General features: G+C 39.3%; 4 protein-coding genes across 4 annotated transcripts; 1 reads left to right on the plus strand and 3 right to left on the minus strand.

Moving 5' to 3' along the window:
* Positions 1-1,898: 1,898 nt before the first annotated feature.
* Positions 1,899-3,950, minus strand: LOC117331745 (caveolin-1-like). Its single transcript, XM_033890613.1, has 2 exons — positions 3,815-3,950; positions 1,899-2,552 (listed from the first exon to the last, which is right to left on the minus strand). Exons 1-2 carry the CDS (start codon positions 3,875-3,877, stop codon positions 2,226-2,228), a joined length of 390 nt encoding a protein of 129 aa, XP_033746504.1. The 5' UTR covers positions 3,878-3,950; the 3' UTR covers positions 1,899-2,225.
* A 14,180-nt stretch (positions 3,951-18,130) lies between these two features.
* Positions 18,131-19,573, minus strand: LOC117331084 (serine/arginine repetitive matrix protein 5-like). The gene is made up of 2 exons (XM_033889681.1): positions 19,445-19,573; positions 18,131-18,871 (listed from the first exon to the last, which is right to left on the minus strand). Exons 1-2 carry the CDS (start codon positions 19,571-19,573, stop codon positions 18,131-18,133), a joined length of 870 nt encoding a protein of 289 aa, XP_033745572.1.
* A 17,281-nt stretch (positions 19,574-36,854) lies between these two features.
* On the plus strand, positions 36,855-38,833 carry LOC117331743 (caveolin-1-like). Its single transcript, XM_033890611.1, has 2 exons — positions 36,855-37,009; positions 38,170-38,833. Exons 1-2 carry the CDS (start codon positions 36,947-36,949, stop codon positions 38,494-38,496), a joined length of 390 nt encoding a protein of 129 aa, XP_033746502.1. The 5' UTR covers positions 36,855-36,946; the 3' UTR covers positions 38,497-38,833.
* Positions 38,834-44,042: 5,209 nt separating this feature from the next.
* On the minus strand, positions 44,043-48,088 carry LOC117331746 (caveolin-1-like). The gene is made up of 3 exons (XM_033890614.1): positions 47,571-48,088; positions 45,587-45,823; positions 44,043-44,538 (listed from the first exon to the last, which is right to left on the minus strand). Exons 1-3 carry the CDS (start codon positions 47,799-47,801, stop codon positions 44,200-44,202), a joined length of 807 nt encoding a protein of 268 aa, XP_033746505.1. The 5' UTR covers positions 47,802-48,088; the 3' UTR covers positions 44,043-44,199.
* Between the last annotated feature and the right edge of the window lie 16,006 nt (positions 48,089-64,094).

Consider the following 64,094-nt stretch of genomic DNA (forward strand, 5'->3'; position numbering starts at 1 on the left):
AAAGTATGGACAATTAGCTTCCAATTAGTGACTGGGCTGTCATTTAGGTCGACAGGCGATTGTCTACCAAGTCTAATCTACATACTTTTCTTACTCGTTATGCGAGTATTTCTATTTACGTTGATATATTATTAAGTGGGATTAGCGACCCGTAATACATAAATATGTAATTATAAATGTACTTGTCCAGTTTTGTTTATGTGTACAAAACATAAAATTAAATACACATGGGCCATAGGGTATCTCGTGATTTGATATTTACAATAACTGTTCTTATATTTCCTACGAGTCTGGTGATTGTTCATTAATTTCTGTTGAAAATAAACGATATTATCAAAATGTACGATATTGTCAACTTTTCTGGTTATCAGATCAACTGACTCAAAGGGTCAGGATAATAGGCATCGTGCTCCGTCCGTCGTCCGTTGTCCGCCGACCGCCGTTAGACTTTTACTTTCAAAGCGCTACGTCTCCTTAACCCCAAAGCAGATTACTACCAATATTTTATATAAATAAGGCTGGTGCGACCCCTGGAGACAGGGGGGTGAGTCCCCAAAACGGAAACTTTCCCTTAATTTTGCTTTGGAACGCTACTTGGTTTGTTTTGTTTAACGTCCTATTAACAGCCAGGGTCATTTAAGGACGTGCCATGTTTTGGAGGTGGAGGAAAGCCGGAGTACTCGGAGACGCTACTCCTTTTTTTATACCTTAATAGATTACAACACAATTTGGTTTAAACATCATTAGGGGACGGCAATAATAATTTATATAAATGAGACAGGTTCATGCCCTGGGGAAAGAAGGGCAGGGCCCCCAAAAGGAGCACTTAGATGAATTTGCTTTAAGACGCTACTCCTCCTTAATGCATTCATGGACTACACACAAATTTAGTCTGAAACATCACTGGGGAGGGCAATAATAATGTGTATATATGAGGCAGGCCCGACCCCTGGGTACAGAGGGATGAGACCCTAAAACAGTAACTTTGCTGTAATTTTGCTTTAAAGCCCAACTCTTCCTAAACCTTCGATTGGCGCAACCAAATTTTGTGTGAAACATCATTAGGGGCAGGCAATCATATTTGATATAAATGGGGCTGATCAGACCCCTAGGAACAGAGGGGCGGAGCCTAAAAATGGAAACGTTGGTGAATTTTCCTTTAAAACTCTACTCCTTAACCCTGGGGTCGATTACAACCAAAATCGGTGTGAAACATTATTGGAGGAAGACATTCATATCTTATATAAATGAGGTTGGTGTGACCAATTGGGCCCGAGTGGAGGGGCCCCAAATGGGAAACGTTGCTTTAATTTTGCTTTGGAACACTACTCCTTTTTAACACCTTAACAACCAAATTTGGTTTGAAACATCATTAGGGGACGGCAATAATAATTTATATAAATGAGACAGGTCCGACCCCTGGGGACAGAGGGGTGAGGCCCCAAAACAGTAACTTGGCTGGAATGTTGCTTTAAGGTGCTACTCCTCCTTTAAGCCAAAATGGATAAAAACCAAATTTGTTTAACATAATTGGCTGCGAACAGACAATTTATGGTAATTATGCTGGTTTGAGCCCTTCAGATTGAGGGGGTTGTCCCTTCTGTAAGTGTTTGTCAGATGACCGTTTAGGCCCATGGCCCTCTAGTATTTTCTTGTAAGAATCATTCGTGATACCTTCCACACCCTTGATCCACCAACTCAATATCCAATTCATCACGTTTTTGCACATTTTAACTGTAAATTACTTCCCCTTATTAGAGGTTTATCAATGAATTCCTTCTACATTTGAATATACTGTGCTTCATTTCATCTGTGAGTGGCATTGAAAACTGAAAAATACATCCTTTGGTGCGTGGTCAGTACAGTTGAAACAGTGAAGTCAAAAAGAAATAAAAATACTCATTTTAACAACATAGTTTAATATCAATATATAAGATACAATATTATGACACAGACATTTCAATTCTATTGTATTTAATAAATATGTCAGGAAAGGTAAATCAGCAGTAGACCCCGAGCGTTACCGGACAATGTCCAATGGTATCGCGCGTTACAGAAAAGTGTCCAATGATATCGTTCGTTATATGAAAGAACTGAGTATGAGTTACCGGGTAATGGCCGATTCCATCGTTTGTTATATGATCAGACGGCAGGTCTTCTGTCTAATTCACATTTTAACATAAAGTTAGTTTTGAAAAAGTTCTTAGGTTGGTAGATACTGCTGCTTATTTCTTAAAGTGATGGAAACATCCACCACACGCCTCCGTACATGGTACTATGCAGCAGTTTATAACGAGAGTGTAGAGCTTCTGGCAGAGTCCACAGTTGATCTCGCAGACCTTCATGCATGGTGTGATGAACCAGATGTGGTAGAAAGCAATGTAGGCGAACTCACAGCCCCATTCCGCCGCAATACAGATTCCACAGAAGAGAGTTAGGAGCTTGTAGCAAAGTCCCTTCCAGCACTCGAAACATGTGTAGGACAGCTTCCAGACGCAGTCGATACTGTGGGTACCATCGGGCTCACCAAGGACATCGTTGAACAGAAGAGTCTAGAAAAAAAAGCAGAAATATATTCGTTAACACCGAAAACAAATTACTTGTATCTTCATATTCAATTTTAAATGTCACTTTTAAACTTTGGTGTGAGACAAATTTCTGTCTGGTAACTTAGCAACAAGATGCACGTAAACACAAAAACAACTGAGTCTAAAAAAAACCAAAGAAACATTTATTACAAATAATTTAGCATCAAATAATAATTTAGTCAAATTAGCACCACTAGTTATTGTTGTATAGGAGACACCATTTCACACTTTTAACTTCTTTTCTAAGTACATAGAGTAGATATTTTTCTCTACAACAGAAGCCTCATCTACATGTACCCAATAACAATCCTATTGGAATATTTATTTTTTGAAGCTATTATATCTATAAGATCTATTAATTTATGAATAAATTCAATTAGTCAGTCGCTATAAATGACTGAATGAAAATACAAAAAAAAAATAAATAAAAAAATAGGTATATAAAGATATATGACTGAGAATTGGAATTCTTAAATTCATATATAATATAGAACATGTATGTAAGTGTCAACACAGTAAGGGAACGGAGGTTGTGTCGACCACTCGACCTGATACTTGGCAAATAGATTACCCTTTCTCTAAGAATCCTTCAAACTCAGACTTAAGGAGTGAACTATACTGATTACACAAGGGACACATAAAAGATAATTCTTTTATCGGGTCCATTCTTCCCGTGTCTAAGCGATGAAAACTAAATTCAGGAATCGTAATACGGAGGGTATATAATCGGTGCAATTTTCTTGAAAATTTGAGCAAGCGTCTGTTTGATCCTGATCGGCGTGATTTGTTGACATTCCCATGGTAACATTGATTTACCTAGCATTATCTCGACCCTGTCGTTCAACAAATCAAGTTCGCTTTGTAAACCTGAATTAATGGCATATTCTCACATTAAAATACCAAACAAAACAAAAGTGTTAATACAACATTAAGGTTGTCTTTTTCGACCATTTGAACAACCACTGCTGTTAATGAATATGTTAGAACTGGTAGTATAAAATATTCTTATAGAATGGCTACTTTTTAAAAATGACAAGTATTCAAATTATTTTTTATTGAAGATTATGCAAAAATGATAATCAAAATAATGTAATTGTCTTTTATTATTTTGAAAAACGTATATTGCGTATAAAAGCATATGATTACTAAATGTGCATACTAAAGTGAAGATTAGCTGGATTTTAATAACTAAATTAGGTGTATCAATCCGAATATTTAAAACTTACCCCCAAATGGTTGTTAAGTCCATTAGGATCCCTGGCAACTAAATCAACCTGATCGTCAGACATGGCTGTAGATTTACTGAGATGTTGATCCTTGGAGAGTCGACTGCGAAGTGCCACAACGGTGTAAGTATTAAAAGTTTATACTATAACTCCACTTGTTAGTACTTGTTGTCACTGGCAACCCCAGATTGACTAACGGCAGTTAAGGTAAAATGCCATACCTGAATGGACTAATTATAGCTGTAGGAACTGTATTGACCACTGTCCACTACAGGTATTGACCACTGACCATATTTGCTTTGCTTGCTTTAGTTCTACCTGAAAGGTTTAATTGTGTCCATTTTGTATACATAAACATGTATCTTACCTACTTAGTTATGACACGGTACTGGTTTTTTTTTTTTAGTTGTTATTTTTTTTTAATTCTGAATACTATAATATAGCTTGACGACCCTGTTTAGTTGAACGCCGCTCATGACCAAAGACAATAAAATTTAGATTCTTTTAAATAACCATGTTGTGTATTACAGTTACTTAATAGTTAATACAACGACAATTACAATAACCACAGCAATACTTTTCAAATAAGAAATTAGTTCTAAATCATGAATAAAAAATTAATAAACTGAATAATAAACAAGAAATATCTTTAAAAAAGATAAACGGCATAGTTTTAATGCTGATGGTTATGATGTAAAACTGCTGGTGAAATAAATTAACGAACTAATTAATAAATGCGCAGTTTCAGCACGGATAACAAAATTATATCAGTTTGAATAATTTTTGGTGATAATTAGACTGCATTTAAATCAGGGAATATGATTTTATTAATGTGTCATTTGAATAGATACATCCACTTATTCAGCTTGCATTCAATCTTAATTTTGTTTCGTCTTTAACTGCATGTCTGCATTTTGCATTTACCGCTACATTGACCAATCACATACTTCATCTTGACCAGTAACGCCACCTGTCGCGTCATATCCGGGAACAAAAGAAAAGTATACGACTATGCCGAAAAAATTAAACAAATTTATATCTGATGCGTAAAAAGTTCTTTACTCTTTAACAATTCTGCTGATTGATAATCACAGAGTCCAATATGTGGAGTATCGTGTTGTCCGTCTGGCCGGCTGATTCAGTTCGTGTTTGTGTGGAGTATGCGACTGCTTATAACTGACTTCTTGAGGTATCCGTCTGTTTGTTTGGTTATATGACGTTTACCCTGACTGTCCGTCTGTTTGGTTGTGGGGCTTTTACCTGTCCGTCCTTTTAATTAGTCGTGGGACATTTACCCTGTCTGTCCGTTTTTATTGGTTGTGGGACATTTACCCTGTCTGTCCGTTTTTATTGGTTGTGTGACATTAACCCTGTCTGTTCGTTTTGGTTGGTTATGGGACATTTGCCCTGTCTGTCCGTTTTTATTGGTTGTGTGACATTTACCCTGTCTGTCTGTTTTTAACGGTTGTAGGACATTTACACTGTCTGTTCGTTTTGGTTGGTTGTGGGACATTAACCCTGTCTGTCCGTTTTGGTTGGTTGTGGGACATTAACCCTGTCTGTTCGTTTTGGTTGGTTGTGGGACATTTACCCTGTCTGTCCGGTTGATTGGTTGTGGGACATCTACCCTGTCTGTCCGTTTTGGTTGGTTGTGGGACATTAACCCTGTCTGTCCGTTTTGGTTGGTTGTGGGACATTTACCCTGTCTGTCCGGTTGATTGGTTGTGGGACATTTACCCTGTCTGTCCGTTTTGGCTGGTTATGGGAAATTTACCCTGTCTGTCCGTTTTGGCTGGTTATGGGACATTAACCCTGTCTTTCCGTTTTTAACGGTTGTGGGACATTTACCCTGTCTGTCCGTTTTTATTGGTTGTGGGACATTTACCCTGTCTGTCCGTTTTTATTGGTTGTGTGACATTAACCCTGTCTGTTCGTTTTGGTTGGTTGTGGGACATTAACCCTGTCTGTCCGTTTTTATTGGTTGTGTGACATTTACCCTGTCTGTCTGTTTTTAACGGTTGTGGGACATTTACCCTGTCTGTCCGTTTTTATTGGTTGTTGGCCATTTACCCTGTCTGTTCGTTTTGGTCGGTTTTGGGACATTAACCTTGTCTGTTCGTTTTGGTTGGTTGTGGGACATTTACACTGTCTGTCCGGTTGATTGGTTGTGGGACATTTACCCTGTCTGTCCGTTTTGGCTGGTTATGGGAAATTTACCCTGTCTGTCCGTTTTGGTTGGTTGTGGAACATTTACCCTGTCTGTCCGTTTTGGCTGGTTATGGGACATTTACCCTGTCTGTCCGTTTTTATTTGCTGTGGGACATTTACCCTGTCTGTCCGTTTTTATTGGTTGTGGGCCATTTACTCTGTCTGTCCGTTTTGGCTGTTTGTGGGACATTTACCCTGTCTGTCCGTTTTGGCTGGTTATGGGAAATTTACCCTGTCTGTCCGTTTTGGTTGGTTGTGGAACATTTACCCTGTCTGTCCGTTTTGGCTGGTTATGGGACATTTACCCTGTCTGTCCGTTTTGGCTGGTTATGGGAAATTTACCCTGTCTGTCCGTTTTGGTTGGTTGTGGAACATTTACCCTGTCTGTCCGTTTTGGCTGGTTATGGGACATTTACCCTGTCTGTCCGTTTTTATTTGCTGTGGGACATTTACCCTGTCTGTCCGTTTTTATTGGTTGTGGGCCATTTACTCTGTCTGTCCGTTTTTATTTGCTGTGGGACATTTACCCTGTCTGTCCGTTTTTATTGGTTGTGGGCCATTTACTCTGTCTGTCCGTTTTGGCTGTTTGTGGGACATTTACCCTGTCTGTCCGTTTTGGCTGGTTATGGGAAATTTACCCTGTCTGTCCGTTTTGGTTGGTTGTGGAACATTTACCCTGTCTGTCCGTTTTGGCTGGTTATGGGACATTTACCCTGTCTGTCCGTTTTGGCTGGTTATGGGAAATTTACCCTGTCTGTCCGTTTTGGTTGGTTGTGGAACATTTACCCTGTCTGTCCGTTTTGGCTGGTTATGGGACATTTACCCTGTCTGTCCGTTTTTATTTGCTGTGGGACATTTACCCTGTCTGTCCGTTTTATTGGTTGTGGGCCATTACTCTGTCTGTCCGGTTGGTTGTTTGTGGGACATTTACCCTGTCTGTCCGTTTTGGCTGGTTATGGGACATTTATCTGTCTGTCCGTTTTTATTGTTTGTGGGACATTTACCCTGTCTATCTGTTTTGGCTGCTTATGGAACATTTACCCTGTCTGTCCATTTTGGCTGGATGTATGACTTTTACCCTGACTGCCCGTTTTGGTTTGTTGTCGGACATTTACCCTGTCTGTCCGTGTTGGGTTGGTTGTGGGACATTTACCCTGTCTGTCCGTTTTTAACGGTTGTGGGACATTTACCCTGTCTGTCCGTGTTGGTTGGTTGTGGGACATTTACACTGTCTGTCCGTTTGGTTGCTTATGGAAGATTTACCATGTCTGTCCATTTTGATTGGTTGTTGGACATTTACCCTGTCTGTCCTTTTAATTAGTTGTGGGACATTTGCCCTGTCTGTCCGTTTTGGCTGGTTATGGGACATTTACCCTGTCTGTCCGTTTTGGTTGGTTGTGGGACATTTACCCTGTCTGTCCGTTTTGGTTGGTTGTGGGACATTTACCCTGTCTGTCCGTTTTGGTTGGTTGTGGGACATTTACACTGTCTGTCCGTTTTGGCTGGATGTATGACTTTTACCCTGACTGCCCGTTTTGGTTTGTTGTGGGACATTTACCCTGTCTGTCCATTTTTGCTTGGTTGTGGGACATTTACCCTGTCTGTCCGTTTTTAACGGTTGTGGGACATTTACCCTGTCTGTCCGTTTTTATTGGTTGTGGGACATTTACACTGTCCGTTTTGGCTGCTTATGGAACATTTACCATGTCTGTCCATTTTGATTGGTTGTTGGACATTTACCCTGTCTGTCCGTTTTTATTGGTTGTGGGACATTTGCCCTGTCTGTCCGTTTTGGCTGGTTATGGGACATTTACCCTGTCTGTCCGTTTTGGCTGGTTATGGGAAATTTACCCTGTCTGTCCGTTTTGGTTGGTTGTGGAACATTTACCCTGTCTGTCCGTTTTGGCTGGTTATGGGACATTTACCCTGTCTGTCCGTTTTTATTTGCTGTGGGACATTTACCCTGTCTGTCCGTTTTTATTGGTTGTGGGCCATTTACTCTGTCTGTCCGTTTTGGCTGTTTGTGGGACATTTACCCTGTCTGTCCGTTTTGGCTGGTTATGGGACATTTATCCTGTCTGTCCGTTTTTATTGTTTGTGGGACATTTACCCTGTCTATCTGTTTTGGCTGCTTATGGAACATTTACCCTGTCTGTCCATTTTGGCTGGATGTATGACTTTTACCCTGACTGCCCGTTTTGGTTTGTTGTCGGACATTTACCCTGTCTGTCCATTTTTGCTTGGTTGTGGGACATTTACCCTGTCTGTCCGTTTTTAACGGTTGTGGGACATTTACCCTGTCTGTCCGTTTTTATTGGTTGTGGGACATTTACACTGTCTGTCCGTTTTGGCTGCTTATGGAACATTTACCATGTCTGTCCATTTTGATTGGTTGTTGGACATTTACCCTGTCTGTCCGTTTTTATTGGTTGTGGGACATTTGCCCTGTCTGTCCGTTTTGGCTGGTTATGGGACATTTACCCTGTCTGTCCGTTTTGGTTGGTTGTGGGACATTTACCCTGTCTGTTCGTTTTGGTTGGTTGTGAGACATTTACCCTGTCTGTCCGTTTTGGTTGGTTGTGGGACATTTACACTGTCTGTCCGTTTTGGCTGGATGTATGACTTTTACCCTGACTGCCCGTTTTGGTTTGTTGTGGGACATTTACCCTGTCTGTCCATTTTTGCTTGGTTGTGGGACATTTACCCTGTCTGTCCGTTTTTAACGGTTGTGGGACATTTACCCTGTCTGTCCGTTTTTATTGGTTGTGGGACATTTACACTGTCCGTTTTGGCTGCTTATGGAACATTTACCATGTCTGTCCATTTTGATTGGTTGTTGGACATTTACCCTGTCTGTCCGTTTTTATTGGTTGTGGGACATTTGCCCTGTCTGTCCGTTTTGGCTGGTTATGGGACATTTACCCTGTCTGTCAGTTTTGGTTGGTTGTGGGACATTTACCCTGTCTGTTCGTTTTGGTTGGTTGTGAGACATTTACCCTGTCTGTCCATTTTGGTTGGTTGTGGGACATTTACACTGTCTGTCCGTTTTTATTGGTTGTGGGACATTTACCCTGTCTATCGATTTTGGTTGGTTGTGGGACATTTACCCTGTCTGTCCGTTTTTAACGGTTGGTGGACATTCACCCTGTCTGTCCGTTTTTATTGGTTGTGGGACATTTACCCTGTCTGTCCGTTTTGGTTGGTTGTGGGACATTTACCCTGCCTGTCCGTTTTTATTGGTTGTGGGACATTTACCCTGTCTGTCAGTTTTGGTTGGTTGTGGGACATTTACCCTGTCTGTTTGTTTTGGTTGGTTGTGAGACATTTACCCTGTCTGTCCATTTTGGTTGGTTGTGGGACATTTACACTGTCTGTCCGTTTTTATTGGTTGTGGGACATTTACCCTGTCTATCGATTTTGGTTGGTTGTGGGACATTTACCCTGTCTGTCCGTTTTTAACGGTTGGTGGACATTCACCCTGTCTGTCCGTTTTTATTGGTTGTGGGACATTTACCCTGTCTGTCCGTTTTGGTTGGTTGTGGGACATTTACCCTGCCTGTCCGTTTTTATTTGTTGTGGGACATTTACCCTGTCTGTCCGTTTTTATTGGTTGTGTGACATTTACCCTGCCTGTCCGTTTTTATTGGTTGTGGGACATTTACCCTGTCTGTCCGTTTTTATTGATTGTGTGACATTTACCCTGCCTGTCCGTTTTTATTGGTTGTGGGACATTTACACTGTCTGTCCGTTTTTATTGGTTGTGGGACATTTACACTGTCTGCCCGTTTTTATTGGTTGTGTGACATTTACCCTGTCTGTCCGTTTTGCTAGTTATGGGACATTTACCCTGTCTGTCCGTTTTTATTGGTTGTGGGGCATTTACCCTGTCTGTCCGGTTTGGCTGGCTATGGGACATTTACCCTGTCTGTCCGTTTTGATTGGTTGTGGGACATTTACCCTGTCTGTCCGTATTGGCTGGCTATGGGACATTTACCCTGTCTATCCGTTTTGGCTGGTTGTGGGACATTTACCCTGTCTGTCCATTTTTATTGGTTGTGGGACATTAACACTGTCTGTCTGTTTTTATTGGTTGTGGGACATTTACACTGTCCGTTTTGGCTGCTTATGGAACATTTACCATGTCTGTCCATTTTGATTGGTTGTTGGACATTTACCCTGTCTGTCCGTTTTTATTGGTTGTGGGACATTTGCCCTGTCTGTCCGTTTTGGCTGGTTATGGGACATTTACCCTGTCTGTCAGTTTTGGTTGGTTGTGGGACATTTACCCTGTCTGTTCGTTTTGGTTGGTTGTGAGACATTTACCCTGTCTGTCCATTTTGGTTGGTTGTGGGACATTTACACTGTCTGTCCGTTTTTATTGGTTGTGGGACATTTACCCTGTCTATCGATTTTGGTTGGTTGTGGGACATTTACCCTGTCTGTCCGTTTTTAACGGTTGGTGGACATTCACCCTGTCTGTCCGTTTTTATTGGTTGTGGGACATTTACCCTGTCTGTCCGTTTTGGTTGGTTGTGGGACATTTACCCTGCATGTCCGTTTTTATTGGTTGTGGGACATTTACCCTGTCTGTCCGTTTTTATTGGTTGTGTGACATTTACCCTGCCTGTCCGTTTTTATTGGTTGTGGGACATTTACCCTGTCTGTCCGTTTTTATTGGTTGTGTGACATTTACCCTGCCTGTCCGTTTTTATTGGTTGTGGGACATTTACACTGTCTGTCCGTTTTTATTGGTTGTGGGACATTTACACTGTCTGCCCGTTTTTATTGGTTGTGTGACATTTACCCTGTCTGTCTGTTTTTAACGGTTGTGGGACATTTACCCCTGTCCGTCCGTTTTTATTAGCTCACCTGGACCGAAGGTCCGGTGAGCTTATGTCATGGCGCAGCCTCCGTCGTCCGTCCGTCCGTCGTCCGTCCATCCGTCGTCCGTCAACATTTACTTCAAATCGCTACTAGTCAAGAAGTTCTAATTGGATTTTGACCAAATTTGGCCAGAAACATCCTTGGCAGAAGGTGAACAGATTTTGCATACATGGTGACTCTGACCCCCGAAGGGCCAAAGGGGCGGGCCCAATAGGGGAAATAGAGGTCATTCCTTTAAATCGCTACTAGTCAAGAAGTGCTAATTAGATTTTGACCAAATTTGGCCAGAAACATCCTTGGCAGAAGGAAAACAGATTTTGCATAAATGGTGACTCTGACCCCCGAGGAGCCAAAGGGGCGGGGCCCAATAGGGGAAATAGAGGTCATTCCTTTAAATCGCTACTAGTCAAGAAGTTCTTATTGGATTTTGACAAAATTTGGCCAGAAACATCCTTGGCAGAAGGGGAACAGATTTTGCATAAATGGTGACTCTGACCCCCGAGGGGCCAAAGGAGCGGGGCCCAATAGGGGAAATAGAGTTAATTCCTTTAAATCGCTACTAGTCAAGAAGTTCTTATTGGATTTTGACCAAATTTGGCCAGAAACATCCTTGGCAGAAGTGGAACAGATTTTGCATCAATGGTGACTTTGACCCCCGAGGGGCCAAAGGGGCGGGGTCCAATAGGGGAAATAGAGTTAATTCCTTTAAATCGCTACTAGTCAAGAAGTTCTTATTGGATTTTGACCAAATTTGGCCAGAAACATCCTTGCCAGAAGGGGATCAGATTTTGCATAAATGTTGACTCTGACCCACGAGGGGCCAAAGGGGCGGGGCCCAATAGGGGAAATAGAGGTAATTCCTTTAAATCGCTACTAGTCATAAAGTTATGAATGGATTTGAACCCAACTTGGTCAGAAACATCCTTGGGGTTAGGGGAACAGATTTTGCATCGGGGCCCCAATAGGGGAAATAGAGGTCATTCCTTTAAATCGCTACTAGTCATAAAGTTATGAATGGATTTGAACCCAACTTGGTCAGAGACATCCTTGGCAGAAGGGAAACAGATTTTGCATAAATGGTGACTCTGACCTTCCAGGGGCCAAAAGGGCGGGGCCCAATAGGGGATAAAGAGGTAATTCCTTTAAATCGCTACTAGTCATAAAGTTATGAATGGATTTGAACCCAACTTGGTCAGAGACATCCTTGAGGAAAGGGGAACAGATTTTGCATAAATGGTGACTCTGACCCCCGAGGAGCCAAAGGGGCGGGGCCCAATAGGGGAAATAGAGGTAATTCCTTTAAATCGCTACTAGTCATAAAGTTATGAATGGATTTGAACATAATTTGGTCAGAAACATCCTTGGAGGAAGGGAAACAGATTTTGCATAAATGGTGACTCTGACCCCCGAGGGGCCAAAGGGGCGGGGTCTAATAGGGGAAATAGAGGTAATTCATTTAAATCGCTACTTGTCATAAAGTTATGAATGGATTTTAATCCAATTTGGTCAGAAACATCCCTGGGGGAAGGGGAACAGATTTTGCATAAATGGTGGCTCTGACCCCAATGGGGCCAAAAGGGCGGGGCCCAATAGGGGAAATAGAGGTAATTCCTTCAAATCGCTACTTGTCATAAAGTTATAATTGGATTTGAACCCAATTTGGTCAGAAACATCCTTGGGGAAGGGGAACAGATTTTGCATAAATGGTGGCTCTGACCCCAAAGGGGCCAAAGGGGCGGGGCCCAATAGGGGAAATAGAGGTAATTCCTTTAAATCGCTACTAGTCATAAAGTTATAAATGGATTTGAACCCAATTTGGTCAGAGACATCCTTGGCAGAAGGGGAACAGATTTTGCATAAATGGTGACTCTGACCCCCGAGGGGCCAAAGGGGCGGGGCCCAATATGGGAAATAGAGGTAATTCCTTTAAATCGCTACTAGTCATTAAGTTATGAATGGATTTTAACCCAATTTGGTCAGAGACATCCTTGGGGTTAGGGGAACAGATTTTGCATAAATGGTGGCTCTGACCCCAAAGGGGCCAAAGGGGCGGGGCCCAATATGGGAAATAGAGGTAATTCCTTTAAATCGCTACTAGTCATAAAGTTATGAATGGATTTGAACCCAATTTGGTCAGAGACATCCTTGGGGTTAGGGGAACAGATTTTGCATAAATGGTGGCTCTGACCCCAAAGGGGCCAAAGGGGCGGGGCCCAATATGGGAAATAGAGGTAATTCCTTTAAATCGCTACTAGTCATAAAGTTATGAATGGATTTGAACCCAATTTGGTCAGAAACATCCTTGGGGGAAGGGGAACAGATTTTGCATAAATGGTGACTCTGACCCCCCGAGGGGCCAAAAGGGTGGGGCCCAATAGGGGAAATAGAGGTAATTCCTTTAAATCGCTACTAGTTATAAAGTGATTAATGCATGCATGTTCTAAAAACAATTCTTGGGGTCTTTCAGACCTTTAGAGAGTCTGGACTTCATTAATCTTTAAAGCAGTTCGGATTCCCACACTATAACCATATATAGCATTGTTAGATTTACAAATAAAACAAATTCAATATGAACATTATTTTGACATTTGGTCTAATCCAACCAGGTGAGCGATACAGGCCCCATGGGCCTCTTGTTGGTTGTGGGCCATTTACCCTGTCTGTTCGTTTTGGTTGGTTGTGGGACATTTACCCTGCCTGTCCGTTTTTATTGGTTGTGGGACATTTACCCTGTCTGTCCGTTTGTATTGGTTGTGGGACATTTACACTGTCTGTCCGTTTTTATTGGTTGTGGGACATTTACCCTGTCTGTCCGTTTTTATTGGTTGTGGGCCATTTACCCTGTCTGTCCGTTTTGGTTGTTTTTGGGACATTTACCCTGTCTGTCCGTTTTGATTGGTTGTGGGACATTTACCCTGTCTGTCCGTTTTGGTTTTTTTTGGGACATTTACCCTGTCTGTCCGTTTTTATTGGTTGTGGGCCATTTACCCTGTCTGTCCGTTTTGGTTGTTTTTGGGACATTTACCCTGTCTGTCCGTTTTGATTGGTTGTGGGACATTTACCCTGTCTGTCCGTTTTGGTTGTTTTTGGGACATTTACCCTGTCTGTCCGTTTTTATTGGTTGTGGGCCATTTACCCTGTCTGTCCGTTTTGGTTGTTTTTGGGACATTTACCCTGTCTGTCCGTTTTGATTGGTTGTGGGACATTTACCCTGTCTGTCCGTTTTGCTAGTTGTGGGACATTTACCCTGTCTGTCCGTTTTGCTAGTTATGGGACATTTACCCTGTCTGTCCGTTTTTATTGGTTGTGGGGCATTTACCCTGTCTGTCCGGTTTGGCTGGCTATGGGACATTTACCCTGTCTGTCCGTTTTGATTGGTTGTGGGACATTTACCCTGTCTGTCCGTATTGGCTGGCTATGGGACATTTACCCTGTCTGTCCGTTTTGGCTGGTTGTGGGACATTTGCCCTGTCTGTCCATTTTTATTGGTTGTGGGACATTAACACTGTCTGTCTGTTTTTATTGGTTGTGGGACATTTACACTGTCCGTTTTGGCTGCTTATGGAACATTTACCATGTCTGTCCATTTTGATTGGTTGTTGGACATTTACCCTGTCTGTCCGTTTTTATTGGTTGTGGGACATTTCGTCCCATTAGTGCAACAAGGTGCTATCTTGATATTTTGGCAAAAATGAGATTTTTCTAGAAATAAAGTTAAGATATATGCATCTTTCATGTAAAAAAATATCTAAGCAAAATACCATTGATTAAAAAAGATAATTGTTAATTAATGAAAGGTGCTATCTTCAGAAAGTAGAATATGTTTAGAGCAACAAGGTGCTATATCAGTATCAGTTTGTGCAACAAGGTGCTATGTCCGAGAAGGCCCCTTGTTGCACACTACTTGTAATAGGTTTTGGTTTCATATTACAAGGCAATTAACTGATATGACCCCTTGTAGCTGACATGAGGGAAATCTATTGTTTTGATTAAAATGTCATTCCCCTGCCACTAAGGTATCACATATTGAGGTTTTATTGAAAAATATTCAAGATTATAAAGATCGAAACTTTAAAACAGGCAGCATTTTCTCATTTAAATACCAGGTACTTAACTTCTTAAACCATTCCTAATAGCGAGGTCAATCATTATTTTGGGAACAGCAACATACAGTGGACAATGATCTACTAACAGTAGGTTAATAAAACGTGTGGAATCACGAATTCGGAATACATGATCTGTTGCTCTGGCAAACATAACGAAGATAGACTTTTGTATTTATTCCAGTAATATTATCTATATTCTTGGCTGATACTGACCTATGTCTTTGTGAATATGAGAATGATAACGTAATAGAAATAGCCTGTGCCACCTTGAAATGAAAAGAAAATGACATCAAGAGTACTGCCACAGCAGCGGTCAGTCACAAGTTTTGAAGATATCTGAAAATTATACTGGAATCTAATTACTAATCAAAAGCCTTTGGTCTTAAATTCAGTATAATAAAGTTCAGCGTTTGTAAAGAAGAACACATGTTCTAACACTGGATATTGGAAGGAAAGTTTTTGAGTATTATTGTTCTTGCTTAAAATCGAAGAAACCAAACCGGGGGTGGGGTCAAAAAACAATACCCGTGGGCTCGTGTTCTCTTCGTGAAAGAGAAATACTTTCCAAATACAGGAGGTACTCAGGAAAAAGGCGATTTGCCTATAGATCATCTAGAAACAACTACTACTGTCTTTCGATAAAGGCCAAATGAAATATTGGCACAGAGCTTGAATCAGAATAGAACAGTTCCATGGGAATAAATACACTGGGCAAGAAAAGACCAACTTGGAGAAAACAAAGAGGCTAAAAGTTATATTCCTTCAAGATCATACAGGAACATGTTTGAGAGGAGATCCTAGGTGGCAGTGGATCTAGTGACATTGGTACACTGTAACTGTTTGTTAAAGCACATACTCTGTTGCTGGGGAAATTATTAAGTGAAAGAAGTCACCTACTATATTCTGATATATAAAGGACAGCATAGAAACCAGTTCATGGCTAGTAGCCTATTGCATGTCATTGAAGCAAAATCATCTAAAAAGATATACCAAAAGGATTTTGAATCTGGAATCAGATTCTATTCATTCAGCTTTATATAGATAATGCAAAGAAAAACACTCCAGTTCATAACCAAGTCAGATGACAGCTTGTATTGTCATGGCAATTAGGTAGTTTCACTTAAATACAATGACTTTTATTGTCTAAAAGATCTAGGGGCAACCAATTCTCAAATATGAAAATGAATGTTGGTGGAGTCAAAGATTGCAATTTTAGTAGCAAAACAGAATGATTTGCTGTCCCTTAATGTCCCAATCAGGAATAACTCCACAAGTATCCCATAATCATTATGCACCACTTATCACCAACAAAAAGGATTAAGACAGCATTTCAGATGAGAGAGAATAGAAGGTGTATGTTGTTGAATGAAGAGTAAAATATAATGCACTAAATAGATGACTTACTTGTGACAAAAGTTCCAGTGGAACAAATACAAGATTGTGTAAGCTTTACTAATATTCACTATTATATATATAATAAGAGTACTGACTGTACTGTGGGAGAAACAATACGAACTCGTCCCATGCCAAAGGAAAACTATTTAATAAGGTATCAAAATTAATAAAATATGAAAATGAAGTGTTAATTGTCTAATCAAAATGCCCCTAAGAAAGTATAACTTCATGTTTGAAAGAAATTGGTTGTAAGCTACGGGAGAGGATCTACAGAGAAGATCAACAAGAATCAAATTCTGAAAATAAACAACGGGAGATAAGTTTCGCAACAATAGTTAAATGAAAATGCTGTTCAGAAAAAAAAACACAACTACTATCATAATGAAAAAAGCCTACTAAGTTTTAAAGAGATTGGCTGAAAAATGTTGGAGCACATATCCGGACAAGATTCAAATATTGATATAAATAAAGGGCAATAACTTTTGTAAATATAGTCAAACACAATTACATAATATATTATAAAGCCTACCAAGTTTGAAGGAGATTGACTGAAAAATGTACACCTGGACAAACAAAGGTAAACGCAGGACTGATGGACGGACAACGCCATACCATAATACCCTCGTCAAATACCGACATACCAGTGACTAGGACCATATTCGGTTTTACCTAGCAGAAAAAATGATATATATCTAAAATCAATACCCAATTACTTAATGAAAGCTAAATTTAGTCATACTATTAGTAAATTATTGTGACTTTGATAATGCAACAAGGTGCTATCTCACAAGAAGGCACCTTGTTGCTTTAAACTTACTTCAAAGTAGTTGTGCAACAAGGTTCTATCTCACAAATGACCTTGATTAACAGGTTTAATTATGGAATATGTTGTAAATTCTTATCCTAATATTGACCTAGCACATGGATCTATAGAATAATTATTGATAAATGATTGAAATATTTTTCATTTAAATGCCATATTAATTCAAAACTTTCAAATGCTGTTTTCTCAAAACTATCAAAACTCGAGATAGCACCTTGTTGCTCTAATGGGACGATTTGCCCTGTCTGTCCGTTTTGGCTGGTTATGGGACATTTACCCTGTCTGTCAGTTTTGGTTGGTTGTGGGACATTTACCCTGTCTGTTCGTTTTGGTTGGTTGTGAGACATTTACCCTGTCTGTCCATTTTGGTTGGTTGTGGGACATTTACACTGTCTGTCCGTTTTTATTGGTTGTGGGACATTTACCCTGTCTATCGATTTTGGTTGGTTGTGGGACATTTACCCTGTCTGTCCGTTTTTAACGGTTGGTGGACATTCACCCTGTCTGTCCGTTTTTATTGGTTGTGGGACATTTACCCTGTCTGTCCGTTTTGGCTGGTTATGGGACATTTACCCTGTCTGTCCGTTTTTATTGGTTGTGGGACATTTACCCTGTCTGTTCGTTTTGGTTAGTTGTGGGACATTTACCCTGTCTGTCCGTTTTTATTTTTTGTGGGACATTTACACTGTCTGTCCGTTTTGGTTGGTTGTGGGCATTTACCCTGTCTGTTTGTTTTTATTGGTTGTGGACATTTACACTGTCTGTTCGTTTTGGTTTGTTGTGGGACATTTACCTTGTCTGTCCGTTTTGGCTGGTTATTGGACATTTACCCTGCCTGTCCGTTTTGGCTGGTTGTGGGACATTTACTCTGTCTGTCCGTTTTGATTGGTTATGTGACATTTACCCTGTCTGTCTGTCTGTTTGGTTGGTTGTGGGACTTCTATCCTGTCTGTCTGTTTGGTTGGTTGTGGGACTTCTATCCTGTCTGTCTGTTTGGTTGGTTGTAGGACTTCTGTCCTGTCTGTCTGTTTGGTTGGTTGTGGGACTTCTGTCCTGTCTGTCTGTTTGGTTGGTTGTATGACTTCTATCCTGTCTGTCTGTTTGGTTGGTTGTGGGACTTCTATCCTGTCTGTCTGTTTGGTTTGTTGTGGGACTTCTATCCTGTCTGTCTGATTGGTTGGTTGTGGGACTTCTGTCCTGTCTGTCTGTTTGGTTGGTTGTAGGACTTCTGTCCTGTCTGTCTGTTTGGTTGGTTGTGGGACTTCTAACCTGTCTGTCTGTCTGTTTGGTTGGTTGTAGGACTTCTATCCTGTCTGTCTGTTTTGTTGGTTGTAGGACTTCTATCCTGTCTGTCTGTTTGGTTGGTTGTGGGACTTCTATCCTGTCTGTCTGTTTGGTTGGTTGTAGGACTTCTGTCCTGTCTGTCTGTTTTGTTGGTTGTAGGACTTCTATCCTGTCTGTCTGTTTGGTTGGTTGTAGGACTTCTATCCTGTCTGTCTGTTTGGTTGGTTGTGGGACTTCTATCCTGTCTGTCTGTTTGGTTGGTTGTGGGACTTCTATCCTGTCTGTCCGTTTGGTTGGTTGTGGGACTTCTATCCTGTCTGTCTGTTTGGTTGGTTGTAGGACTTCTGTCCTGTCTGTCTGTTTGGTTGGTTGTAGGACTTCTATCCTGTCTGTCTGATTGGTTGGTTGTGGGACTTCTATCTGTCCGTCCCTTTTGTTTATTGTGGGGCATTTACCCTATCTGTCCGTGTGGTTGTTTGTGGGACATTTGTCCGTCTGTTCTGTCGGTGTATATCAATTATTGGTCCGTCTCTTTGATTGATCGCCCGACTTTCATTCCCCTGGAATCAATGTCGAGTTTTGATTGTGGTCAGTATATGCCAGCTACACTTATAGATATGTAATCTACAACTCTTAATAACGACTAGCTGAACATTCCTCTCAAAATCAAAACAAAGTCAAGATAAACTAATAGTCTGTATGTGTCCTCCCCGTAAGTAACACTATACTTATCAGGTGTACGTGTCGGAGCTTCGGGGCGGTGTGACACAATACGTCAAAGACATTTACCCTGTCTGTCCCTATGGTTGGTTGTGGGACATTTACCCTGTCTGTTCGTTTTTATTGGTTGTGGGACATTTACACTGTCCGTTTTGTTGGTTGTGGGACATTTACCATGTCTGTCCGTTTGGTTGGTTGTGGGACATTTACCTTGTCTGTCCGTTTGGTTGGTTGTGGGGCATTTACCCTGCCTGTCCGTTTGGTTGGTTGTGGGACATTTACTCTGTCTGTCCGTTTTGGTTGGTATAAGTCATTAGATTTTCTACATGTTAGAACCATTACTGGTTGGTAACGAGGACAGTTGTCTAGTTGTTTTAAAACACTGTAGCTCAATGGAAAACGTTTATGATAAATGTTATGTTTCTGTCATCATGAGAAATACTTTTGTGTTCATTTAATAATGCAATCCTTACTGCATGGTGTCGTTGAATCGTGTTGACGTCATCAACTGTTTTGAATAAGTACATGTAAATTACTCGTCTCGGCTTGAATTTTGCAAGTACAGTGCATTGTAAAAATGTAAAAATGCATTTGAAGAGCTAATTGTTTGAATGAATCAATTGCCCATATCTCCTAAATATTACCCAATGTAACCCACAAACGACAGATATAGAAACCTCTCCAGTATCATAGAAAAAAAAAATAAACATACATGTTAACCCTATTACTGAATTATATAACAAAAAATCGAACTGGACGTCAACAAATTATAAGAACTTATGAAAATTTACACGTAAACTATCAAAACCCATTGTCATGTCAGATGTTCCGAAAGAGCATTCACGTTTTATGTATTACGTTTTAGATATCCACGTTCCGTAATTTCACGTCCACAAAGTGAGAATTGTGGCAGTGACAATGACACCATAGGATACACCAGTGGTCATGACTCCGCTTAAAAATCCCCTTTTTATTGGCGTGAACTCAATTTCGGAGAAAGCATATTTGAACAGTGATTGGTGTATTGTGTTGTGTGTATACTCGGCCTTGTACCGAGTCTCCTTTTAAAGAATGTATATTAAACGGTCTTGTGTTAAGAAAGGATTATGTCCGAAGGCCTTTGGACGTAATACACTTTGTATGTAAAGAAAAGCACTATAAACACAGGCAAGGTTGCCACAACACTTCGGCACAAAACTGACCACCGCGAAATCAAACTCTGACTTTAGTAGGGGGCTTCTACTGAAATGAGGAAAATGGAACCTTCAACAAATACGCCTACTAAGTAAATTTATACCCTTATTAAAACACAGAATATGAAATGTATTTAATAATGAATTTAGAATAGTTGAACCTTTTGCAGAAAGATACTTTACAGTATAAACGTGTGTTTGAAACTGATTCCCCCGTGGTGCCTTAAACACACCTACCTGGTCCAAGGTTTTCATTCACAAAATAAAATATAGGTATGTTTGTGTAAAAGCGATGAGAACCGGGCACTTAAATCTTATAGGTATATCACTATTATAATCAGCTTAGTTTCACTTGCGAGAATGTTTAGATGTAAACTGTCAAATACCTAAATCAGTTATACGGACCGAACAAAAGAGGTTGTAATATATTATAATCATTACCAATGAGGGTGTAATGTAGTATTATCATAAACAATGAGGTTGTAATATATTATTCTCATAAACAATGAGGTTGTAATATAATATTATCATAAACAATGAGGTTGTAATACAATGAGGTTGTAATATAATATTATCATAAACAATGGATTTGTAATATAATATTATCATTTTATTTATTTTTAGGGAATTAACCTCCACGGAACAGCCAGGGTCACAGAGACAGAAAACAATGCAAAGAAAGACAGAAGAGTGAGGAAAGAAAGAAAAGATTTTAGATCCTGAGTGTTGATGTGGGAACAGAAGATCTATTTTGGTTTATTTATTCCCCTAAATAGCATACACGGAAGATAATCCCCGATTCAGTAGACATGTATTTTCCCCACTCTGCACGGGTTTTACTAGCATCATAAACCATGAGATGGTACTATACTCTCCTCCAAGGTTTTATTGTTTTACAAACTAGATTTGTTATAGATGAGGTCAATGTTCATTATTTTGCCGTAGTTTGTTTTGTTTGGTTTATCATTTAAGGAAAGCCGGAGTATCCAGAGAAAAACCACCGGACTACGGTCAGTACCAGGCAACTGCCCCATGTGGTTTTCGAACTCATAACTCGTAGGTGGTAAAGGTGATAAAGTGTCGGGACACCTTAACCACTCGGCCACCGCAGCCATCGTAGTTTGTAGTATCTCTGGTAAAATTCATTGTTATTTTTATTTTTGTTTTATTTCATTTCTATCTTAACATAAACGACTTGAGTATCACAGTTAAAAAGAGTTACACTCGAGTTAAATACAAACAATATAAAGTATTTACATAGATGATATCAAATGAGTGATTTTAGCAAAAATGAATGGAATAAACATAACCGAAACAATCTAAATGATGATGATCTATTTAAAACACAATAAAATAATGTTGAATAAGGTCCAAGCATTAACAGCACTTGTCAGTTCCTTTAAGTGGCAACGGTTAAAGTTGGGGTCAACAATGGATACAAAGAGAACCAATTGGTACAGAATGTCAATACACCTTATTATAGGTCACCTTAATGGAACTGACCACTGGACAATAACTGACCATGGGAGTGCAGGTTACTTGGTCACAACAGTGATTTGGTCTAAACAGGTGGTTGTTAGAGACAAGTAACTATCAGGGAGTGTCAGGCAAAGAACAACACCTGGTTTCAATTTGATACGTATATATATTACTTTCTCGAGTTTAATATCTTCGTTGACTTTGAGTCCTCTCACTCATCATTTACTATACATTATTCACAATATTGAAAAAATCTAAATAAATAAACAAGAGAAAATTAATTTTGAGAACATAACTAATTAGTTTAATAGGCGTCTTCTTGTTAAGCCTTTTCGATAATTTCTTGTAATATAATTTGATTTATAACGCCGGGCGCATTACGAACATATTTCAGAACCACTATTTTACAGCCAACGTTACATACATACATTAAACGATGTTGTTGTAGAGGTAACAAACCTACATAGCTGAATTAATTTACCATTTCTGATTGACAACTGTTATATGCCCAATGATCTGTTTTTCTCAAAAATTCCGTCATTCCTAAATACAAGGACGTTTTTTCTGGTGTAGACTGTTAGATCCCACTTTTTTTGTAAATGATTCTGAACATTTTATGTATTTTGTCAGCCGTCGTGTGTATGTCACACATCTCGTACCAACCCATACACTTATTGGTATGCATGTATATCACACATCTCGTACCAACCCATACACTTATTGGTATACATGTATGTCACACATCTCGTACCAACCCATACCTTTATTGGTATACATGTATATCACACATCTCGTACCAACCCATACCTTTATTGGTATACATGTATGTCACACATCTCGTACCAACCCATACCTTTATTGGTATACATGTATATCACACATCTCGTACCAACCCATACACTTATTGGTATACACGTATGTAAGGTTTCAAATACATTCGCAAATTTGAGAAATTCCAAAATAATTTTAATTTTTTTCTGGTTTGAAGATCAACAAACTCCATTTGGATGGCCTTTGTTTAAAACACCGCGCGATGGGTCGAGTAGTATGTTTTATCTTCGTATTTTGCTTCAGAAAAAAAATGAATAAATAAATCTGATATATCAAGTTTAAAACTTGTACCATAGTGTGTAACTTGGATTCACAATAGATTCATGAACATTATGGTTTCATTTACAACGAGGGTGTATCAGTTAGAAGAAGTTTACATGAAGTTAAATCTCAGATACTGTAGTCTAGCCCATCATAACATTTGACGAATTCAAATTGAAGTGAGGAATCCATATCAATCTTACTAACTTAACTGTCGATCGTGTTACACTACAGCTCTGATAGCTTTATGATATACCCACTCACGTAAACATTGTCCTCCAGATACGATATACCTAGACTTAACCCAGTGTGCCTTTAAAGAATATTATACATTCAATGCTATGTGTTAAGAAAGGATTATGTCCGAAGGCCTTTGGACGTAATATGTAAAGAAAAGCACTATAAACACTGGCAAGGTTGCCACAACAGTCCGGCACAAAAAACTGACCACTACAACATGGGGCTCTCTCAGTGGGAGGGGGTGGGGGGGGGGTGGGTGGGTGGGGGGGGGGGGGGGGGGGGGGGGGGGGGGGGGGGGGGGGGGGGGCATTATCATATCATTTAAGAAGAACAATATTCCTATATCAATGTGTGTATTATGAAGGTCGATTGTCATCCTACATTGTCTCCACTGTTTTCATTCACAAAATGAACAAAAGATAAAGGCGCTTTTACAGTGAGAACCGGACAAACTCTGAGCTAGTCTTGTAGGCTATGATAACACGTAATCTGCTTAGTTTTACTTATAACTTACAAATCGCGAGGGTCAGGCGTTACTAGTAAAGGCTAGTAATGTACCATATCACCAACTCGATTATATATATACGGCATGTTAATTATAATACATGTAATTATTTCTACTTAATTACTCTTATTCTATCAATAATGATAATAATTTACATTATTTACTGAATGGTGTTACGATACTAAACTATTATAAGAGTACCAAAATACAGATTATCTTATTTAAAACCCCCTCTGCCAAACTCACAGGCTTTTTTTCAAGAAAGTTATGAGAGCTGTACATGCAGATAAAATGACAAAAAAGGGGATTTGTAGTTGAATTCAGTCACAAAAAGACAACCCATTCCTGACATAAAAAGACAACCCATACCTGTCACAAAAAGACAACCCATACCTGTCACAAAAAGACAACCCATACCTGTCATAAAAAGACAACCCATGCCTGTCATAAAAAGACAACCCATACCTGACATAAAAAAGACAACCCATACGTCATATTCGTGAAATATTTTATCATATTTAACAGGAAACCATTAAACATCCTATATATACCATTACATGTGACAGTTAATTTTCTGTTCTAAAGTTTCGCCTTTTTGTATAGATCATACTATGTTACAGTTTAAACTATCTACTATTAGTATATAAGATAGTAAGATTACGAGGCTATAAACTTACCAATGGATTGTATATCTACTTATAATGATAATTTGTTAATTATCCTGAACACTTTACACAATCAGGGGAGTCTTTACCGATAAGATGTTTATATGAGATCGCCAATATCCTACTTAGTAGAATGAAGTAGATTTCTGATAGTTGTGTGCAGACCATTTCAATCTTGCAAATCTGGAGTAGTTAAGTTGCAAAATGATTGTTTATTTTGAGATTTTACAGAAATATTTAAGGGCGACAGTTACTGAAAAATCTTCATAGTGTATGCCATGAAGACTGTAAAAGAATGAGTTTTTAAGATGAAGTCTGAAAATGATAACCTTAGATATCTTATTGAATGTACATGTATATAGTTCGCCAAATGAACTCTTCATTTTCTGTGGTTCTATCTTTTTGATACAAACTATCGTGATAAATATATTTGTTATAAGCGATTTGAATATAACCTGCTTTATTATCATATCAACATGTCTGAACGGTTGTCTTGTAGAGACTCGTGTTGACACACCAACACCCCGTAGATTTACTGGTCACTCTAACTGTATTAAACATTCCTGTTTATAATACCTTACTCGGACATCGCCAGTGTGAAGCACACCCTATGGGTTCCTACTCGCTCGCCGGAACACTTAAAACAAACCTATAGCTGATCTTAACAGGGAGGATGGTTAAAAAGAAAATCTTTAGTAGTGCCAAGGTGAAAAAAAACATCGAATTTATATCACGAGATCAATGCGATTTTTGTGTGTGTTGAAAATTGGTTGTTGACTGTTACCGGTATACAATATAAGTTAAAGTAAGGGAAGTAACTCTTTTGACTGGTAGATTACAGGTAAATAACAAATCACGTGTTGATATTTGAACGGTCGGTATTGCGTAAATATCATTTTTTTACACCCATAAATCAATTGAGAACAACAAATCAACATTGAAAATTATTTTCCGGTGACCTTGAAGGAAATCAAACAAAGTGCGCCGATATCGATGATGGCCTCGGTAAAAATGACTCCTTGAAATTAAATAGTTTTTTATACTAAATGACAAATGACTATACACAGGATCGGTGTTATATAACTGGTATATTAACTATACAGTAATTGATGTTATATAACTGGTATATTAACTATACAGTAATTGATATATAACTGTTAAATTAACTATACAGTAATTGATATTATATGACTGGTATATTAACTATACAGTAATTGATATTATATGACTGGTATATTAACTATACAGTAATTGATATTATATAACTGGTATATTAACTACAGTAATTGATGTTATATGACTGGTATATTAACTACAGTAATTGATGTTATATGACTGGTATATAACTTTACATTTAATTATATTATATAACTGGTATATTAACTATACAGTAATTGATATTATATGACTGGTATATTAACTATACAGTAATTGATGTTATATAGCTGGTATATTAACTATACAGTAATTGATGTTTTATGACTGGTATATTAACTATACAGTTATCGATATTATATGACTGGTACATGTATATAAAGTATACATTTGATGATGTCAAACATAACATAAATTTACCATTGTATACACCAATGCCTTCACCTTCAACAGGATTATTTTTCTTATGGACAATCATTCCGGATTTTGTTGTCCATATGAGACGATATGAGGGTAAGACTATAAATCGGCCCTTGTTTTAATTAATACCTAGTCGTTTGGTGTCATTGTAAGCTGATTAAAGTTTCGGTGACGTGAGACGACTCGTACCGGCTTGTTACCGGAGGCTCTGACACCATTAGTCGGTAACACCCGTAACAAACAATACAACAAACAATAGATTATACTTAATTGTATAAAAGTGTCGTGATTTAACGTTCTGGTCCAAACATGGCGTGATAATAATCTACCAAAATATCAAACACAGTATAGTATTGGTTGGTCCTTTGATTCTTTATCTGATGTGTCCATTAGGCCTTCAATACCAACACGATTTTGACTCGGGCCTAGGGTTGGGGTATGGCAACATAACGTAAACACTTAAACTTACGTTTTTTGTTTTATTCTTTGATACATTACAATACACAAGACCGAAATATGAGATAGATCATTTTATTGTTTGTATACATGTTTCCAATGTATTATTTAAGTTCCAGTAAATTCTCAAGTGAAAGTGATAGCTATTTTCGAATGGAATGGCCAATCCCCCACTTCTTCCCACCTACGAAGTCTAAAACAATATAATTAAAAAACCTTCCATGTCCCCATTTCTCAGTGTCAAATCGCCAATACATGTTGTTAAATTATATTGTTTATACACTCACTGTATTGCCACTTTTGAATGTACCGGACTATAAAAACCAGTACATGACGGGGATACGATGTACCGGACTATAAATACCGGTACATGACGAGGGATACGATGTACCGGAATATAGATACCGGTACATGACGAGGGGGACGATGTACCGGACTATAAATACCGGTACATGACGAGTGGTACGATGTACCGGACTATAAATACCGGTATATGACAAATGGTACGATGTACCGGACTAATAATACCGGTATATGACGAGGGATACGATGTACCGGACTATAAATACCGGTACATGACAAGTGGTACGATGTACCGGACTATAAATACCGGTATATGACAAGTGGTACGATGTACGGACTCAAATACCGGTACATGACGAGTGGTACGATGTACCGGACTATAAATACCGGTACATGACGAGTCGTACGATGTACCGGACTATAAATACCGGTACATGACGAGGGGTACGATGTACCGGACTATAAATACCGGTACATGACGAGTGGTACGATGTACCGGACTATAAATACCGGTACATGACGAGGGGTACGATGTACCGGACTATAAATACCGGTACATGACGGGGGATACGATGTACCGGACTATAAATACCGGTACATGACGAGGGGTACGATGTACCGGACTATAAATACCGGTACATGACGAGGGGTACGATGTACCGGACTATAAATACCGGTACATGACGAGGGATACGATGTACCGGACTATAAATACCGGTACATGACGAGGGATACGATGTACCGGACTATAGATATCGGTACATGACGAGGGGTACGATGTACCGGACTATAAATACCGGTACATGACGAGAGATACGATGTACCGGACTATAAATACCGGTATATGACAAGTGGTACGATGTACCGGACTATAAATACCGGTATATGACAAGTGGTACGATGTACCGGACTCAAATAACGGTACATGACGAGGGGTACGATGTACCGGACTATAAATACCGATACATGACGAGGGAAACGATGTACCGGACTATAAATACCGGTACATGACGAGTGGTACGATGTACCGGACTATAAATACCGGTACATGACGAGGGAAACGATGTACCGGACTATAAATACCGGTACATGACGAGGGGTACGATGTACCGGACTATAAATACCGGTACATGACGAGGGGTACGATTAACCGGACTATAAATACCGGTATATGACAAGTGGTACGATGTACCGGACTATAAATACCGGTACATGACGGGGGATACGATGAACGGGACTATAAATACCGGTACATGACGAAGGGTACGATGTACCGGACTATAAATACCGGTACATGACGAGGGGTACGATGTACCGGACTATAAATACCGGTACATGACGAGGGGTACGATGTACTGGCTATAAATACCGGTACATGACGAGGGATACGATGTACCGGACTATAAATACCGGTACATGACGAGGGGTACGATGTACCGGACTATAAATACCGGTACATGACGAGGGATACGATGTACCGGACTATAAATACCGGTACATGACGAGGGGTACGATGTACCGGACTATAAATACCGGTACATGACGAGGGGTACGGTGTACCGGACTATAGATACCGGTACATGACGAGGGATACGATGTACCGGACTATAAATACCGGTACATGACGAGGGATACGATGTACCGGACTATAAATACCGGTACATGACGAGGGGTACGATGTACCGGACTATAGATACCGGTACATGACGAGGGGTACGGTGTACCGGACTATAGATACCGGTACATGACGAGGGGTACGATTAACCGGACTATAAATACCGGTACATGACGAGGGGTACGATTAACCGGACTATAAATACCGGTACATGACGGGGGAAACGATGTACCGGACTATAAATACCGGTACATGACGAGGGGTACGATTAACCGGACTATAAATACCGGTACATGACGAGGGATACGATGTACCGGACTATAAATACCGGTACATGACGGGGGATACGATGTACCGGACTATAGATACCGGTACATAACGAGGGGTACGATGTACCGGACTATAAATACTGGTACATGACGAGGGGTACGATGTACCGGACTATAAATACCGGTACATGACGAGGGGTACGATGTACCGGACTATAAATACTGGTACATGACGGGGGATACGATGTACCGGACTATAAATACCGGTACATGACGGGTGGTACGATGTGCCGGACTATAAATACTGGTACATGACGGGGGATACGATGTACCGGACTATAAATACCGGTACATGACGGGGGATACGATGTACCGGACTATAAGCACCGGTACATGACGGGGGATACGATGTACCGGACTATAAATACCGGTACATGACGGGGGATACGATGTACCGGACTATAGATACCGGTACATGACGAGGGGTACGATGTACCGGACTATAAATACCGGTACACGACGAGGGGTACGATGTACCGGACTATAGATACCGGTACATGACGAGGGGTACGATGTACCGGACTATAAATACCGGTACATGACGAGGGGTACGATGTACCGGACTATAAATACCGGTACATGACGAGGGGTACGATGTACCGGACTATAAATAACGGTACATGACGAGGGGTACGGTGTACCGGACTATAAGTACCGGTTCATGACGAGGGGTACGATGTACCGGACTATAAATACCGGTACATGACGAGGGATACGATGTACCGGACTATAAATACCGGTACATGACGAGGGGTACGATGTACCGGACTATAAGTACCGGTACATGACGAGGGATACGATGTACCGGACTATAGATACCGGTACATGACGAGGGGTACGATGTACCGGACTATAAATACCGGTACATGACGAGAGATACGATGTACCGGACTATAAATACCGGTATATGACAAGTGGTACGATGTACCGGACTATAAATACCGGTACATGACGGGGGATACGATGAACGGGACTATAAATACCGGTACATGACGAAGGGTACGATGTACCGGACTATAGATACCGGTACATGACGAGGGGTACGATGTACCGGACTATAAATACCGGTACATGACGAGGGGTACGATGTACTGGCTATAAATACCGGTACATGACGAGGGATACGATGTTCCGGACTATAAATACCGGTACATGACGAGGGGTACGATGTACCGGACTATAAATACCGGTACATGACGAGGGATACGATGTACCGGACTATAGATACCGGTACATGACGAGGGGTACGATGTACCGGACTATAGATACCGGTACATGACGAGGGGTACGGTGTACCGGACTATAGATACCGGTACATGACGAGGGATACGATGTACCGGACTATAAATACCGGTACATGACGAGGGATACGATGTACCGGACTATAAATACCGGTACATGACGAGGGGTACGATGTACCGGACTATAGATACCGGTACATGACGAGGGGTACGGTGTACCGGACTATAGATACCGGTACATGACGAGGGGTACGATTAACCGGACTATAAATACCGGTACATGACGAGGGGTACGATTAACCGGACTATAAATACCGGTACATGACGGGGGATACGATGTACCGGACTATAAATACCGGTACATGACGAGGGGTACGATTAACCGGACTATAAATACCGGTACATGACGAGGGATACGATGTACCGGACTATAAATACCGGTACATGACGGGGGATACGATGTACCGGACTATAGATACCGGTACATAACGAGGGGTACGATGTACCGGACTATAAATACTGGTACATGACGAGGGGTACGATGTACCGGACTATAAATACCGGTACATGACGAGGGGTACGATGTACCGGACTATAAATACTGGTACATGACGGGGGATACGATGTACCGGACTATAAATACCGGTACATGACGGGTGGTACGATGTACCGGAGTATAAATACTGGTACATGACGGGGGATACGATGTACCGGACTATAAGCACCGGTACATGACGGGGGATACGATGTACCGGACTATAAGCACCGGTACATGACGGGGGATACGATGTACCGGACTATAAATACCGGTACATGACGGGGGATACGATGTACCGGACTATAGATACCGGTACATGACGAGGGGTACGATGTACCGGACTATAAATACCGGTACATGACGAGGGTACGATGTACCGGACTATAGATACCGGTACATGACGAGGGGTACGATGTACCGGACTATAAATACCGGTACATGACGAGGGGTACGATGTACCGGACTATAAATAACGGTACATGACGAGGGGTACGGTGTACCGGACTATAAGTACCGGTACATGACGAGGGGTACGATGTACCGGACTATAAATACCGGTACATGACGAGGGATACGATGAACCGGACTATAGATACCGGTACATGACGAGGGGTACGATGTACCGGACTATAAATACCGGTACATGACGAGGGGTACGATGTATCGGACTATAAATACCGGTACATGACGAGGGGTACGATGTACCGGACTATAAATACCGGTACATGACGAGGGGTACGATGTACCGGACTATAAATACCGGTACATGACGAGGGGTACGATGAACCGGACTATAGATACCGGTACATGACGAGGGGTACGATGTACCGGACTATAAATACCGGTACATGACGAGGGGTACGATGAACCGGACTATAGATACCGGTACATGACGGGGGATACGATGTACCGGACTATAAATACTGGTACATGACGAGGGGTACGATTAACCGGACTATAAATACCGGTACATGACGGGGGATACGATGTACCGGACTATAAATACCGGTACATGACGAGGGGTACGATTAACCGGACTATAAATACCGGTACATGACGAGGGATACGATGTACCGGACTATAGATACCGGTACATAACGAGGGGTACGATGTACCGGACTATAAATACTGGTACATGACGAGGGGTACGATGTACCGGACTATAAATACCGGTACATGACGAGGGGTACGATGTACCGGACTATAAATACTGGTACATGACGGGGGATACGATGTACCGGACTATAAATACCGGTACATGACGGGTGGTACGATGTACCGGACTATAAATACTGGTACATGACGGGGGATACGATGTACCGGACTATAAATACCGGTACATGACGGGGGATACGATGTACCGGACTATAGATACCGGTACATGACGAGGGGTACGATGTACCGGACTATAAATACCGGTACATGACGAGGGTACGATGTACCGGACTATAGATACCGGTACATGACGAGGGGTAAGATGTACCGGACTATAAATACCGGTACATGACGAGGGGTACGATGTACCGGACTATAAATACCGGTACATGACGAGGGGTACGATGTACCGGACTATAAATAACGGTACATGACGAGGGGTACGGTGTACCGGACTATAAGTACCGGTACATGACGAGGGGTACGATGTACCGGACTATAAATACCGGTACATGACGAGGGATACGATGAACCGGACTATAGATACCGGTACATGACGAGGGGTACGATGTACCGGACTATAAATACCGGTACATGACGAGGGGTACGATGTACCGGACTATAAAGACCGGTACATGACGGGGGATACGATGTACCGGACTATAAATACCGGTACATGACGAGGGGTACGATGTATCGGACTATAAATACCGGTACATGACGAGGGGTACGATGTACCGGACTATAAATACCGGTACATGACGAGGGGTACGATGTACCGGACTATAAATACCGGTACATGACGAGGGGTACGATGAACCGGACTATAGATACCGGTACATGACGAGGGGTACGATGTACCGGACTATAAATACCGGTACATGACGAGGGGTACGATGAACCGGACTATAGATACCGGTACATGACGGGGGATACGATGTACCGGACTATAAATACCGGTACATGACGGGGGATACGATGTACCGGACTATAAATACTGGTACATGACGGGGGATACGATGTACCGGACTATAAATACCGGTACATGACGAGGGGTACGATGTACCGGACTATAAATACCGGTACATGACGAGGGGTACGATGTACCGGACTATAAATACCGGTACATGACGGGGGATACGATGTACCGGACTATAAATACCGGTACATGACGGGGGATACGATGTACCGGACTATAAATACCGGTACATGACGAGGGGTACGATGTACCGGACTATAAATACCGGTACATGACGGGGGATACGATGTACCGGACTATAAATACCGGTACATGACGAGGGGTACGATTAACCGGACTATAAATACCGGTACATGAAGAGGGATACGATGTACCGGACTATAAATACCGGTACATGACGGGGGATACGATGTACCGGACTATAGATACCGGTACATGACGAGGGGTACGATGTACCGGACTATAAATACTGGTACATGACGAGGGGTACGATGTACCGGACTATAAATACCGGTACATGACGAGGGGTACGATGTACCGGACTATAAATACTGGTACATGACGGGGGATACGATGTACCGGACTATAAATACCGGTACATGACGGGTGGTACGATGTACCGGACTATAAATACTGGTACATGACGGGGGATACGATGTACCGGACTATAAATACCGGTACATGACGGGGGATACGATGTACCGGACTATAAGCACCGGTACATGACGGGGGATACGATGTACCGGACTATAAATACCGGTACATGACGGGGGATACGATGTACCGGACTATAGATACCGGTACATGACGAGGGGTACGATGTATCGGACTATAAATACCGGTACATGACGAGGGGTACGATGTACCGGACTATAGATACCTGTACATGACGAGGGGTACGATGTACCGGACTATAAATACCGGTACATGACGAGGGGTACGATGTACCGGACTATAAATACCGGTACATGACGAGGAGTACGATGTACCGGACTATAAATAACGGTACATGACGAGGGGTTCGGTGTACCGGACTATAAGTACCGGTACATGACGAGGGGTACGATGTATCGGACTATAAATACCGGTACATGACGAGGGATACGATGTACCGGACTATAAATACCGGTACATGACGAGGGGTACGATGTACCGGACTATAAATACCGGTATATGACGAGGGATACGATGTACCGGACTATAAATACCGGTACATGACGAGGGGTACGATGTACCGGACTATAAGTACCGGTACATGACGAGGGGTACGATGTACCGGACTATAAATACCGGTACATGACGAGGGGTACGATGAACCGGACTATAGATACCGGTACATGACGAGGGGTACGATGTACCGGACTATAAATACCGGTACATGACGAGGGGTACGATGAACCGGACTATAGATACCGGTACATGACGAGGGGTACGATGTACCGGACTATAAATACCGGTACATGACGAGGGGTACGATGTACCGGACTATAAATACCGGTACATGACGGGGGATACGATGTACCGGACTATAAATACCGGTACATGACGAGGGGTACGATGTATCGGACTATAAATACCGGTACATGACGAGGGGTACGATGTACCGGACTATAAATACCGGTACATGACGAGGGGTACGATGTACCGGACTATAAATACCGGTACATGACGAGGGGTACGATGAACCGGACTATAGATACCGGTACATGACGAGGGGTACGATGTACCGGACTATAAATACCGGTACATGACGAGGGGTACGATGAACCGGACTATAGATACCGGTACATGACGGGGGATACGATGTACCGGACTATAAATACCGGTACATGACGGGGGATACGATGTACCGGACTATAAATACTGGTACATGACGGGGGATACGATGTACCGGACTATAAATACCGGTACATGACGAGGGATACGATGTACCGGACTATAAATACCGGTACATGACGAGGGGTACGATGTACCGGACTATAAATACCGGTACATGACGAGGGGTACGATGTACCGGACTATAAATACCGGTACATGACGAGGGGTACGATGTATCGGACTATAAATACCGGTACATGACGGGGGATACGATGTACCGGACTATAAATACCGGTACATGACGAGGGGTACGATGTACCGGACTATAAATACCGGTACATGACGAGGGGTACGATGAACCGGACTATAAATACCGGTACATGACGAGGGATACGATGTACCGGGCTTTAAATACCGGTACATGACGAGGGGTACGATGTACCGGACTATAAATACCGGTACATGACGAGGGGTACGATGTACCGGACTATAAATACCGGTACATGACGAGGGATACGATGTACCGGACTTTAAATACCGGTACATGACGAGGGGTACGATGTACCGGACTATAAATACCGGTACATGACGAGGGGTACGATGTACCGGACTATAAATACCGATACATGACGAGGGAAACGATGTACCGGACTATAAATACCGGTACATGACGAGTGGTCAATGTACCGGACTATAAATACCGGTACATGACGAGGGGTACGATTAACCGGACTATAAATACCGGTACATGACGAGGGAAACGATGTACCGGACTATAAATACCGGTACATCACGAGGGATACGATGTACCGGACTATAAATACCGGTACATGACGAGGGGTACGATGTACCGGACTATAAATACCGGTACATGACGAGGGAAACGATGTACCGGACTATAAATACCGGTACATGACGAGTGGTCAATGTACCGGACTATAAATACCGGTACATGACGAGGGGTACGATTAACCGGACTATAAATACTGGTACATGACGAGGGAAACGATGTACCGGACTATAAATACCGGTATATGACGAGGGATACGATGTACCGGACTATAAATACCGGTATATGACAGGGGATACGATGTACCGGACTATAAATACCGGTATATGACGAGGGATACTACTCCTTTGACGAGAAATTGATGATACCCTAGATTTAAGGTACCTTGACTTGATGATACCTTTAATGACAATTCCCATTGGTATGGGCGATATGATGATACCTTTAATGACAATTCCCATTGGTATGGGCGATATGATGATACCTTTAATGACAATTCCCATTGGTATGGGCGATATGATGATACCTTTAATGACAATTCCCATTGGTATGGGCGATACGATCACACATCGATATCATGACTGAACCATTGACATATACTCATGATATATTTACGAGTGACAGTTCGAATGATTTAAGTAATGTGAAGTCTAACTAGTATTATTGTATGTATACTGATGTGTATTCTGTGGTGGCTTTCCTAGTATGCCAGTACCCTCACCACATAACACTTAATTACTCTCGTAAACAACTGAACACTTCCCATGGACACGGGTGTGTTGTGACGTAATGGGATAGACAATGAACCGTTTTGTACCGGATTTGATCTAAAACGCTCATCTGTCCAGACTTTTATTTATGTTGTCATCGATGATATTCAATATCAGCCAGGGGACGTATGATTTGTCCTTGGTGTAAACATAAAATTTCAACATCAATTTAACACTTAACTATAGATACCTCTCTGACTAGTCTAGTTATTTCCAATGAATTGCTATTTTTGTTAACAATTTGCAGTTATGTAAATAGGTTTAAAATCATACGTTAAAATGAAAACATTGCTCAGTAAAATTGACAGAAACCAATGCTTGGAGAGATAAAATAGGTCTAGCATAGTCAAGTCGGCGAGGCCGAGAGTACCGAAGTGGTTTGTTTACATCAGGATAAAAATCGGGAGACTTGTTGTTCTGGGACAGTCTTAATGCTTTAAAAGATACCAACAAGTGTCGACGGAATGTACGAACAGGAGGAGAATACCTAAACTGTTTTTGTCATTGGCTAGACTCCTTCCTATAAAATAAGGGTCAGACCTACAGAACTATGTTAACAGACTTAAAAACAGAAATTCTCGTGTACCAACAGTACTTAACTTGTATATGGACAGTCGTTATATTTAGCCCCCGTTTCCAAACAACACTACAAAACATTAGGACCTGTTTAAATTATTCCTTTGACAATCAATGCAGTGGCCAATAACACATATTGACCATGTCCTTCTAATGTCCAGCCCTAAAGCAATGTAAATTGATTTAAATGTTGATCCTAATATTTACGCTTTATCAATATAGTCCACTACGGCAACTAAGTGGTCAGTCTAGAATTTGATTGGTTGAAATTGACTCGTGTCACTATGCAACCAGAGGGCAGTAAGTATTATAGATATGTTTGACCGCTGAAGGTTAGTCCGAATACAGAACTCACAAGCTTCACATCGCTTATACTAGGCACCATCAAACACAATGTCTGACGATCAGGTTGATTTAGTTGCCAGGGATCCCAATGGACTTAACAACCATTTGGGGGTAAGTTTTTTATGTTTTTTTTTTTTTTACCAATATTTATTTGATTTAGAAATATAGCATTTTGTTCGTGTAAAAAGGTATTTTAGATTGAAAAAGAAGGTGTCGATGCGCTTAAATAACAAGCATTCCCAATGCATTTAGAATACATTATGTACATCTAATAAATGTGTTTTGTTGGAAAAGACTGTTAACCGAAACCGCTAGACCAGGTTAGGAGGTCTATAACATTACTCACACACCTAGAGTCGGTAGACCAGGTTAGGAGGTCTATAACATTACTCACACACCTAGAGTCGGTAGACCAAGTTAGGTGGTCTATAACATTACTCGCACACCTAGAGTCGCTAGACCAGGTTAGGAGGTCTATAACATTACTCACACACCTAGAGTCGCTAGACCAGGTTAGGAGGTCTATAACATTACTCACACACCTAGAGTCGCTAGACCAGGTTAGGAGGTCTATAACGTTACTCACACACCTAGAGTCGCTAGACCAGGTTAGGAGGTCTATAACATTACTCACACACCTAGAGTCGCTAGACCGGGTTAGGGGGTCTATAACATTACTCACACACCTAGAGTCGCTAGACCGGGTTAGGAGATCTATAACATTACTCACACACCTAGAGTCGCTAGACCAGGTGAGGAGATCTATAACATTACTCACACACCTAGAGTCGCTAGACCAGGTTAGGAGATCTATAACATTACTCACACACCTAGAGTCGCTAGACCGGGTTAGGAGGTCTATAACATTACTCACACACCTAGAGTCGCTAGACCAGGCTAGGAGGTCTATAACATTACTAATGTTCTGAATAGAAAGACTTTTAAATTAAATTAAATTTCGCTTCTTGTCTGATGTTTTTAAAGACATTATAATACTCGACAAACGTAACAACTCTGTGTCGGTTACTTGACAATGACTCCAGAGTTATTGTTTTAATATTTGTAATGTAAAATTCGAGAACGATTCCATCACGAATCTTTCGCCCAACCAAGTCCCAGTGAGTTTGTGTGTTTACATGCATCTTGTTGCTAGGTTACCAAACAGGAAATTCGCCTTTCACCAAAGTTTAAAAGTGACATTTAAAATCGAATATGAAGATTAAGTTATTTGTTTTCGATTTTAACGAACACCTTTCTGCTATTTTTTCTAGACTCTTCTGTTCAACGATGTCCTTGGTGAGCCCGATGGTACCCACAGTATCGACTGCGTCTGGAAGCTGTCCTACACATGTTTCGAGTGCTGGAAGGGACTTTGCTACAAGCTTCTAACTCTCTTCTGTGGAATCTGTATTGCGGCGGAATGGGGCTGTGAGTTCGCCTACATTGCTTTCTACCACATCTGGTTCATCACACCATGCATGAAGGTCTGCGAGATCAACTGTGGCCTCTGCCAGAAGATGTACACTCTCCTTATCAACTGCTGCATAGTACCATGTACGGAGGCATGTGGTGGAATCTTCGTCCATTTTAAGAAATGAGGAGGAGGCTGACTGTAGGTTTATTTTAATGATTAACTTAACATTCAGTTCAGAAATTAACGTGCAGACTATATCCTCTATCAAAGCAGCAGGACTTCAAACGGAAAACTGGAATACCTCCTTGTGCGTACCAATCTTATCTGTGATATATTTAACTCTCGCAATAGAGACGCATAATAATGATGGTTTTTCGACCGGACGTCGGACATTTTTACAACTGGATAGAACTCGATTGTTTACCTGTGTCCATAGTGATGTTACACGTGGCGATTGTTAACATTGTTCTGTCATTTTACGACATCATGAAAGGAAATAAATTTGTATATATGTAATTATACTCAATCTTCTTATCATTTATATCTAAGCAGTTTGTAACATTTTGATTTAATTTTTGAAACCAGATTTATGATCTTTTGAACAGTAGGACTATCCTTTTACTGGATACCACTGTGAACAGACTGGTCACACGTGAAAACCTTGTTGAGAGTAAGGAAATGTCCCGATGAACTTTTCCTTTATTTCAGCAATACCACTCGTGTGTGTATTAAGTGACATTTTGACCACAGTAAAACAAAATCATTTATTCTGAGAACATTCTTAACTTAATATTCTTAAAATTCAGGTTTAATTTTGTTCCTCAGTGAATGGAATTTTCGATAGGATATTCGCAGATTATAATACATTTAAACTTATTTTATCAATAGTTTAAATCAAATTCTGAGAACTAAACAACAATTGAACCTGAATTTTTATTTTGAAAAAAAAGAAGACCTTTAGCAGTTGTAACAGCTGACAGTTATAATGGAGACACGACTTCTCAAAATTCTAACATTTTGTTTACCTCAAAACAAGACTCAATTTTCAGAGAACTTCCGAGATGTTATTTTACAAGAAAAATCGAAAAGGAGTGGGTGTCCTTACATATTGTCCTATGACTGAATGAATGACGTCAATGTTGGTATGGAGTATCGAGTAGAATTTGCCGTTACTCGGACGTCAGGGGACGAGTTAGTACCTGTCCGAAGAGCGCAATTGTCACTCCCAGGAGTCCAAGCTGTAAAGTAAACAAAAGCTTGGACCCACCGTAATATGCAGACACTCTGTGTTAATTGATTCCTGGCCAAAGTATTCAACACTTAAAGTAACTGACCGGTTTGTCAACAAAAGCCACCGGCTCGTGTGTATAGTTACCCTAATTAGGATTAATGTTGACCCTTAACAACACGGCCAGTCGCCAACAACATTCCGAGATTGTTTATGGTGACCAGTGAATGCAATGACCACTCATAACAATAGCATATTGACACAATTACATTGGAATTTTCTATTCAAATTGAAGTTTCAATACACAATATAAAGTTAGGAACCATGGGTATTTTTTGAAACACAAACGCTAAAAACTTAAATCACATTGGAAGACAATGGTTTGCTGTTTTTGTTTTTTTTTTAATACTTTTGACTAATCACTCTAACAAAAACGATCTTTATAATACACATTTCATAAGAACATCGACTTGAGATGTTTGATTATTATTATTATTATTTTAAAACAATTACAATTATTTAAGCATCTCATTTTTCTGTATCGAAATTTGACATTTACTATCATATCATTCGTAAAAAAATAGTTCTGTCAATCAACAAACTTTGACATAGTTTTTTTTCGAGTTTTAAAGTGAAATCAGAATTGGCATTTGATTCAGTTTATATTTACTAAAAAATATATATATATAAAAAGAAAGAAAAAAACCCCATGCATTTGATATAGATCACCATAAATACCCGAGTGCAATGTGCTATCACTTTCGTTGATTGGTTCGTACCTCAGCGTATCCATATCATTCCCAGAGTTATTGAAACTCAATGGCAATATCCACAATTACGTTCAAAGTTCATTAAGATTGAATTATAAAGCGAAATTTAATCAAAACATTTCAATGATACCTCAATGTAGTGTCTCCATTTAACGGAGTACATATATCTGCATTACATTGCGTTTATATCACCTTACGCGATAAGAACAAAATTACCTATAGTGATCTACAAAATACTTTATATCTAAAGAACATGTTGCTGGCTTTCTGGATTCTCATACTTTTGGTCCCTATAACATCACTGTCTTAGGAGGACGAACCGTGATGTGATTTCATATCTCGACAATACTTGTATCTATTTATCTATTTCCCGATAAATGTGTTATTTGTGCGCATGTTTTAAACTCATTCAAAAAAGTCGGTGGTAGATTGCTGGTTGACTATACAATCGAATTGTAAATAACTGTCCTACTGAAGTAAAGCTTACACGGATTTTCAATAGCTGTAACAATACAGCCAATACTATTACCTTAAATAGAGCTAATTACAACAAGTCCGAACGAACTGGACAGTGGCCAAACTGGCTACGCCTGATCAAACAGGTGCTCGTAACCACGATAAACAATTCGATAACGAGACTTTAGCGAGTGTAGGGTGTAGGGGAGGCAACTCGTACGCATTTAATGAAATTTTGATCAATTGTCAGAAACGACGACTTTTGGCGGCCACCTCACCAGTCGGAACACCTCGCCGTTACTTTCGTAGAAAATGACGATGGGCTCCGAATGTCATCTGACAAAACAATGATTAGAATCATAACAGGACTCAGATCAGGAACATCGCACATTAAATTATATGAAGAAATTGGCTGGGAATCTCTGTCAGATAGAAGAAATATATAATGATGTACACAATACTTCATGGACTGTCACCCCAATACTTATCCTCCTCTAGGCAGAACTAACAATTATTTTGACAGATTCTTCCCCCTAATGTGCCGCACAACTAACAATGCTAATCCTGACCTCTTCAACTCTTCTTCTCTGGCAGCTTTTAATTGCAAACTTGATAATAATATTAATGATGAATGTGAATCACTGCATTTTTTTTAATTTGAAGGAAATAGAAAGGCCTATATCATTATTTGTCAACTTAGAAATTCATGTAGCAACCTAAATTTTGATTTATTTAACGATTCATTTATTAAACTCTCCCACCTGTGCCTGTGATATTGAAAACGGAACTGCGTCACATTATTTCTTTGAATGTCCTAGGTATAAGGATATTAGACATTCTCTGTTTACTTCAGTAGATAGTTTATATATAGTTATGCAAATCATAATCATTCTAATATTAACACTTTCTTGCAAGGTTGCCCTGACGGTGATAAACTTGTAAACATACAAATACTAAATGATGTTCAATTGTTCATCGGTAAATCGAGACGCTTTAATCTGTATGTGCTTGAAATATATAAGCCATGATATTATATTATATTAATATTACATTGTATTATATTAATATTATACCATATTACACCTTATACTTTATACATTCATTTTTTGTTACATATACAGATAAAATGTCCTGAAAGATCCCTCCGTCCTCATTGGTCAAATGTGAGTATGCTAAGTCTGTTGTATATATGTGAAGTATAAGGTCTGTTCAAAAATTGTTTGCTTGATTTTTCTGACAATTTATAATATAATCTTACAATCATATACATGTATAATATTATTTTCGCTTAGAGTTTTGACAGACATGATCTGTGTATAAATGCACATGGACTTTTGGTCAATGCCTGTCAATAACCGATTATTATAGATATTGTTTATATTGAATATATAATCAAAATGTATGAATGATGTGTAAATGTTTATGTTTGAGTTACCTCCCTTCAATGTTTGTTATACATGTAATTATACATTTAAGTAAATTTATATATCTAATATTTAAATTTATACGATCCACCTGCCACCGTAGGAGAAATTCATATGGGCTTGGCCTGTTATTCGATCCTTTTGACTTATACCATCGAACGTCAGTAAAATTTGTTGAAATGAATCTGGCTCTCAAATAAATGAACACAAACACACACAAAAAAGACATATGATGACAATATTTTAAATCATGTTATCGTTATTGTTATTTCTGCCGAAGCCTGTTGGAGACTCGGTTATAGAAGTTAATTAACATTTCACCTTTAACCTCGAAATTCCTGGGGTGAGTTACCTAATCGAGAACTTAAGCTTTTGATTACAAAGAGTTCCAATCCCTGGTCATGATAACATATCAGATATTCTATTTCTCTCCCATCCCTGGTCATGATAACATGCCAGATATTCTGTATCTCTCCCATCCCTGGTCATGATAACATGTCAGATATTCTGTTACTCTCCCTTCCCTGGTCATGATAACATTTCAGATATTCTGTTTCTCTCCCATCCCTGGTCATGATAACACGTCCGATATTCTGTTACTCTCCCATCCCTGGTCATGATAACTTGTCATATATTCTGTTTCTCTCCCATCTCTGGTCATGATAACATGTCAGATATTCTGTTTCTTTCCCATCCCTGGTCATGATAACATGTCAGATATTCTGTTTCTCTCCCATCCCTGGTCATGATAACATGCCAGATATTCTGTTTCTCTCCCATCTCTGGTCATGATAACATGTCAGATATTCTGTTTCTCTCCCATCCCTGGTCATGATAACACGTCCGTTATTCTGTTACTCTCCCATCCCTGGTCATGATAACTTGTCATATATTCTGTTTCTCTCCCATCTCTGGTCATGATAACATGTCAGATATTCTGTTTCTTTCCCATCCCTGGTCATGATAACATGTCAGATATTCTGTTTCTCTCCCATCCCTGGTCATGATAACACGTCCGATATTCTGTTTCTCTCCCATCCCTGGTCATGATAACATGTCAGATATTCTGTTTCTCTCCCATCCCTGGTCATGATAACACGTCCGATATTCTGTTACTCTCCCATCCCTGGTCATGATAACTTGTCATATATTCTGTTTCTCTCCCATCTCTGGTCATGATAACATGTCAGATATTCTGTTTCTTTCCCATCCCTGGTCATGATAACATGTCAGATATTCTGTTTCTTTCCCATCCCTGGTCATGATAACATGTCAGATATTCTGTTTCTTTCCCATCCCTGGTCATGATAACATGCCAGATATTCTGTTTCTCTCCCATCCCTGGTCATGATAACATGTCAGATATTCTGTTTCTTTCCCATCCCTGGTCATGATAACATGTCAGATATTCTGTTTCTCTCCCATCCCTGGTCATGATAACATGTCAGATATTCTGTTACTCTCCCTTTCCTGGTCATGATAACATGTCATATATTCTGTTACTCTCCCATCCCTGGTCATGATAACACGTCCGATATTCTGTTTCTCTCCCATCCCTGGTCATGATAACATGTCATATATTCTGATTCTCCCACAGTCCTTTAGTAAATGAAATACAACAATAACTTTTCTGTCGGGTATGTCCATCATTTGGTGACTTAAATGACCTTTTCAGCCAGGCAAGTCCTTCATTTGGTGACTTAAATGACCTTTTCAGCCAGGCAAGTCCATCCTTTGGTAACTCTAATGACGTTTTCGGCGTCGATATGTCATTTAGAATGTAATTCTGAGGTGGTCGTTAAGTGAGGTTTCACTGTATATTGAAATAAAACTATAATCCGAACACCCATAATACATACACAATTCCGATATGATGGCGTTTTATTATTAAGAAAAAAAATCATATTCAACTGTAAACATTTTATACAAGTTTGGATACTGCATATAAGTGTAAATATTAGTCGCATGACATCAAGCGGATTGTGTTTGGCGTAGTTATACAAGCCTCTTCACTCTTTCTTCATCGTTATTATAATTCCACTGAATATCTTTCCGCAAGATTCAAATATGGGACTTATTATTGCCTCTATGAATATTCTCCATATCTGAGCACAAGGGATTATTTCTATAGCGTAACGCCTGATCATTGGTCGAACGTTCCACACAAAGCCGCACGTGAGGCAAGCGAAACTGATGCCCCAACAGAACGCACAAGGGATTGCAAAAATGGCGGTTAGGATTCTGTAGCACCAGAACTTAGTTCTTGTGAAAACAAGGGCACTATTCTGCCATACACAATCGATACTGTGAGCGCCATCAGGTTCGGCGAACAGGTCATCAAAATCCACCTGTATAACGATATAGAACGTATATTTTTACCACTTGAAGTGACAATACATTTGGTGACACACAATTTGATTACCCTATCTATCTCATTTCTACTCCAACACTTACATATATATTGTACATCAAATCATGTTGAGGATGAAACCCACTTTTTTATTGATTGCGATTTTTACTCTGACTTGAGACTTTTAGTTTTTAATAAAGCAGAAGCTAATTTACAGAATTTTAATGCTTTAAACATCAAAGATAAATTAATATTTCTTATGAAAGAAGATAATTTGCAAAAAGATGTCGCCAGGTTATTGTTTGATATGTACCAAAGAAGCCAAAACTTTTTATCAATAAGTCTTAATATTAATTGACACTCAAGATTTTACTGTAGTAGTGTCTCATAAGCCAAATGTGGCTGGGTGTTGATGCATTTTAACGTTTTTAATGAAATGATGCTTGTATTTTATGTATATTTTATGTATCAATACGTGACACTCTAATAAACATATCTGAATCTGAATCTGAATCTATCTCATTTCTACTCCAACACTTACACGTACACGACTGGAATGTAATGAAATCCAATCCCTTTCATTTCATGGAAGATGGTCAGTTATTATAAATTTTATTTCAAATTTTCAACCAATGCTACAAGATATTGGTTATATATATTATATTGAAGAGTGACTTACGAGATTTCGTTACTTACCTCCACAAGATAATGGTTATATATATTATATTGAACAGTGACTTACGAAATGTCGTTACTCACCTTCACAAGATAATGGTTATAAATATTATATTGAACAGTGACTTACGAGATATACTCTGTGTCGTTACTCACCTCCACAAGATAATGGTTATATATATTATATTGAACAGTGACTTACGAGATACACTCTGTGTCTTACTCACCTCCACAAGATAATGGTTATATATATTATATTGAACAGTGACTTACGAGATACACTCTGTGTCATTACTCACCTCCACAAGATAATGGTTATATATATTATATTGAACAGTGACTTACGAGATACACTCTGTGTCGTTACTCACCTTCACGTCGTCGTTCATGCGTGTTGGGTCCCTGTCCGAGAGATCAATATGAGGGATGACAGGCTCATTGCTGTATTGGGAAGCACTGGCTCGAGGTTTAGGGGTAGGGGTTGGAGGCACTGTCGTCGGCGTGAGGGAGGCCTGGGTCGGCGGGCTGGGTTGTTGTTGTTGTTCCTGACGATGGACGCCCTCGTTCAGGGTAATGTCATCATACGTGATATCATACGTGTTATCGTACTGCCAACAATCATACATATACCTTATTACAGACGCTCACGTGATTTAGTGCATGCCTATGGATGTTTTAAAGGATTAGATAGAATTTATTTTGTGTCATGGAGCATATAACATGAAAATATCCAACATCACAATCCCAATTACAACCCCCATGGATTACAATCCCCTTGGATCACAGTCCCCGTGGATCACAGTCCCAGTGGATCACAGTCCCTGTGGATTACAATTCCTGGAGAAATCCACTATTACTGATTGACTCATTTCTTTTAGAAATTATTAGGCTGTTACATCAGCCAATCAAAAGCGACGTTAGAAACGGCGACGTCTTTTAAGGCTCATAACATCAATCTTAAGCGAATAAAAAATAAATGCTTGTTACAACCAATATTAGATTATATGATAACGTGCGGGTAACCTGAGCTCATAGCACATTCTAGACTCCATATCATCTGTGGAAAATTGATATCAGCCGAGTCCATGTTTGTGGGGTTTGTAATGTAGATTAAAGGAGCGTTAGTTAATACCAGCTCAATGTGTAACAGGTACTCTAAGGAAATAAACTTACATATGTCAAGTCGAGAGAGAGAGAGAGAGAGAGAGAGAGAGAGAGAGAGAGAGAGAGAGAGAGAGAGAGGGAGAGAGAGAGAGAGAGAGAGAGAGCCAAAACAATGTTTTACTTTTATTTTACATTTAAACCCCGGTTGAAAGTACGAAATCAGTCGGCAAATTTTAATACAGTGCGTTCCCTTTCCTTACAGTAAAGATACAACGTACCGAATTAGTTTGCCGTGGTCGACTATTCTGAGTACCCACCCTCGAACATAACAAGACTACATTATACAGTTGACAGAGAGCAAGGATTTTTCAAATGGCGGCGTTCATGAAATACTATAATGTTGTAATATTTTCGCATGTTGGCATGCGCTGCTACAAATAGCCTGCGATGTGTTTTAAACTAGTATTGGCTGTGATTACTTGGTGAATCAACTAATTTAATAATGCTTGAAAGTTTCCGTTAAAGTAATCCCAGCTGATGATATGACGAGCTATGGGTGCTTATGTACAGGACCCATCGTAGTATATATATCAGACAATATTGACATTAATTAACATACAAATATACATAGAATAGGCTTGTTTTAAATGTTTGGTATGTGCGCCGCCATTTTAGAATCCGCCGTGTTTATATGAATAAATCAATAAGATATGTTACTAACACATACTAAAGTAATAATGTCGAATGCTTATTGTTTTAACGATTGATTTCTTAACTTGATAGATAAGTCTCAAAACTTGTACATTCATCACGTGTTGGTAATATGGAACGCCAAATTAACATGATATTCAATTATTTGAAGATAGGTTCAATTTAATTGAAGATAGGTCCAATTATTTGTACCTATCTTTAATAATTTAAAGATAGGTACACTTGAATTGAACATATCTTTAGTTAAATTGAACCTATCTTCAATTGAATTGAACCTATCTCTAATTGAAATGAACCTATCTCTAATTGAATTGAACCTATTTTTAATTGAATTGAACCTATCTTCAATTATTTGAAGATAGGTTCAATTAATTGAATATATGTTAATTTGGCGTTCCATACAGTAATGAACTAACTTAGTGATCCTTCCATACCAACTATTTACATTACAGACTATTAGTTACCATGCCTACGAGGGAAACTAGACGACATGTTCAAACATCATAGCACAACAGTCCGGTACATTTTACATGCGTATACCTTTGATGTCCTTACGGATACGGGTATAGGTGGCGCTGCTCTGTGAACTTCCGGTGGTCTAGTTTCCTTACGGAAGGATGATTTCGAAGCGTTGGAACCCGCTGATGTCATAGAAGCTGACCTTGACGACGGCTTAATCGGTGACTCCTGTGTCTGACCTTGACCTCTATCTTCCTCTTCCCTAGGATTATTTCCCTCGTCATCACTTCTTTGTGGACTATTATCCGCCATTGTTTTGTACTTTATAAATCTTTAAATGGGTATCTGTTTGGTAACGCGGTCCAGAACGCAAAAGGCACAGTGAACACCGCTAGCATTAATATTTCCCTGTACTTGTTGAGCCGGATATCAGAGGCGGCTCGAGTGTACTGTATATCGGAGAACGCTGTAACTAAGACTTCCAGTGAGATGGACTTCCATCCCTTGTCAGATACACTGTACATGTACACGACATTGTATGTATACACAGACGTGCATATACCTCCACGACCAGTGTACAAGGGGACAGTACCTGCCTGAGAGATCTCGTGTGATAAGGTTACTCCTTTACATACATTCTGTATAGATAGTGCGATAATCGTCCACTCAGCGTCCAGTGGCTACCTTAACATGTCCTAAATAATTATAAAGTAACGACTGTGTTCATCTTACTGGACTTGTACCTAACGTAAAGGTGTTGTGTTAGCAAAAGTTACTGTACAGATTGGTTACAGGTGAAGATGGTGTGCGAGTACAGGAGGTAGAGTGGGTCTGTGTGTACAGGAGGTAGAGTGGGTCTGTGTATACAGGAGGTAGAGTAGGTCTGTGTGTACAGGAGGTAGAGTGGGTCTGTGTGCACAGGATATAGAGTGGGTCTGTGTGTACAGGAGGTAGAGTGGGTCTGTGTATACAGGATGTAGAGTGGGTCTGTGTGTACAGGATGAAGAGTGGGTCTGTGTGTACATGAGGTAGAGTTTGTCTGTGTGTACAGGAGGTAGAGTTGGTCTGTGTATACAGGAGGTAGAGTGGGTCTGTGTGTACAGGAGGTAGAGTGGGTCTGTGTGTACAGGAGGTAGAGTGGGTCTGTGTGTACAGGAGGTAAAGATGGTCTGTGTGTACAGGATGTAGAAGTGGTCTGTGTATACAGGAGGTAGAGTGGGTCTGTGTGTACAGGAGGTAGAGTGGGTCTGTGTATACAGGAGGTAGAGTGGGTCTGTGTGTACAGGAGGTAGAGTGGGTCTGTGTGTACAGGAGGTAGAGTGGGTCTGTGTATACAGGAGGTAGAGTGGGTCTGTGTATACAGGAGGTAGAGTGGGTCTGTGTGTACAGGATATAGAGTGGGTCTGTGTGTACAGGATGTAGAGTTGGTCTGTGTGTACAGGATGTAGAGTGGGTCTGTGTGTACATGAGGTAGAGTTTGTCTGTGTGTACAGGATTTAGAGTGGGTCTGTGTGTACAGGATGTAGAGTTGGTCTGTGTGTACAGGAGGTAAAGTGGGTCTGTGTCTACAGGATGTAGAGTGGATCTGTGTGTACAGGATGTAGAGTTGGTCTTTGTGCACAGGATGTAGAGTGGGTCTGTGTGTACAGGATGTAGAGGGGGTCTGTGTATACAGGAGGTAGAGTGGGTCTGTGTGTACAGGAGGTAGAGTGGGTCTGTGTATACAGGAGGTAGAGTGGGTCTGTGTGTACAGGAGGTAGAGTGGGTCTGTGTATACAGGAGGTAGAGTGGGTCTGTGTATACAGGAGGTAGAGTGGGTCTGTGTATACAGGATATAGAGTGGGTCTGTGTGTACAGGATGTAGAGTGGGTCTGTGTGTACAGGGGGTAAAGTGGGTCTGTGTATACAGGAGGTAGAGTGGGTCTGTGTATACAGGAGGTAGAGTGGGTCTGTGTGTACAGGATATAGAGTGGGTCTGTGTGTACAGGATGTAGAGTGGGTCTGTGTGTACAGGATGTAGAGTGGGTCTGTGTGTACAGGATGTAGAGTGGGTGTGTGTGTACAGGAGGTAGAGTGGGTCTGTGTGTACAGGATGTAGAGTGGGTCTGTGTGTACAGGATGTAGAGTTGGTGTGTGTGTACAGGATGTAGAGTGGGTCTGTGTGTACAGGATATAGAGTGGGTCTGTGTGTACAGGATATAGAGTGGGTCTGTGTGTACAGGATATAGAGTGGGTCTGTGTGTACAGGATGTAGAGTAGGTCTGTGTATACAGGATGTAGAGTGGGTCTGTGTATACAGGAGGTAGAGTAGGTCTGTGTATACAGGAGGTAGAGTGGGTCTGTGTATACAGGAGGTAGAGTGGGTCTGTGTGTACAGGATGTAGAGTGGGTCTGTGTGTACAGGATGTAGAGTGGGTCTGTGTGTACAGGAGGTAAAGTGGGTCTGTGTGTACAGGAGGTAGAGTGGGTGTGTGTGTAAAGGAGGTAGAGTGGGTCTGTGTGTACAGGATGTAGAGTGGGTCTGTGTGTACAGGATGTAGAGTGGGTCTGTGTGTACAGGGGGTAAAGTGGTCTGTGTATACAGGATGTAGAGTGTGTGTGTGTGTACAGGAGGTAGAGTGGGTCTGTGTGTACAGGATGTAGAGTTGGTCTGTGTGTACAGGATGTAGAGTGGGTCTGTGTGTACAGGATGTAGAGTTGGTCTGTGTGTACAGGAGGTAGAGTGGGTCTGTGTGTACAGGATGTAGAGTTGGTGTGTGTGTACAGGAGGTAGAGTGGGTCTGTGTGTACAGGAGGTAGAGTGGTCTGTGTGTACATGATGTAGAGTGGGTCTGTGTATACAGGATGTAGAGTGGGTCTGTGTGTACAGGAGGTACAGTGGGTCTGTGTGTACAGGAGGTAGAGTTGGTCTGTGTGTACAGGATGTAGAGTGGGTCTGTGTGTACAGGATGTAGAGTGGGTCTGTGTGTACAGGATGTAGAGTTGGTCTGTGTGTACAGGATGTAGAGTTGGTCTGTGTGTACAGGATGTAGAGTTGGTCTGTGTGTACAGGATGTAGAGTGGGTCTGTGTGTACAGGATGTAGAGTGGGTCTGTGTGTACAGGATGTAGAGTTGGTCTGTGTGTACAGGATGTAGAGTGGGTCTGTGTGTACAGGATGTAGAGTTGGTCTGTGTGTACAGGATGTAGAGTTGGTCTGTGTGTACAGGATGTAGAGTTGGTCTGTGTGTACAGGATGTAGAGTGGGTCTGTGTATACAGGATGTAGAGTTGGTCTGTGTGTACAGGATGTAGAGTGGGTGTGTGTGTACAGGATGTAGAGTGGGTCTGTGTGTACAGGATGTAGAGTGGGTCTGTGTGTACAGGATGTAGAGTTGGTCTGTGTGTACAGGATGTAGAGTTGGTCTGTGTGTACAGGAGGTAGAGTTGGTCTGTGTGTACAGGAGGTAAAGATGGTCTGTGTGTACAGGATGTAGAGTTGGTCTGTGTGTACAGGATGTAGAGTTGGTCTGTGTGTACAGGATGTAGAGTGGGTCTGTGTGTACATGAGGTAGAGTGGGTCTGTGTGTACAGGATTTAGAGTGGGTCTGTGTGTACAGGATGTAGAGTGGGTCTGTGTGTACAGGATGTAGAGTTGGTCTGTGTGTACAGGATGTAGAGTGGGTCTGTGTGTACAGGATGTAGAGTTGGTCTGTGTGTACAGGATGTAGAGTTGGTCTGTGTGTACATGAGGTAGAGTTTGTCTGTGTGTACAGGATTTAGGGTGGGTCTGTGTGTACAGGATGTAGAGTTGGTCTGTGTGTACAGGATGTAGAGTTGGTCTGTGTGTACAGGATGTAGAGTGGGTCTGTGTGTACATGAGGTAGAGTTTGTCTGTGTGTACAGGATTTAGGGTTGGTCTGTGTGTACAGGAGGTAGAGTGGGTCTGTGTGTACAGGATGTAGAGTTGGTCTGTGTGTACAGGATGTAGAGTTGGTCTGTGTGTACAGGATGTAGAGTTGGTCTGTGTGTACAGGATGTAGAGTGATTCTGTGTGTACAGGATGTAGAGTTGGTCTGTGTGTACAGGATGTAGAGTTGGTCTGTGTATACAGGATGTAGAGTTGGTCTGTGTGTACAGGATGTAGAGTTGGTCTGTGTGTACAGGATGTAGAGTGATTCTGTGTGTACAGGATGTAGAGTTGGTCTGTGTGTACAGGATGTAGAGTGATTCTGTGTGTACAGGATGTAGAGTTGGTCTGTGTGTACAGGATGTAGAGTGATTCTGTGTGTACAGGATGTAGAGTTGGTCTGTGTGTACAGGATGTAGAGTTGGTCTGTGTATACAGGATGTAGAGTTGGTCTGTGTGTACAGGATGTAGAGTTGGTCTGTGTGTACAGGATGTAGAGTGATTCTGTGTGTACAGGATGTAGAGTTGGTCTGTGTGTACAGGATGTAGAGTGATTCTGTGTGTACAGGATGTAGAGTGGGTCTGTGTGTACAGGATGTAGAGTTGGTCTGTGTGTACAGGAGGTAGAGTGGGTCTGTTTGTACTGGATGTAGAGTGGGTCTGTGTGTACAGGAGGTTCAGTTTGTTTATGTGTAAGGTAATTATACACAAGTGACATTAAATGATAATATGAAGTACCAGAAATAAATATGGTCTACGTTTATTTATCATAATCTATATGTACATATTGACATGACTCAGATTGTTTACCAAATTCAATCTCTTGCTACAAATTGGTTTATCTGATACACATGATCCATGGACCTTTCTGATATTATATTAATCAGTCAATTAAGTGTTAGCTGATAATATGACTGATATAGCCGAGTTTAGAATACCGATAAAGTGTGACTACGGGCGATTTGTGATACTGACCAGAGATGTTTAACTCAGCAGCTTATATTGAAATAGTTACATTCTGTTTGCCCCTGCATGTAGTCAATATCAAATGGAGATGTAGTAAGGATACTTCATAGTCTAATACGTTGTTAATTGTGCCTAGTCCAGTATTGTTATAACACTATATTTTTTTAACATCATATTGTTTTAAGCGTACACAGTTCCAATCTGGTATTGTTTTAATCTTGTATTGTTTTAACCTGGTATCGTTTAGCATAGTATTGTTTTACCAAGTATTGTTTTAACCTGGTATTGCTTTCAAATTGTATCGTTTAACCTTGTGTGGTTTCAACCCAGCATCGTTTGACTTGGTATTGTTTAAACCTTGTATTCTTTTAACCTTGTATTGCTTTAACCTAGTATCGTTTTACCTAGTATTGTTTCAGCTTTGTATTGTTTAACCTAGTATTGATATCAGCTTGTATCGTTTAACCAAGTATGTTTTAACCTTGTATTCTTTTAACCTAGTATCGTTTTTACCTCGTTTTCATTTAACCTGGTATTGATATCAACTTGTATCGTTTAACCAAGTAATGTTTTAACCTTGTATTCTTTTAACCTAGTATCGTTTTTACCTCGTTTTCATTAAACCTGATATTGATTTCAACTTGTGTCGTTTAACTGGTATTGTTTTAACCTACAATGTAGTATCGTTTAACCTTGTATTGTTTTAGCCTAGTGATGTTTTAACCTTGTATCGTTTAACCTTGCATTGTTTTAACCTTATAATGTTTTAACCTAGTATTGTTTCAACCAAGAGCCGTTTAACCTGGTATTGTTTTAACCTTGCATTGTTTTAACCTAGTATTGTTTTAACCTTATAATGTTTTAACCTGGTATTGTTTCAACGAAGAGCCGTTTAACCTGGTATTGTTTTAACTTTGCATTGTTTAACATTGTATTTTTCAACATTCTATAGTTTTAATCTTGCATTGCTTTGACTTTGTGTTGCTTAACCTGGTATTGTTTTAACCTTCCCTTGTTTAATCTAGTATTGTTTAAAATTGTATAGTTTTTATATGGCATTGTTTATTTTTTGTATTGTATTTACTTTGTTTGGGTTAACCCAGAAATAATATGAGGAAGATGTTGAAGATGCTGATATATTTAACTAGCCTTATGTCTGTATAGTCAATATGAAGTAATTCAATATCTGACCATAGTTCACCAAAACCAAGACACAAAAGTTGTTTTAAATGGTCATGTTAATGTTTTATTGGACATTTTGTTTACATGTAATACACATTAAACCTTACGCGTATGGCTTGTTATCTCTCTGTGTTACATTGATAACCTACTGCCCTGTATATATGTGACATTGTCTTACTGTCTCATACTCTCACCGCATTTACTGATATACCTCTGTAAAGTTAGGGAAGAAATAAAAGATATCATATCACAATTGTGTCATCTTCATGTAATCTCGGAAAATAACCCACACTGTCTGATATCAGATATCAGTGTCGTGTGCGATCCCACGTCTTAGGTAAATAAGGCACATTCAACCATGAATGTCAGCAGATAGCGTCATAATGTTTTGGCGGATTAATACTTATAAATGCGCCGTAGATCCAGAACTACTTTTTCTCAGGTATTGGCATTGGCGGAGCTCCATGGTGTGCTACGGCTATGTTGCTGAAGAATAACCCACAAGATTCACAAACAGGTGCCAGAAAACAGTTTATAATCGTCCCGAAGCATTTCTGACATTGATTGCATTGAATAATAAACATGCGCATGCCTGGTGTGCAGCACCACACGTGCGTATACGTCAGCACCGCAAACTCCAAGCCCCAGTAGAACGCCACGAATATGCCAGTAAAGATAGCGCACAGATTGTAACAACAGGTCTTCGTACATCTGTAACAGACGAACGTCACCTTCCAGATACACTCGGCGCTGTGCGTGCCGTACGGTTCGGCAAACACGTCTTCAAACTCCACCTGTAACACAGAAGACGGCCGTATTAAAGTTTATTTTAACATGACATTATCATACTTATCTTTTAAAAAAAAGAACCAAAGAAAAAAGAAAAGAAAATAGAATATGTTTCAAAATAAAGTTATCATTTATCATAGCAAAACTTGACTTGTTTCGGACATGCTGGTATAAGTAACAAAATATTTCACATTCTTCAAAATAAAATAGAATATCAACACACAACAACACATCACTATAACTGAAATCTATAACTCTCGGACAAAAAAAAAAAAAAAACGATATGAGGGCTTATTGATATGTTGTGAGCCTCATATTGAAGGATTTGGATTTTGCCAGACATATTGTATTATTTTTCAACATAATCCCCTTCAGCATCTATACACTTTCTCCAGTGGTTTTTAAGGGACATCAATGCCACTTTTATAGACCTCCTTTTCTTGGCTGTTCAGAAAATCATCCACTGCATGTATGACGTCATCATCGGACTGAAAGTGGGTGCCTGAAATAGCTGTTTTCAGTTTTGGAAATAGATGAAAGTCTGATGGAGCGAGATCACACCTTTGATGAGCTTTTCGCGGCCCTTAAGTTAAAAAATTTTTTCGTAACTGCCTCGGAAGTGAAGCATAGTATGTGCCATTTATTGTTTGTCCCTTTTGGAGATAATCTGCATCCCAGAAAACCAAGGCCATAACCTTCCAAGCTGATGGAACAATATCTGCCTTCTTTGGCGGGAGAAAGCCGGGGTGCTTCCATTGTTTCGATTGTTGTTTGGCCTCTCGGGTAAAATGTTTCATCAATAGTGACAAATCTCTGAAGAAAGTTGGCAGGATCTTCCTCAAAAAGGTTAAGATTAACACGCAATAATGTGCGCATGGTGTGCTTCTGATCAACTTTCAGACGTCTTGGTACCCATCGGACCGAAAGGTTTCTCATTGCAAGCTCCTCGGTCAGAATGGAATGTACTCTTACCTGTAAAATGCCAACTCTATTGGCTGTATATCTTTTTGTGACTCGTCTATCAGTCATAACAATATCATGAATTTCATTGACCATTTCTTGCAACATTGACAGACTAGAGCCCAAGAGAGTGCATTATAGAATCTACTGCCGAGGAATCGAACTTAAGATAGAAATCTCACTAGATACCGCTGTACGATTTCTAGCTGACCTTCGGAGATCAATTACTCTATGTTTCACATGCGAATAATGCGGTATGTAGTGCATAACGTTCCAAATACATTTGGCCGATGTTGGTAACATTCCTGAAGGTTTCTTACCAACACCATATAAAGACTGTTACTTTTTTTTAAGTCAGCTTAACGATGTGCCAGCACATATTTTGAAATCATTTTCTGTAACATTGTGACACCAAAATTTAACATGTATTTAACACTAGGTATTATTGTCCTCTACAAGTGAGCTTTTTTCCATTATAGGTTGAGCGTCATTTGTTAGCAGGTCCCCTACACCTTGTAGAAGGTGCTGCATGTTACATACAGATGAGGAGGTTAAGTAGTAGCATCTGCTACAAATATCACTTTTAATTTCATCTAAAACATACCAATGTATATCAATGGGTCCAAACCTCCAGATTCTTGTACGAGGCGGTATATAAAGAATTGTCATTATTAGTGTAGATTCAACAAATGTATACATATTATCCGCAATATGAGTTTGTTTTCATTATTCTAAAACAGTATGAATTTAGATACTGACTCTTTAACATTCTGACTGGGTAGTAAGTTATAAATCTACGTCGTTACAAAGGCTTGTAAGTAATGCCATTCAAATATTATATTAATTTTGTAATGTACACAGTGAATGCCAAATAGTGGATTACACTGAGTTATATAGTGTTGTGACTTCAAGTACGTTTCTGTAGTGTTAAGGGTACAAAATAAGTATATAGAAAGAAATCATTTAGAAAAAGGGGGGGGGGGGGGGGGGGGCATCCATGTTATGTAAGTATAGCCTTTTCGGTATTGTCATGAGACATCTCTGTACTAACCTGAAGGTGAGTGTTGATTTCATTCGTATCTCGAATTTCTAAATCAACTTTGGCCTTTCCCCCATCATCGTCATCCATTTTGTTTCAGTATCGAACTTTAAAAGAAATAACTATCCACTGATTTTGTTGGTCGCTGGAGAGACCAGATTTGATCCTGGGTATTAATCGGGTGCCCTGTCGTGACCTATATATAATTACTACCTATTGTTTTAAAACCTTTATGATGCCTTTGTTTTGGTTGTAGTCAGGTTTGTGTCTATAGAACAGAACGGTACAGTTTGACTCGTATTGATTACACATACCTGTATAAGTTAAAGACAATAGCATACCTGTATTCATTCCAGGTATATCTTACAACTCGGGTCACGACTACAGAATAGCCGTCACGGTAGCACGTATTTATATACAAAATGGCGCTCTGTAGTTAATTTAGTTATATCATTTTACCTATTGTCAGGTGTTTTGAATAACATGCACCGAAAAATAACTAAACTGATAAAATCCATAAACATTAGTGACTACATAAAATTACAACAAGAGGTTGTTAGTTGTTGATTCATGTATTCATCGTAACTTGTGATGACACGAAGATTACAGGATCGGAAAGTAAACTCATGCCAACTAATTATGCCACATCTTATTATCATATATTGATATATCTAATACAGATCACATGACAGCGATGACGTCATAATGCCAGAAAATAATCAAAATAACGGCGTATATTAGTGGGACGTCAGTTCCATAATACTGATCAGTATGAATGTTTTCAACCATTTACAGTAATAGCATGTTCCTGTATATATGCATAAAAAGTACAACTAAATACCATTTTAAGAAATAACTATTGGATGAATGTAAATACATATTAGATATTAATAGGTAAATCGTTTTACATTAATAAGTGAATAATCGTGTTACTACATAATTAACTATATCTTAATTGGCAAATATTATATAATAATACAGTTTAAAATAAGGAGACAAATTTATGTTACAAGGCAAATTACTTAGATCGGTATATAATTATATCTTAATAAATAATCATTTGTTAGTAAAGAACGTATCATGTGGAAGTAATCAATATTTGATGTTGGTAACCAATGGGACGACTTCAGCATATTGTAGTACATTATTATGTACATTGTATATAAACTCAGTGTATTAATTTAACTCACTCACGTGGCTCTCCGAAAAATAAAACATTTAAGTCTGGGTCTGAATAAAACAACTCAAACCAAACATGTATACTTTAACTATTTGTAAATACATGTAATGTATGATCTAATCTACATACCTTAATTATGATTAAAACTTATATTTAAATAGAGATATACTCAGAGTAAATACAAACATACCCTGCAGCACAGGTGTTAATATAAGAAATTACAACGTACTCCTAACATCCATAATGTGCTATAGTGATCACCAAGCTATTGTAGAACGATCATGTCCATCATCTCTGAGTAATTATATTACCTTAGATACTTTCAAAATTAAGGACATTTCACGGACAGATAAAACTAAGCTGTGTGCTAAGCGTGATGAAATAATTCCCAATTGTTAATTTTCTGTTTATATATACTAGCATGCACTTGTTCCAATTACCATAGTTTTCATGACTGATGTCGACTACTCACGCTTACACTTTCGGAACATGTATTTTTTTCTTTTGTACTTTTTCCAGAAAATCCATACCAATCTGTATATTTGCTCGCAGTTTGCCATCATTTTATTTATTTTTTGATACATTTTACGGTTGCGTTTTAATGGGAATTCTTTGTAGTTTTATTAAAGCTTAGACCAAATTGTAACCTAACCATAACTCGTCTTTCGGTATACATGGAATGGCAAATTGGCAAATCAGAAACAAATATCGTGGGATAAACAATTATTATACATGTTTTAAATGTCACTCTTGATTTGATTTAAACATATTTTATCGTCGGAAATGACAAATGGATGAGACAACTTACGAGCTCCTCTCCATGAATACAACGTATATAATTATTTTACACCACGTGACATACATAATTCGTATATACAGAAGTAATTATTTAAATATCACTCATCACAACAGTAATTCAATAGATAAACAATATTTACAACAAAACATAATGCTCTTTACCAATCAGGTATACGTGTATTATAAATTAGATCGTACAGGATGAGTTGTGTCAGTGTTAGTACTGGTAAAAGTCCTGACATTGGCATCTGGACATGTATCTTCCCATGTGCAATTAAAGTCGAATAAGTGGTTTTTATCATCCAGGCAGACGATAGAATATGACATTCCTATCGTCTACCTGGACGTCATTACATACCACTCAGCCACTTCACTAATGATTCCTGCTGATTGTTGACACAGATATATGATATTAAATGTGAAACAATCAAATGCTATCTAGGTATTGACTTTGACATTGATATTAACTCGTTAAATATAGATATACTGTAGACAGACATTTAGTATTAATATAAAATCAGGTAATATCGAATTACCTCCCTTCCTTCGTAAGGATATGAATACATAATCAGAAACAACGACATAAGCAGCTTGGATACATATTTCTGTAGTAGTGTAAGCATCCTAAATAATATGAAGGTTATGTATTAATAAAGGATGTCTAAAATCTTTGTTTGTGTCACTGACGTTGTTATATTAGATATTTGGACCTCCTATTTCCCAGCTTCACTTCTGCATTTCGACATTTTTTGGACCTTAGCACCACTGACAAATCTAAGAAAAACGAAAGGCTATATGATGACCCTAGCACTACTGACAAGTCTTAGAAGGGCGATCAGACATCGAATTAGACCACATTTACCTTGAGATGAGATATTGAATTAGACCACACTTACCTGGAGGTGAGCGTTGATGTCATTCGAATCCCTCTGAACCAGATCAACGTTGACACCGGCAATGTCATCGTTCATTTTTGTCTATTGGCTCGAGGTTCTTTCTTGACACTTATTGAGTTATAAACAAACAGTAAATCACGTAGTTCTGACCCTATGTTATTTTAACTTGATCCGACACATTTGATTAAATAGAGAACTATACTATCCACTACGACGCTGGCCTTTAAGATGGTACAACTGGAATAACAGTCCTTAACAATAAACGATATGATTGGAGCTGTGGAAACTTCTTCGACAAACTTAGACCTGTTTTTAAACACAAGTATATATCATAGATATTATCTTTATAAAGCTGCGTACGTAAACACTGCGACTTGGGTGCATACAGACAAAGCAGAAATTTAAAAAGACCATTTTATATATTGTTAACTTGTCAGTCACCATCCTGAATTTAAATCCGGTATTAGTGCCTGCTCGTGTATTGGCGGTAGCGGGAGAGCGATACCATCTCGACTTTTGTTTTAGTTGAAGGACACAGCGTTAATATCGGAGACGGGTGGACATTAATGGTGTGTGACATGGTGTAAGGTAAAACAAACCCGGAGGATAGATGACTTTAAATATACCGCCGATTAATTGTTTCAGAATGTATGTCTATTGTTAGAGTGTACATGCAAATGTGTCTGGTATTGTTCTACAAATATTTATAATGCTTTAGTGGAAGGTCCTTCCAGTGTTTATTATCAGGCGTTTTCAATAGACACCCATCCTTTTTTTTTAAATTCTGATTAGCTATCAACATCCGTTATATCAAGAACAGTAACTCTAATAAAAACATACTGTCCAGTATCCGGTGATTTTAAAGATTCTACACAGCGCCTCCATTATGATTGAGGCAAAACAAAAAATATGCAGTTGTATAGAATTAAAGTTGAAAAAATAATTAATTGCACCCCGAAGAAATTCTCTCGGTCTTCGCCTCTCCCAACCTGTCGCGTAAACTTTTTCGTGAGGAACGCAAAATATATAACATACCTGTATACGTTGTGGGAGTAACTGTCTGCGATATTACATACAAGTGATTACGGGAGTCAACAGCGAACAGTGACGGGTCGTAATAAATTAATGTTGTATTAAACAGTAATACTAAGCTTACCAGTTTCACACGGTCCCTGTGTAGACTACATTCATTTGTTTATGTTTAAATGACATTAATAAGTTAAGGTTATAAAACGTATTTATATAATTTGATTATCAACTTTTTAAAGATCGGATGTTCAACGAAATACTCCAGCAACGACCAAGAACATTCGTTGTTTAAATGTAAATACTCAAATTATGTGAAAGTACTCGAATAATTCAATGACGATACTAATGGAATGGTCAAAATATATAATTATTATCAAGGAAACACAAAGCTCTTCGGGATTTGAACTCTTTACACTATACCTGTATTCACCAGTTAGAAAAGTCTCTAGTATCATTTTAAACTGCTCTATTACACATATGTACTAATCATAGCCCCTGAAGAATGTTGAATCGACTGCCAATCAAAGGTCAACACGACAGGTGGGTATATAACTTCAGGTCTGAACAATTATCATTATCTGTTATTCACCTGTTGATGTTAATAAGATCGTATTGTTTCTAAGTAAGATAGTATTGTCTCTAAGTGATATTGTATTGTTTCTAAGTAAGATAGTATTGTTTCTAAGTAAGATAGTATTGTTTCTAAGTGAGATTGTATTGTTTCTAAGTAAGATGGTATTGTCTCTAAGTAAGATAGTATTGTCTCTAAGTAAGATAGTATTGTCTCTAAGTAAGATAGTATTGTATCTAAGTAAGATAGTATTGTCTCTAAGTAAGATGGTATTGTCTCTAAGTAAGATGGTATTGTCTCTAAGTAAGATAGTATTGTCTTTAAGTGAGATAGTATTGTCTCTAAGTGAGATAGTATTGTTTCTAAGTAAGATAGTATTGTTTCTAAGTAAGATAGTATTGTCTCTAAGTGAGATAGTACAAGTGTATTGTTTCTAAGTAAAATAGTATTGTTTCTAAGTAAGATAGTGTTGTTTCTAAGTAAGATAGTATTGTTTCAAAGTAAGATAGGAAGTAGTTTTTTTCAGTAAGAGATATTACCTTTTGTTATTCATTTTGTCAAAGTCCCTGGAAATATCGGTATTATTACAACAATAAAAATGAGAGTCAGTACACATAAACACAAGTGCAGATTTATTTATTACTGTATTAAATACTTCATAGTCCATTGTTATATCCTCGTGTGTCATTCTCCCTCTTATTTAACTATTCATTCTGCTGATTCTATTATACTTTTCCTTTAATTACTGATATATCTTATTCTTTCTTCTTTTTTTTTTCTTTCTTAAAAACAGGACGTATACTAGTTATTTAGCAGTTACACTGTAGATAATTAACATAATATTATCTTAATTATAGTGTTGAATTTTAGCAAATGATAAGGAATTGAATGATTTTGTGTATGTATGGAAAAATCGAATTGTGAATATATTATGTACTGTTAAAAAATCTTCAAAAAATTGAAAAGGGGGTGGGGGGGGGGGGGGGGTGTTAATAAGATAGTTTTTTATACCATGGGTAGAATTTGATACATTTTTGTAACAGGCAGTAAATAGGCTGTCGGCACTGTAGCATAACATATGATATAACCAATACCCAAATGAGCTGTTTATTTAAACATAATAACCGTATCGAATTAGAATTTGTCATTGTTTATATTATCCCGGAATAGTTTATCACCTAAGTTCCATATCATATCATCCCATCAGCCTTTCGATGGTTGATTAGTCTCGATTTAACAATGTGCAGACATTTGTCGTATACGATATCCCATACTATTTATACTTATAGTTTACATACGTATTGATCATAACTCGTAACACTATCAATATCGAATGTTAATAACGGACACATAAAAAGATAGTGACATGAAAATTAAATGCTCTGTTTCTTTGATAATTGACAGTATTATTGGGAACACTCTCAACAGAAGGTGTATTAGACAACTTGATGTACAACACCAATGGTACTATTGATAAAGCAGATATCCCACGCAAAACATCTACAAAATTCTAATACTATTTCAAATGCGTTCATTCATGAAGTACAATGTGTCGACCTTAGTCATTTGCAATACTCTCTAAAACCAAACTGTTACGGTTGTTTAATAGATCTGACAATCTCTTAAGGGTCTTTACCGTACACCTAATACATCTGACAATCTCCTAAAGTTCTTAACAGTACACCTAATAGATCTGACAATCTCTTAAGGGTCTTTACCGTACACCTAATACATCTGACAATCTCTTAAAGTTCTTAACAGTACACCCAATATATCTGACAATATCTTAAAGTTCTTAACCGTACACCTAATAGATCTGACAATATCTTAAGGGTCTTAACAGTACACCCAATATATCTGACAATATCTTAAAGTTCTTAACAGTACACCTAATACATCTGACAATATCTTAAGGGTCTTAACAGTACACCCAATATATCTGACAATATCTTAAAGTTCTTAACAGTACACCTAATAGATCTGACAATATCTTAAGGGTCTTTACCGTACACCTAATAGATCTGACAATATCTTAAGGGTCTTTACCGTACACCCAATAGATCTGACAATATCTTAAGGGTCTTTACCGTACACCTAATAGATCTGACAATATCTTAAGGGTCTTTACCGTACAACCAATATATCTGACAATCTCTTAAGGGTCTTTACCGCACACCCAATATATCTGACAATCTCTTAAGGGTCTTTACTGTACACTATAATAGATATGACAATCTCTTAAAGCTCTTTTTACTGTACACTCAATATATCTCCTCAAGTTCTTTACTGTACACCCAATATATCTGACAATCCCTTAAAGTTCTTTACTGTACACCCAATATATCTGACAATCTCTTAAAGTTCTTTACCGTTCACCCAATTTATCTCCTAAAGTTCTTTACTGTAAATCTGAAAGATCTCGCCATTTATTAAAGTCTCTACACTGTACACCTGATAGATCTGACCATCAACAGTGTATTAAAATATCTACCTGTTTTCTTTCAAGTATTCAAGCATTACCGAGTTTTACAGATAATTCTGTAAACTATAGCTGTTGTATATATTTTGATATCAAATTATATACAATCGATTTTTTTTCTGTATATATATATCAAAAATTCTTTGCTTTTATATTTGAAGATAATAAACTTTAACATTTTGTGATTCCCACATATATACTAAACCTATTCTATATCATTCTTCCTTGATATTCAACATCCATCTACCATTATTTACTATCACGTCACCATAGCAGGACTGTAATATACAATTCAGAAGTTTCTCAATTGTATCCACTATTTCATAATTCATAATTTTCGTAGCACTCTTAATAGATACCCTCTAATTCAAGATAAACCATGTCATTACTTGTACTTTTACGTACACTAAGCAAATTTTAAACAAACAATGATATGTACTTTCTCTACATTCTGGGCTTAATGGAATCCCCATTTTCACAGCCATAGCTTAAAATGTTATTGACATATGTATTAAATACAGACAGTTGTATTTCAGAATTGATTTTTATATTTTTCTCGGCAAACATTTAATACAGAGAATAATGCTTTTCTACCTTGTTCTTGTATTTTTTGCCACATGGTCTTTACTATTATATTTAGCAGTACCGCCATTAGGAAACAACGTCTTCTTTAATCTTATTTGTATTCACAGCTAGGTCCCATTTACTCGTGTAATTTGATAATGAATCTAACATCTGTTGTAGCCCTTCAGGCGTCTCAGCCAAAAACTACAATGTCATTGGCATACATAAGTAAAAATATGTTTATAGTTTGAATCTCGATCATTGT

Source organism: Pecten maximus, chromosome 7, assembly GCF_902652985.1.
Source record: "Pecten maximus chromosome 7, xPecMax1.1, whole genome shotgun sequence".
Taxonomy (NCBI): Eukaryota; Metazoa; Mollusca; class Bivalvia; order Pectinida; family Pectinidae; genus Pecten; species Pecten maximus.

Excerpts from the sequence above, each read along its gene's own strand:
- LOC117331745 (XM_033890613.1), bottom strand. The coding sequence starts at position 3,877 with ATGTCTGACGATCAGGTTGATTTAGTTGCCAGGGATCCTAATGGACTT. Across the intron at positions 2,553-3,814 it reads GACTTAACAACCATTTGGGG|ACTCTTCTGTTCAACGATGT; the intron begins GTAAGTTTTAAA and ends TTTTTTTTCTAG.
- LOC117331084 (XM_033889681.1), bottom strand. The coding sequence starts at position 19,573 with ATGGTTCTAACATGTAGAAAATCTAATGACTTATACCAACCAAAACGG. Across the intron at positions 18,872-19,444 it reads CAACCAAACGGACAGACAAG|ACAGACAGGACAGAAGTCCT; the intron begins GTAAATGTCCCA and ends CCAACCAAACAG.
- LOC117331743 (XM_033890611.1), top strand. The coding sequence starts at position 36,947 with ATGTCTGACGATCAGGTTGATTTAGTTGCCAGGGATCCCAATGGACTT. Across the intron at positions 37,010-38,169 it reads GACTTAACAACCATTTGGGG|ACTCTTCTGTTCAACGATGT; the intron begins GTAAGTTTTTTA and ends TATTTTTTCTAG.
- LOC117331746 (XM_033890614.1), bottom strand. The coding sequence starts at position 47,801 with ATGGCGGATAATAGTCCACAAAGAAGTGATGACGAGGGAAATAATCCT. Across the intron at positions 45,824-47,570 it reads TATCCGTAAGGACATCAAAG|TACGATAACACGTATGATAT; the intron begins GTATACGCATGT and ends GATTGTTGGCAG. Across the intron at positions 44,539-45,586 it reads GCATGAACGACGACGTGAAG|GTGGATTTTGATGACCTGTT; the intron begins GTGAGTAACGAC and ends ATCGTTATACAG.